Raw genomic sequence first — 72,089 nt, forward strand, 5'->3', positions numbered from 1 at the left:
AGCTTGCACATTCTCTACATTTGTATGGCTACTCTCCAATACGAATTTTCTGATGTCCCATAAGGGCGGGGCACCACTTACAGGCACTGACTTACATTCTTTGTACATTATCAGGTTTCTCTCCAGTGTGAATTCTGTGATGTTGAGTAAGGATTGAGGGCTGGGTAAAGGACTTGCCGCATTCTTTACATTGGTAATGTTTCTCTCCAGCATGAATTCTGAGATGTTGAATAAGGCATGAATGCAAGCTAAAGGCCTTGCCACGTTCTTTACATTGGTGAGGTTTCTCTCCAGTGTGAATTCTGAAATGCTGAATAAGGTGCGAGTGCCTGGTAAAGGCCTTGTCACATTCCTTACATTGGTGAGGTTTCTCTCCACTATGAATTCTGAGATGTCGAATAAGATTTGAGTACCTGGTAAAGGCCTTGCCACATTCCTTGCATTTGTAAGGTTTCTCTCCAGTATGAATTCTGAGATGGCGAGTAAGGTTTGAGTGCTCGGTAAAGGTCTTGCCACATTCTTTACATTGGTGAGGTTTCTCTCCAGTATGAATTCTGAGATGGCGAGTAAGGTTTGAGTGCTCGGTAAAGGTCTTGCCACATTCTTTACATTGGTGAGGTTTCTCTCCAGTGTGAATTCTGTGATGGTGAATAAGGACTGAGTGGTAGCTAAAGGCCTTGCCGCATTCTTTACATTGGTAAGGTTTCTCTCCACTATGAATTCTGTGGTGTTGAGTAAGGTGTGAGTGCTGGCCAAAGACCTTGCCACATTCTCTACATTGGTAAGGTTTCTCTCCAGTATGAACTCTATGATGTCGAATAAGGTTTGAGTGCTGGCTAAAGGCCTTATCACAATATTTACATTGGTAAGGTTTCTCCCCAGTGTGAATTCTGAGATGTTGAGTAAGGGTTGAGCGCTGGCTAAAGGCCTTGCCACATTCTTTACATTGGTAAGGGGTCTCTCCAGTATGGATGCTCTGATGTCTATGAAGGTAGGAGTGCCTCCTAAAAGCTTTGCCACATTGTTGACATTTGTGATGTCCCACTCTGATACGGATTTGCCTGTGTTTATTTAGTGATGAGTAGTCCTTAAAGGTTTTACCACATTCTTCACATTTGTACAATTTCGTTCCAGCATGCATTCGCTGATGTTGAGATAGTGCCGAGTGCCAATGAAAGACTATGGCACATTCCCTACAAGTGTACCTTTTCTCTCCAGGACGAATTGTCCTATGTGCATTTAGTCTTCGTGACTGACTCCACACACTTCCAGATTTATTACACATGTATGTGTTTTTTCCCACACAAATTGTCTGATGATCACCAACACTGGAGGACTCCTTCAGATCTTTCCCACATGCATTATATTTATAAAGATTTTCTTTTATAGGCATACTCGTCTGTATAATATGTTTAGATCTTTGAGACAAAACTTCCTTACCTTTATTACATTCAAAATGGTTATCTGGCAAATGAGTACATAGACATTTGTTAACAATTGAGCCCTGGTTAAATGTTTTCTCAGATGCAGTGCAAGGAACAATTCTATGTCCATTGAAAATACTCTCATAGGTTTGTAGGGTTGACTTCTTTGTGACGTGCCCCTCAAATTGACACCCCTTAACAATTTCTTCTTCATTTTTAAATTTATGATTTTCAGAAACAGTTGTCTGAAAGGTCAATCCGATCCTATTTTCAAATTGGTTCAAATACTTATTTTCCACCTGAATGAGGTAACTTTCCAGATTTTCCAAATTTTCTTTCAACAAATAATTATGTTTGAATCTTTGACTTGAGTTTTTGGTGACAGAAACACACTGCTTTGTAGAAGTAGCTAACTTAAAAGGGGAGGGTTTGCAAAATACTTTATATCCTTCAGCATATGGGTCAGTGAGATTCTTCCTATGGGCAGATGTCTCCGTTTGGAAATGTCCGTCATATGTTTGATGCCCTTCACTCTCCCCATCGTTGTCACAATCTATCATTAAGTGTAAATTCTCAAGGGTACTATGTTCACCCATTGACACTTTTTGGAGAAAAGGTTCTAAGCACGGCTTTGGCAGGAAATTCTGGGTGCATTGTGAAGATACAGCTGAAAGATATCAAATAACAGAAAAGTAAAATCATCCCACTTACTACTCTCAGATGAATATACTGACGACTTCTATTATGCAACCTTAGAATCAATCAGAAAACATCGACTAAATGTTTGAGAAGGAATCATCAGGACTTCATTCCTTCACGGACACATAAAGTTGCATGCAACGTACTGACCATATGTCCTAATAGATAATTCTGTAGTACTGTCATGCTATCATAGAAATCATTTTCTTATACCTTGAATGATCAGGAAAATTACCACATGAGCCCAAAATCACCACAGAAGGAAACTTAAACATAAAACTGAAATCAACAAAATAACATACAGTAAAACTAAGACCATAGCAACCAGAGAGGAAGCATTGGCTTTGAGAAAAAATGAACAAAATTGATAGACCTTTCACTCAAGTCAGAATGAAAGAGAAACGACCAACTAAAGCAGCAGTGAAGTGAAAGCAGGCATGTTATCACTGACACTGTTGAAATAAAATGAATAAAAGAGGCAACAATGGATAATTATATGCCCACAAATTGATACCAACAGAGGATAATGAATTCAAATAAGGTATAACCACCTATACTCCATCATGAAAACAACAAAAAAAAATCACTACTGCTGAGTAGTAAGTAGATTCAAAGAGTAATTTAAACAAATACAAACAAAAAAACAAACTAACTCTAAACAAGGAAAGCTGCTATGTCCGATAAAGTCAGTGGATCATTCAAACAAGCATTTCACGAGAAAGTACTTAAAATCTCCTTGAGTATTTCCAAGGAGTGAAGATAAGGGAAAATATGAAAATACTCTCTGTGGTACCAGCATTACCAGGTTACCAAATGAAAGGAATAACTACTGCAAAGAAGGATACAAACTCCTAAAAATCTTATCTCTGTTCACAGATGACACGATCTATAGAAAACCCTAAAGGATACTTATTTTTATTTTGTATTATTTTGGTCATTGCTTGAGTTATTTCTGCTAGGTTTTCTACTGCTTTCGAGTTTTCTATTTTTTAATGCCATAAATGCTTCAGTTAAGGAAAACATTGAAATTAACAACATTACACCAAAAGGAACTAGAAAAGGAAGTCTGTTAGCTGAAATTTAGTAGAGGAAGAAATTACAAAGCAAAATCTGAAATTATTTTATTTAGAAGGAAACATCAGAAATAAATGAAATCGAGACCAGAATAAAAAGGTAACATAACATTGAAAGTAATGCCCATGTAACAAGAAAAATAACAAAATTGGTAATGCTTCAACTACATATACAATGATATCCTAAGAAATCAAATAACTTAGAAAAGAAATCCACTGGGGAGCAGTGGAAAACAACCTGTTTCTTTTCTAAGAAAACAACCTGCAGGTGTCTCTATGTCTAAATGAGTCCTTAGAGGCAGCATATAGTTTTTTATTTTTTTGTTTTTATCTATTTTGATATTCCTGGATCTGGAGGTCTGTTTTCTTCCAGGATTATGGAAGATTTCTGCTAATATTTCTTGAAATAAAGTACTTCCACCCCCCCTTTTCTCTCCCTTTTGCTTCTGAGACTCCTATCGTGCAAATATTATTACATTTGATGGAGTCTCTGAGTTCCCCGAGTCAATACTGTTGCATGATTCTTCTCCTGTCTTTTGCTTAGAGTCATTATTTTTCTTCATTTTTTTCTTCTTCTAGGTGACAAAGTCATTCCTCTGGTACTTCCAGCCTACTGTTCACTGCTAAGCCTGTTTCCAATCTTTTCCTTTTCTTTACTTAAAAAAAAAAACTGTTTATTTTTTCAGAGAGATACAGAGAGTGAAAGCACAAGAGAGGCAGAGCAAGAGGGAGAGAAAATCCCTATCAGACTCCAGAGGCAGTCACTGCAGAGAACAAGTTGGGGTTCTGTCTCCCAAACCGTGACATCATGACCTAAGCCAAAATCAAGAGTTGGATGCTTAATTCAAGGACCCACCCAAGCGTCCCTCAATCTCATTCATTGCACTGTTGTCTGTTTGATTCTTTTTTAGCTGTTTTAGCTCCCTGGTAAGGTTCTCACTATTCTTTTTTCAACCCAGAGAGTATCCTTATGAATATTGCCTTCAATTCTCCATCAAGCATGTTACTTACAACCATTTCACTTAAATCTCTCTTCATGGCCATATCTTCTTCTTTGACTTTGGATAAATTCTTCCACCTTGGCATTTTGTCTAAGGCCCTGCCTTCCTCTGTATGTTAGAAAAGACAGTTATGTCTCCCGTAGACCATTTAGACAGCGGCCTGTAGATGCTCTCCTTGATTGCTATGGACAGTGTAGGGTCCCTGGCCTGAACATGGTAAGTCATAGCTAGATGCACTGCAGTCTGCTTGTGAATTGAGACCTGACATCAACTCCACCAGAACTGAGGCCCTCCAGAACTGTTTTGTCAGGAAATGAGGTGTGGGCAGCAACTTGTGCAGGTCTCTTGGAGCAGGGACCGACCTTGCTGAGAATGAGGCAGGCTTGAGAGAGAAGGGCAGGCCCACCAGAGCATAGGGAGGTGGGAGCTTGGAGTAAGGTAGGCAGACATCCAGGGTCTCTACTGAGCTACTTCCCTCGGGTGGCTCTGTGTTTATGCTGAGGGGCAGGGAAGAGAAGGGGCTCCAGATAGAACGTTTTTGACCTCAAAACTGACATTGAGGGTGTAGTCTTGTGAGATTTCTCAACATCACTAGAGGCAGAAAAAGACAGAGAACTGACAGAAGTCTGTTCCAAGATAACAATGAGGTTAGTCCATATGAAGAAATGATTTATTCAAGCCAATGAAAAGAAAGCATGCTCAAACATTTTCAGAATACATTGAAATTTGTAGCCATGTTGGGGAAAGACAAAGAATAGAAATCTATGTCTGTACGCAAACCACACAACACAGGTATTTTTAATACATTTCTGATTGGAATCGTAAAGATAATGATATGTTTGGAAAAAGAAAAAGATTTGTGCCTGTGGTTTCAATATTAGAGAAGATTTCTAAAACATATTAAAAAAATCCACTAGCCATGAAAAAGAATTATAGAGGACCAACATTTATGTTTCTTGTTCTCAGTGGATCATAGAGATGTGATCAGTTTGTGAAATTCTACTGAAGTCTTCCCTTATGATCTGTACATGTGACTTCACTTAAAAAGAAAAAACTCATCAAAAAATAGTAGTCAATAGATAAGTATCAGTGTACATATAGTAACAAATTGAAATTAAATGTAGAAAGTAATGTCACACAGTGACTAGATTTTAAAAGCATGCTTCAAAAAAAAAAGTATGTTTTAATTTCTACCTAAAGTAATATGTTACTGAGTATACAATGTCCAGAGAAATAGAATGAAATTTAGAACTATTTTCTGTATATGAATACAGGGAAACACAGGAAACAAATAAAAAATAGGTAAGGTGTCTGGAAAAAACAAACGTGGTAAATCCAAACCACAATATCTTCATTAGAATTCTAAACGTAAGTAAACAATATGTTCCTGGCAGCTAAAATTTGCTTGAAGATAGTCCATTGAAATTTTCCTAGAACTATACCTACAAGAAGACGATAAAAATAGGAAAAGAAGCAAAAGACAACAACCATGCAGTCATAACCAATCAAACAAGCAACAAAGCAATATATCATATAGAATAATCTTTATTTTTTTTTAATTTTTTTTTTCAACATTTATTTATTTTTTGGACAGAGAGAGACAGAGCATGAACGGGGGAGGGGCAGAGAGAGAGGGAGACACAGAATCAGAAACAGGCTCCAGGCTCTGAGCCATCAGCCCAGAGCCCGACGCGGGGCTCAAACTCACGGACCGCAAGATCGTGACCTGGCTGAAGTCGGACGCTTAACCGACTGCGCCACCCAGGTGCCCCTAGAATAATCTTTAAAAGGAAGAGCTTTGGTGGCTCCTGGGTGGCTCAGTCGGTTGAGCGTCCGAATTCAGCTCAGGTCATAACCTCGTGGTTTGTGGGTTCGAGCCCCGCGTTGGGCTCTGTGCTGACAGCTCAGAGCCTTGAGCCTGCTTCGGATTCTGTGTTTCCTTCTCTCTCTGCCCCTCCTCCACTTATGCTCTATCTCTCACTGTCTCTCAAAAATAAATAAATGTAAAAAAATTTTTTTAATGAAAAAAAAGGAAGGACTTTGTCACTGTATTAATAGTGTTATTTTTCAATATCAAGTTACACTATTTTAATATTCTACTCCATGGATAAACAATCTTAGTGTGTGTGTGCATATTTATACACACATGTACACTTGTATTAAGCATACAAATATAAATACATGTATATAGGGAAACCTTTCTTAGCTCATGAGACATAAAAACATTCATCATAAAGGAGTGACATCACAAAAATAGTGACAGAGGTAATTCCCACTCAGTACTTCTCAGAGTAAGCTCACCTGGCAACTATTCACATGAGACATCACTGAGGAAATCTCAATACCCCAAAACAACAGGTATTGAAAAGGAATTCTTGTCCTTCGGTTGAGCCAATGTGAAATGTGGGTAGCACATGCTACCCTACTTTATCTTATTGGTTTCTACAACTGATAGATATCCTCTTCCCACTCAGGTCCGAATGGGTGTAAGGACAGCCCAGGCTGTGAAACATCATAGCGTCATCTAGCCTAAAAACTGGGTAGACTGTTTAGAGCAGAAATATGCTCAGTGCCAGTGACTGGTGACCAGCTTCCCAAGCAATCAGTGCTCTGCACACAGTTCGGAGCACAGACTTGACTCAACACAGGGCTGAGTGGATGTGAGGAAGGTCTCTGCCAGCCGTGGGTCAGGATCCTTGGAAGAATACCCATCAACACTGGATCAGACCTATATTGGGCTTATATTCCTGCGATACGAGTGCTTTGAGGAACTACCCACATGCCTTGCTGGTTCTAACTATTAGTGTCCAGCAGCCTTCTTCCTCTTCAACACCATCTCTGGCATGTGACATCTTCAAGCTATGCCCACAACATTCTCCTCTCCATCAACCTCCACAAAACTGGGCCTGGGAAAGGACAGACACCTATGGCATCCAACATCATCTTGTCCACAGTACCACTAGAGAATTTAATCAATCATGAGAAAAGGATCTGACTCAATCCCAGAAAACCACCACGTTGATTCACAAGTCCCCATCTCCGTCACATTTGTTCATCACAAGAAGTTTTCAAAGACCTTGCAGTGACCAAAGGGAGCTTCTTGTCAGAGCTTTCATCACATTTCAGGAGTTTCTCATATTTGCTTTTAGTAGGAACTATCTTCCTCTCAAAGTATATTATCCTCATGTTTTATCTGTCCTCATAATTCTCTCCATACCAAGTGCCTGAGGAAATCCTGTGTACAATTGATGTTTTTTTTTTCCTGTTCCTTCCATTGAAGTGGTGTCAACAATGTATTGCGATATTAGAAATGGCTCAGTTGATTCAACTACTAACCATTTCTTTTATATTAAAAAATTCTAGGAACGCCTGGATGGCACAGTCAGTTTAGCATCTGACTTCAGCTCAGGTCATGATCTCACGGTTTATGAGCTTGAGCCCTGTGCATCAGGCTCTGTGCTGACAGTGCAGATCCTGCTTAGGGTTCTCTTACTTTCCCTCTCTGTCCCTTCACCATTCTCTCTCTCTCTCTCTCTCTCTCTCTGATAATTAAGCATATTTTTTAAAAATTTAAAAATTCTAAGCTACTAAAAACCAAGAAGAGCCAGCATGGCTTTTGTGGGAGGGGGCAGTCTCCCTAACTGAGGAAAGAACAATCGTGATGGCTACATCACTGGAATGGAGATGAGACAGAAGAACTGGAGAGGATTTGGAAAGAAAACGAGTAAAATTTACCCTTCTATAATTCAGAGTCACTTGTGTAGCCTAGGACAAATGTCCTTCCCTACATGAAGAATTCATGCCAATGCTTCAGCCTAGATTTTTTTTTATCTCTTGAGCTGCATCATCACTCTTAATAGAATACTGTTTTCTTCCAACAGTTAGAACATCTACTAAACTCTCAGCACTGTCCATGTTCCTTTCAAATAAATGTGAAAACGACCCATGACTCACGGTTCTCCAAGTTTTCACCTCAGCAAATTCTTCCACTAAAGGGAGTAACTTGGATGAGGTCACTCCTGAGAAGGGAAAAGAATAGTATCTAAAGAAGTTTTACTCAGTGTTCTTCTCCAATCGAGAAGGAAGGGAATGTATCAAATAAACTACATGGAATTTAATATACTCCCTGTAGAATTACTGCCATATTCAAATAACATTTGAACACCATGTCATTTCATGCAAACTAATCTTAAAATCACTGCACAAGTCATAGAAGCAACAGTTTATAAACTTTGGAACATGGAAACAGAGTACATCCTACATGAGTAATAGCCAGGCAGGCACGATAGGATTTGCATGGGGAGATTCTCACACCAAGATGCACAGAGAAATAGGACACATACAGTCAATACAAACAATGTAGAGAAGTATTCCCCCCCTTTTTTTTTTAATTCGTAACATTTTTGGTTGTAAGGAAATCATCAATTTTGAGATTTGGAATATCCTCATTTGAACAAATATTCCCGTTCCTTCTTGAGATCTAGGTTTGGGGGGCGCCTGGGTGGCGCAGTCGGTTAAGCGTCCGACTTCAGCCAGGTCACGATCTCGCGGTCCGTGAGTTCGAGCCCCGCGTCAGGCTCTGGGCTGATGGCTCGGAGCCTGGAGCCTGTTTCCGATTCTGTGTCTCCCTCTCTCTCTGCCCCTCCCCCGTTCATGCTCTGTCTCTCTCTGTCCCAAAAAATAATAAATAAACGTTGAAAAAAAAAGATCTAGGTTTGGGTACACACATATGCACACGTCTACTTCTTCCTAATTAGTACTGTTATACCAAAATCATTCTTTAACTTAATATAACATATTGCATTCTGTGCCTATCAAAACCATAAAAATCTGTGTTCCACATGGTCACAGAAACCGCAGAAGGAAAAAAAACTAAACACATAGGTTAAGACTTTAAATAGTGATTGAGTTCGGTAGAGAGGTCTTATATTTGTAGTAACTTTGTTCAGTTAGTAGGTGTTAGGTAGAACCACTGTGCATCATTCCGTGGGCCAAGGATCAATAAAGAGAAATAAATGGCTACTCATAGGCCATGGAGTATGCATATAATATGTCATGGGGGGCAAAATGTACAGGTCAAGGATGAGCACAGGCAGAGGGAATGGCAGGAACTGGGACATGTGTCTTTTTTGGAGTGCGTGGTTGGACAGCTGTGGAGCTCCTGGGCTAAGTCTAGAATGCACAATTCACATCAAAATGAGTGGAGAATGGCAGACGCTCTCTGCAGGGGTCTTCTCTAAAGGATGTGACAGGCAAATATACTGAGAGTGGGCACTCTTACACAAATGATGAATGGGAACTCGTATCAGGAACTTCTGTTTGCTTGTGACTATGGGGCTATTATTTAGTGAGTTTGCTATTGGGTGAAGCTAGAGTCAGTTGAAACCCCTGTAGTCAGCCTGGTTATACAAAATGGACTGCAAGGCAGCAGTATCAGGAAATTGTTCATCAACATTCTCAATAATACTCCTATAGCATCCTTATTAAAAGCACCTAATGCCCCAGCACTTAAAAAAGGAAGAAAAGATATAATATATAAACCTTGGGAAAATTAAGCTCAAAGAATTTGAGGTTTAAGGCCACTGGGAAAAAAAATTATTAGTGATAGCACCGCACTGCTTAAACAAGTACAAGTGACCCATGAATAAGGCAGGGGTTTGGTGTACCCACCACCCATGCAGTTGAAAATCTGTGTACAAGTTTGACTCCCCAACACGTCATTTTAATAGCCTACTACTGACAAGAAAAGCAGTCAATCAAAATATACTTTGTATGTTATAGGTGTTTATTATGGTATTCTTACCACCAAGGAAGCCCAAGAGAAGAAAATATTAAGACAATGCAAAGGAAGAGAAGTTATATTTACAGTACTGTACTATAAATAAATCTGCCTATAAGTTGGACCCACACAGCTCAAACTCATCTTCTACAAGAGTCAAGCGTACTTTGTGTTCCTGTTTACTTGCAACCTTGATGAAGATGGGGCAGGCTAAGGTTGCATTAGGATACCACTTCTTTCAGTATAAATCCGTGTTAACATATTCAAATCCATTCAGAATGATTAATGAATATATATTAATTTCAGTAGACTCTTAACAAAACACTCCAAATCATTGTGTGATCCTTGGTCAAAATACACATTAAAATCTTTCAAGAACCACTCTTTTTCCTCTAATGTATTGATTTGTGAGTTGTACTTTCCATGTCGTTCAAACTAAGGCTAATTATTGAGTAAAAGTAGATCGACAATCATCTTTCACCCCTTTAGAGAAGAGTTAGCTATACTTTCCTCAGATATCTGTGAAAATCTCTTGATTTCAGATACATAACTAATATTCTTGACTTGTAACAATTGCTATTATGACGATATACTCAGGTGTTTATGAGTACCACCGTATTTTTTCTACACACGAATTGGCAAAATATTTACATTCAGAACGTTTCTCTGTCAAGCATTTTTTTTTTTTTTTTTTTTGCAAAACATGATGCCTTGAACACTTCTTGGTGGCTGATGTCACTCTTATATATCCATCACAAACAGCATCCTCATGTAAGATTCCTTCCTATGTAGGACATACCAGAGTCCTTAATCTTCCCAGGAAAAAAATAGGTAAACATGAATTTCCTATCATAAAAGAGTCCCTCATGTCTGTGAGACAACAAAAATCAAATCATTTTCCATGCACAGAAGCACTAAAGCCATAGCATGAGATGATTTATGGGTAAAATTAGTAATATATGCCATGTTAAATAAACCCTCAAATATGGATAATAGAAAAAAGGAGACAGACTGAGAATTGTCCTTCTCCAGACATCCATTCTGCCTTGATCCTTTCAGACATCTTAAAACTACACCTGACCATTCGATAGCATGCATCTAAACTGTGTCTGTCCATTTATACACAGGTTTTCAAAAAATATAAACCCATTCACTACACTAAATGTGTTTTCATTATAGTTTTCTTAATCTTTTGTTTTCTCAAGCTTCCTTAATTCTAACAATACCATTTATACCACGGACAACTAAGAATGGGATGATTGACTGGTAATGTTGTAGGTAAGCCTTGGGGTCAACAATAGGCTATTTCCATGGAATAGTAGGTATGGTTTTAAGTTCTGAGGACTCAAGAAATACTCAGATTTTCCATGATGGAGGGGTTAGTGCCCCTTATGCCTACACTTATGGAAGTGATATCCAGGTTTCAACTTTGGATTTTCCTCTCCATAAACACTCTGATTTAGAATCATGTCTGAAAAGTGGTATTGACTTACTGCTTCCTGGGGTGAATTCTCTCACTTTATTTAGATTTGCCTTTTCATTCCATACTTTGCCAAATGTCTACATCTTAGTAAAGTTTTTATCCTTTATAAAGGCTTTGGTTTTTCCTGAAGTGTATATTAAAACCCAAAATACTTCCTCGTTCATTACATTTCTAAGGTTTCTATCCAGTATGTTTTCTCTGATGCTGAGGAAGGGTTCAGTTCCAGGGAAAGAGATTGCCAATATTCCTGACATTTGTAAGTTACCTCCCCAGGATGTATTATCTCATGTTGAATAGTTTTTTTTTTTTTTTTAGAAACTAAATGCTTCACCACATTCAGTGGGTTTCATTCAGTGTACTCTTGCTGATGTTCAGAAAGTTTGTAGGTTGGCTTAACAACTTTGCCAGGCGTGTGTGTGTGTGTTTATATACATTTAAATACATTTATTTAGCCTTCTCCTCAGTATGTATCTCCTTAGGTAGATGCGTATTGAGTGGTAAAGACTTTGCCTCATTGTATAAATTTGTTAGATATCTTCCCATTATGAAATACATCTCTGCTGTTGAGTGAGTTTCGAAAACTAGTTAAAAAATGTCCAGAGTGATTATATTTGTAAGCCTTCTCTCCAGTGTGGATACAATCATGTACAATCAGATTTGAGGTTACAGAGAAGACTTTTCCACATTTCTTAATCTTATACTGGTTTTCTGGAGATGGAGTTCTCTCCTGTGTATTAATATTTCACCCTGGATTCATGTTTCCCCACACTCAGTGCCTTGGTACCTTCTATCTCCACTATAAACACACAGTAATTACAGAAGCTAGAGGGCTCAACTCAAGGCCTTCCTAAGATCACAGCACATAAATACTTGCTCCAAATTAAGTCTTATATTGTAACTATTGAACAGTGATGTATGGATTAAACCCTCCTGTGTTTATCAAAATCAGAGCCTTGGGAACAGGGGGATTACGTGTTGGTGGAAGTATAATGAACCCTCCAAACAGGGCTTCTCAAACCAATCACATTTAGAATTTTTATCTTCCTATCCAAATGCCTAACTCTCAGAATATTTCAGGGAATGGCTAATCCAACTTTATATTTGAAATACTTCCAGTGACTATTTTCAGTATGGACAAGATGAATTTTCAGCATTTCGAAATGTCCTTCCAGACAATATGTTTGTTTAAAAATGGATTTTTGACTACTGCTTCAAAGACACTTTTCTGCAAATAACTGACTTAAGGTGGGGTTTTCCCCTGAAGGTTTTCTATCCTTGATCTCTTCTAACAGTAGCATTTCATTACAGATAATTGTTCCTGTTTGTTTATACCCATTATAGTAAACATTCTGCATTTCACTGCACCCCATCACCTTGCCCATCATCCCTTAAGTATAAATAGTCAGGACCACAGTGTCCACTTCTTCCCATATCACTGTACCAAAGGACTTTTGTTGGTTTGTCTACCAACAAGCCTAGGGTGTTATGGAAAGATACAACTAACAGATACAAAAGCAGTCATCACACTTGCTACACTGACATGCATATATGTAAGTACGGTAATGTGCAAAAATACCCATGATAGGATATGACCAGCATGGAGAAATAGGAAGCACCAGGACTTTGCTCCTCCATGGAGACAAAAATAGACCAAAGGACCTTTCTGAGGGCTCCAGAAGCCCATTAGGAGAATACAGCACCACACACAGTCAAGTACAAATGAAGAAGAGTCACATGGACACTTGCCTACAACAGCTGCTCACCCTTCCTGACACTCCATGGCAATACAGTGAGAAAAGTCTTCCCTCTGTTGAGGATAGAAACAAATGTATGTTCGACGATCTGGCTTCTTCGCTGTCCTGAGGGGTTCCCTTCTGTCATTCATGACATGGAAATCAGAAGGAATGAAAGCATCCCCTGGATACTCTGTGTTGGCTGCTCAGACAGAAGGTGAGCATTTGTTCAAACACGGGAGAGACTACAGAGCTGAAGACAAACCGAGACAGGAAGGTATCACGGGCTCTAAAAAGTAACTGCATTTCTAAACTTGGCAGTTACAGAAATTCAGACATGACAAATGCCCAGAACGTGTGTCACTGCCCCCAAGAATTACTATATTTTGTGTTCCTCTTTACAAATCAAGTCCATCATCCAGGGCCCAGAGGCTTTTTGTTTTGTTTTGTTTTATGTTTTTATGGTTTGTTTGGGTTGTTTTTGTTTGTTTGTTAATTACCAAATGTCACCTAAAGATATCAAGGGATGCAAAGAAAGCGGAAATCACGTTCCAATTACAGGAACAAAATATATCTCCAAAACTGGTCCTAAATTAATAAAGTAGTATTAATTGCCTGACAAGGAATTCAAAATAACCACCATAAAGATGCTCATGGAGGAAGAAGAAAAATAGATAGTTAACTAAATGATAGCACGAAAACTATTCATGACCAAAATGTAAAGCCAAGGAAACAGAACATATCACCAACAATGAACAAGAAATTGGGAGATGAAGAGTACAATCGCTGAATTTAAAAATACACTAAGGGGCCAACAACAGACTTGATCAAGTAGAATAAAGAATCAGACAACCTAAAGTACTCTTGTGTTCAATACCTGCTAAGAATCAAAGGACAGGGTCTATGGACTCATGGAACACCAACAAGTGATCCAATATGTACATTATGGGAACCCCTTAGGAGAGGGGAGGGAAAGGGGGCAGAGCATTGATATGAAGAGCTCAAGTCTTGTATGTGGAAAGAGGAGACAACTGCAACAAGCTCAGCCAATTCACAGTAGGATAAATATCAAGACATGAACACAGTGACACCTTATAATTAACCTATCAAAACTCACAGGCAAGAAGAGAAATTTGACCCAGTATGGCAAAAGCAACTCATCTCGTCCAAGAGAGCTCCTGTAAGATTAGTTGTGGGATGATTAGTAGATCTTATAGGAAAAAGTGCCAGTGTATTTAAGTATTGAAAGTTCAAAACGTGTCCACTAAGAATACCCTACCTGGCCAAACTTTTCCATGAATGTAGAAATGGAGACTTTCCCAAGTAAAAACCAGTCTAAGTTTCCAAGTAGACCTGTCCTACAGGAAATATTAAGCAAATCCTTCTGGTTGAAATAAGAGGATTGTAACCAGTAACTAAAACCACATGAGAACATAAAGCTCTCTGCTAAATATAAAAAATACACAATTGGAGTGCCTGGGTGACTCAGTTGATTAAGTGACTGACTTCTGCTCAGGTCATGATCTCAAGGTCCATGAGTTCTACCCCCATGTCGGGCTCTGTGCTGCAGTCAGAACCTGGAGTCTTCTTCAGATTCTGTGTGTCTGTCTCTCTCTACCTTTCCCCATTTGCACTCTCTGTCTCTCTCTCTCTCTCAAAAATAAAAACACATTACGAAATCTAAAAAAAGTACACAATTATAGAAACCTGTCGCATTGTAATGAGGTAGAACAAGTCATTTTAATTTCTGCTACAATACTTTTTTCAGTAAGAGTATAAAAAAATCAGGGGTGCCTGGGTGGCTCAGTCAGTTAAGCATCAAACTGCAGCTCAGATCATGATCTCGCCGCTCATGAGTTTGAGCCCCATATCGGGCTCTGTGCTATCAGAGCCTTCTTTCAATCCTCTGTCCCACTCTCTCTCTGACCCTTCCCTGATCCTTTGCTCTAAATAAATAAAGAAACAAACTTAAAAAAAAGAGTATAAAAAATCACAAGTGTAGGTAATAAAGTACTTATGAAAAGATAGAATTTGTGGCATCAGTAAGTTAAGGTGGGCACAGGGGTGGAGATGAAAAGTAGAATGATTGTGTATGCAACTTAGAGTATCAGTTTAAAATGAGTTTTTATACCTTGAAGTTGCTTTAAGTAATCTTTATTAAGCCACAAATACTACAGAGGACACACAAGTTAATGAGAATGGTACCAAATCATGTAATGGGAATAGCACCACAATTAAGGATAAAAATTCTAAATTTGATCCAAATCAACCACAAGAAAACATTTGGAAAGGTAACAAATACTTGGAGACTGAAGAACATCCTACTAAAGAATGAATGGGCTAACCAAGAAGTTAAGGAGGAAATTAAAAAGTATATGGAAGCCAATGAAAATGATAACATCACAACCCAAACCTCTGGCACACAGCAAAGGTGGTCATAAGAGGAAAGTTTATAGCAATCCAGGCATTCCTAAAGAAGGAAGAAAGATCTCAGATACACAACATAGCCTTATGCCTTAAGGAGCTGGAAAAAGAACAGCAAATAAAACCCCAAACCAGTAGAAGACAGGAAATAATAAAGATTAGAGCAGATATTAATGCTACCAGAACCAAAAATCAAGTAGAACAGATCAATAAACCAGAAGCTGGTCTTGGAAAGAATTAACAAAATTGATAAATTAGCCAGTTTGATCAAAAAGAAAAAGGAAGGGACCCCAATAAATAAAATCAAGAATGAAAGAGGAGAGATCTCAACACAGCAGAAATAGAAACAATCATAAGGGAATATTATGAGCAATTATATGCCAATAAAATGGGCAATGTGGAAGAAATGGACAAATTCCTAGAAACATATACACTACCAAAACTGAAACAGGAAGAAATAGAAAATTTGAACCACACACATAACTACTAAGGGAATCAAACTGGTAATCAAAAATCTTCCCAAAACCAACATTCCAGGGCCAGATGGCTTTCCAGGGGAATTCTACCAAACATTTAAGCAAGAGTTAACACCTGTTCTCTTGAAGCTGTTCCAAAAGATAGATATGTAAGGAAAACTTCCAAACTCATTCTATGAAGCCAGCATTACCTTGATTCCAAAATCAGAGAGAGACCCTACTAAAAAGAACTATAAAAAAAATAAAATAAATAAAAAGAACTATAGACCAATATCCCTGATAAACATGGATGCAAAAATCCTCAAGAAGTTATTAGCCATCCAGCTCCAACAATACATTAGAAAAATTATTCACCATAACCAAATGGGATTTACACCTGGGATGCAGGGCTGGTTCAATATCTGCAAAACAAATCACGTGATTCATCACATCAATAAAAGAAAGGGAAAGAACCATGCGATCCTTTCAATAGATGCAGAGAAAGCATTTGACAAAATACAGCATCCTTTCTTGATAAAAAAAAACCCTCAGGAAAGTAGGGATAGAAGGATCACACCTCGAGATCATAAAAGCCATGTATGAATGACCCAATGCTAATATTATCCTCAATGGGGAAAAACTAAGAGCTTTTCCCCAAAGGTCAGGAATGAGACAGGGATGTCCACTCTCACCACTGTTATTCAACATAGTATTAGAAGACTTAGCCTCTGCAATCAGACAACAGAAAGAAATAAAAGGCATCCAAATCGACAAGGAGGAGGTCAAACTTTCACTCTTTGCATATGACATTACACTCTAAATGGAAAACCCTAAAGATTCCACCAAAAATTGCTAGTACTGGTTCATGAATTCAGCAAAGTTGCAGGATATAAAATCAATGCACAGAAATCGGTTGCATTCTTATACACCAACAATGAAGCAACAGGAAGAGTAATCAAGGAATTGATCTCAATTACATTTGCACCAAAAATCATAAAATACTTAGGAATAAATCTAACCAAAGAGGTGAAAAAGTTGTACACTGAAAATCACTATAGCAAGTTTATGAAAAAAATTGAAGACGACACAAAAAATGGAAAAAGATTTATGCTCCTGGATGGAAGAACAAATATTGTTAAAATGTCAATAGTACCCAAAGCAACCTACATATTCAATGCAATCTGTATCAAAATAACACCAGCATTCTTCACAGAGCTACAACAAACAATCCTAAAATTTGTATGGAACCAGAAAAGACCCCAAAGAGCTAAAGCAATCTTGAAAAGTAAACCAAAGCAGGAGGCATCAGAATCCCAGAGCTTCAAGCTATACTACAAAGCTGTAATCCTGAAGACAGTTTGGTACTGGCACAAGAACAGACACGCAGGTCAGTGGAACAGAATAGAGAACCCAGAAATGGACCCAGAAATGTGTGGCCAACTAATCTTTGACAAAGCAGGAAAGAACATGCAATGGAATAAAGACTTTCTCTTCAGCAAGTGGTGCTGGGAAAACTGGACAGCGACATGCAGAAGAATGAACCTGGACCACTTTCTTACACCATACACATAAATAAACTCAAATGGATGAAAGGCCTCAATGTAAGACAGGAAGCTATCAAAATCCTCAAGAAGAAAGCAGGCAAAAACCTCTTTGATCTTGGCCGCAATAACTTCTTACTCAACAAGTCTCCGGAGGTAAGGGAAACAGAAGCAAAAATGAACTACTGGGACCTTGTCAAAATAAAAAGCTTCTGCACAGCCAAAGAAACAGTCAACAAAACTAAAAGGCAACGGACAGAATGGGAGACGATATTTGCAAACGACATATCAGATAAAGGGTTAGTATCCAATATCTGCAAAGAACTTACCAACTGAACACCAAAAAAACAAATAATCCAGTGAAGAAATGGGCAAAGACATGAATAGACACTTCTCCAAAGAAGACATCAAGATGTCACAGACACATGAAAAAATGCTCAACATCACTCATCATCAGGGAAATATGAATGAAAACCACCATGAGATACCACCTTACACTGGTCAGAATGGCTAATATTAACAAGTCAGGCAACATCAGATGTTGGCAAGGATGCAGAGAAAGAGGATCTCTTTTGCATTGTTGGTGGGAATGCAAGCTGGTGCAGCCACTCTGGAAAACAGCATGGAGGTTCCTCAAAAAACTAAAAATAGAACTACCCTATGACCCACCAATTGCACTACTAGGTATTTATCCAAGGGATACAGGTGTGCTGTTCGAAGGGACACATGCACCCCAATGTTTACAGCAGCACTATCAACAATAGCCAAAGTATGGAAAGAGCCCAATGTCCAATGATGGATGAATGGATAAAGAAGAAGTAGTATATCTATACAATGGAGTATTACTTGGCAATCAAAAAGAATGAAATCTTGCCATTTGCAACTACGTGGATAAAACTGGAGGGTATTACACTAAGCGAAATTAGTCAGAGAAAGACAAATATCAAATGACGTCACTCATATAAGGACTTTAAGAGACAAAACAGATGAACATAAAGGAAGGGAAGCAAAAATAATATAAAAACAGGGAGGGGGACAAAGCATAAGAGACTCATAAATATGGAGAACAGACAGAGGGTTACTGGAGGGAGTATTGAGGGGGGTGGGCTAAATGGGTAAGGGGCATTAAGGAATCTACTCATGAAATCATTGTTGCAATATACACTAACTAATTTGGATGTAAATTAAAAAAAGAAAATTCAAGTAAACTATAAGAAAAAATCCTCATAATAAAATTTATGGAAAAGAGTATAATAAAAAAATTCTAAACTTGATTCAGTGGTAGAGAATTATTATTATTATTGTTATTTATTTATTTATTTATTTATTTATTTAGAGAACAGGGGGAGGGCAGAAGGAGAAGGAGAGAGAATCCCAGCAGGTTCCATTCTCAGCTCATAGCCTGACATGGACTCAATCTGATGACCTGAGCTCATGACCTGAACCCAAATCAAGACTTGGATGTTTAACATACTGAATCACCCAGGTACTCTGGAAATATAGAGTGTTGGACAATTACTTTCAATTCATAAAAGAGATTCTCTCATGCAAGGAGAATATAAAGTCACCAATAAATACAAGATGAAATTAATGGTCTATTATGACAACTAACCAAGACATTAGTTGTCTATTATTATGACACTTCACCGAGACATGATAAAACATTCACTGACCACTAACCAAGGAAAGAGAAAAATAAGATGAGTCCCAAATTATGTATGGGTCATATTTATACAAAGAAATACATACATAATTTTATTGGTAAAGGGCATGGCTGATTCATACTTGACTTCAACTCACATGGTCTTAAAATGTACTCGATGAACACTGACATCCTGTAACAAGATACACAGGTAAATGAAACTACAACTAACTCATGTGTGGAACGTCCCATACAAAAGAAAGTACATTATTATAGAATGCAAAACGAGAATCAGACAAAATTTAACTCCAACCAGTCTACATAAAAGAAATAGATTAATCTTTCAAAGGAAATGTAGTATTAACTATAATTTTAAACTGCGACTATGGACCCATGAAAAAGATGCTTTTGAATTGTTGTCATGTCTTCATTGGCAGTTCACAGGAAAGATACTCATTAAAATCAACTACTGAAAAATTTTACAAGTAAGCACGTAAAAGACATTACAAAGGTATTATTTTCTTAAGATATTCCTCTTCTTAAACAGAGTGTAAGGGTATAATCCATTCTTTTTTTTTATTATTAAAAAAATGTTTTTTAACGTTTATTTATTTTTGAGACAGAGAGAGACAGAGCATGAATGGGGGAGGGTCAGAGAGAGGGAGACACAGAATCCGAAACAGGCTCCAGGCTCTGAGCAGTCAGCACAGAGCCTGACACGGGGCTTGAACTCACGGACCGCGAGATCATGACCTGAGCCGAAGTCGGACGCTTAACCGACTGAGCCACCCAGGCGCCCCTATAATCCATTCTTTAGAACCAAGCTGACTAAAAAAAACGTTTCCTTTTACATCAACAAATACCGCCAAAGTTGGAATATACAGTGACAATCACTTCATAATCAAATAAATATTTGGGATGAAATTCAGATACATGCTGAGGAAAGTGGGAGAATAATGTCGTGATTAATTTTTCCTGAGGTAAGATTACATTTATGAACAATCCTTTTCTTTTTTTAATATGGATTTTAGTAATTATCTACTTCAATTCCTTTTGTTTTTTAAGTTTATTTATTACTGAGAGAGAGATCATGCAAACAGTGGAGGGGCAAAGGGACAGGGGACAGATAATCTAAGCAGGCTCCACATGGACAGCAGACAGCCCCATGCTAGCCTCCAATTCCCCAACCGTGAGATCATGAACTGAGCCCAAGTCCAATGTTCAATTGACTGAGCCACTCAGGCACCCTCTACCTCATTTCCTATAAGGCACATACCCAGGTCATAGAGAACTTTTGATTTAAAAAATCAGAGATGCGTCTCATATACAAGTTTTTAGAAAGTGAAGACACATATGAAAAAGCACAGGAACTTCCAAGTATACAAAATTATAAAATAATGCAATTACTAGGAAATAAAGGTAATGATGGAAACTTTATTATAGGCTGTGGGTTCTAACTTGTAAATGTTCTAGCTCCCTTATGGCATCAATATATAGGTAATTATGAAACACATAGATACATTAAATTATTTCACCATTGAGCAGTGGAACACAGAGTGCATTTTTCAACTTTTAATTACTACAAAGACACATAAACTTTTGATGTGAAATAAAGGATTAGATTTTCTCATTTGAGGGACGTGTTCTGTGATCTTATGAAATTACTGAGCCTCAATTTTGCACACTTAAGATTAAATCCTCTGTAACTTTGGAAATCCTAAACCAGAAAACATGAGATCTCTGTCTCCAGTGTTCTCAAGACTTCTGCCTCAAACCCCAATGGGCCCACCACTACCCTCACACACTTATCACAAGCAGCAAAACAGAATTTAGAAATGACTTAGCATAGAGTTCCTCAGAAATACAGAGAGATCTTCTAGGGCTCTCACAGCAATGGAGAAGCTCTCAGATTATGGAGGTCCTCACCATGGATATGGTGGACCTTCCCTGGAGCTGAAGGAGACTCTTCGGAGAATCAAAGACATGATGTGTCAGAGAGCAGATGTCCCTCTGTGAGAGGGAAAGACATAAAACTCGGCTTTGCAAATGAATTTCCATTCAAGGAGAGCTACCTGAACAACATTGTAAGATCCATCTTCCTCCTTCACATTTGGACCTCACCTGTGTCGTGTGCGTCACTCCCACCTACCTGGGTGTGAGGCTACTGTCTCTTTTCTCTTCACACCCCACAGCTCCTTCTTTTGCTCCAGAACGATGACCAGGTCTGGTTTTGACACAAGACCTGTTTATCAGAAAGAAGGAATATAATTATTGCTGGAGTTTCTACCTTTTGACCCGGTAATGTACTCAGCAGACAACAAGGGACATGGGAGAATTCTAAAAAATGATTTCCCAAACACTGTTGCACAAGAAAAAGTCCCTTTACAACATGCAGGAGGACTTTCAAACATTCACATCATGACCTGCCTTCCAAGTGCTACCAATACAATAAGGAGTAAAAGTTAGAGTTTAAGATGTGGGCCATACCGTCTTATGCCACTCAATGTTTAGAATTGCCATTTATCTACAAAAATGATGATGGTACCTTTAAAAGATAGGAGGCTAAAGCTGAAAGGGAAATATCATGAAGATATTTCTCTATGTCTACAAATCCCCATTTCTTTCCCTTGCTGCAGGGATCTGAATCCCAGTCATATAAAGGGGGGGGGGGGGGCTTCCAAGAGAGACTCTTCAAGGGAAGGAACAAAACCCGAGCGGGGTTTGGGAAATCTAGAAGGAGATATCCTCACCCAAGAAGAGGAGGTGTCCATAGGTCTCTAACATCACATCTCTGTACAGTTCCCTCTGACTGTGATTCAGGCATCCCCACTCCTCCTGAGAGAATTCGATGGCCACATCCCTGAAGGTCAGCAGTGTCTGCAATAAAAACCACAGTTATGAGGTGGCCATTGGCAGAGCTCATAATGGTACCTAAGATGCAAGAGGGAGTAATATCACCAGCTAGACTCCAAGAGTTGTTCTTCACCGCTTACCTACTTGTACCCACGGACCATACTCCATCATTTAACTTCACCTCTTTTTTTCTACCTTATCTTTTAGTTCTGGCAAAACACCCTATGGACAGTCTCCTGTCATGGAAACAGAAAACATACAACAAAATGTAACGACCACCAGAAGGAAGAGCTTGGGCAGGCCAACTTTGCGCTTAACCCCCGACTCATACCTATGCAGATGGACGACTGGGTTAACTCATGGAGTGAGGACAGTTACCTTGACCCCCGTGTAATACCCAAATCTCCACCCAAGGGGGAGCACAAACCTCATTTGCATAACACACAGCGTATGTACAGAAGTGTTCTCTTAAGGCACGTGTGCCGCCCTATGCCCAGTTCAGAGAAAATGACATGGCTCCACTTCCTAATTGTCCATCAAAACTTAAATAAAAGGAAGTGATCATGCCCCTCCCTCTTGCTCTGTGCGTCTCTCCTTTGGAAGGTATTTCCTCTGATCTGCTTATTGCCTGCAAATCAAGGTTCCTGTGTGTGACAACCTCACGTGCTGCACTTTCTATCTACAACTCTATTATATTTGAGGATTTTAACACACAAACATGTCAAGTATGTGAATCTTGTTTTCATTTTCTGAAAATATAAAGCAGTAAATAGAAGGGTGTTTCTGTGACCAGAGTGTGGAGGTAAATACAAACTTTCTTGGGCTTTCTTTCATTTTTGTCATTTTATCATGTTTTGCTGTTTTCTCCTTTTTCTCTCCACCTGGTGACAAGACCCTTTCAGTGGCAGGACTTCAAGGGGACAGATGATTCTTTCTGTTCACGGAAACTCCCACATGTTATCAACTCTAAAGACAGCTGCCTTGCCTTTCCAACTCCTACTAAATTCTCAACTGGCCAACCTCCACTCATTGGGAGGAACCGATTCAGCAGGAAGAAGCTCCTGAAGAGGAGACCTTTCATCTTTAACAACCTTAAAGATGTAAGGCTGTAATTCGTTGAAGTGGGGAAATGTAGCTTCAATTAAATTTCCTTACACCTGGCACAAAAACAGACACACAGACCAATGGAATAGAATAGAAACCCCAGAACTAGACCCACAAACATATGGCCAACTCATCTTTGACAAAGCAGGAAAGAACATCCAATGGAAAAAAGACAGCCTCTTTAACAAATGGTGCTGGGAGAACTGGACAGCAACATGCAGAAGGTTGAAACTAGACCACTTTCTCACACCATTTACAAAAATAAACTCAAAATGGATAAAGGACCTAAATGTGAGACAGGAAACCATCAGAACCTTAGAGGAGAAAGCAGGAAAAGACCTCTCTGACCTCAGCCGTAGCAATCTCTTACTCGACACATCCCCAAAGGCAAGGGAATTAAAAGCAATAGTGAATTACTGGGACCTTATGAAGATAAAAAGCTTCTGCACAGCAAAGGAAACAACCAACAAAACTAAAAGGCAACCAACGGAATGGGAAAAGATATTTGCAAATGACATATCGGACAAAGGGCTAGTATCTAAAATCTATAAAGAGCTCACCAAACTCCACACCCGAAAAACAAATAACCCAGTGAAGAAATGGGCAGAAGACATGAATAGACACTTCTCTAAAGAAGACATCCAGATGGCCAACAGGCACATGAAAAGATGTTCAGCGTCGCTCCTCATCAGGGAAATACAAATCAAAACCACACTCAGGTATCACCTCACGCCAGTCAGAGTGGCCAAAATGAACAAATCAGGAGACTATAGATGCTGGAGAGGATGTGGAGAAACGGGAACCCTCTTGCACTGTTGGTGGGAATGCAAATTGGTGCAGCCGCTTTGGAAAGCAGTGTGGAGGTTCCTCAGAAAATTAAAAATAGACCTACCCTATGACCCAGCAATAGCACTGCTAGGAATCTACCCAAGGGATACAGGAGTACTGATGCATAGGGGCACTTGTACCCCAATGTTCATAGCAGCACTGTCAACAATAGCCAAATTATGGAAAGAGCCTAAATGTCCATCAACTGATGAATGGATAAAGAAATTGTGGTTTATATACACAATGGAATACTACGTGGCAATGAGAAAAAATGAAATATGGCCTTTTGTAGCAACGTGGATGGAACTGGAGAGTGTAATGCTAAGTGAAATAAGCCATACAGAGAAAGACAGATACCATATGGTTTCACTCTTATGTGGATCCTGAGAAACTTAACAGGAACCCATGGGGGAGGGGAAGGAAAAAAAAAAAAAAAAAAAAAGGACGTTAGAGTAGGAGAGAGCCAAAGCATAAGAGACTGTTGGAAACTGAGAGCAAACTGAGGGTTGATGGGGGGTGGGAGGGAGGGATGGGTGGGTGATGGGTATTGAGGAGGGCACCTTTTGGGATGAGCACTGGGTGTTGTATGGAAACCAATTTGTCAATAAACTTCATATAAAAAAAAATAAATAAAAAAAATAAAAATATCATACCATAAAAAAAAAAATAAATAAATTTCCTTACACCTTGGAGCCAATGGTAGGCACCTGAGACATGCAGGATATGCCCTTCCTCAAGGAAATCATAGCTGCTTTCATGCCTCAATGCTTAATTTTTATTAAATACTTGAGACAGGCAGGGTATAACGTTCCTTTATTAATGGGCTTCAAGGTGTAAGGAAATTTAATGGAAGTTACATTTGTTTTGGCTTGGTTCTCCTCACCAGAAACTACAAGCAAAGAGAAACCCAGAAGAAAGAAGTTTCCAGCTGAAATGTGATGCTTCTGCACATCACCCAGTAAATCTAAGATCCTTAGCAAAGATGGGGGGGGGGGAAGATCAACGTTATAGGGGAGAAATCTGGCAGAGTGAACCAGGCCAGTTAAAGAAGTGAACATGAAGTGTAAGGAAACAAATTGGTATCAGTGCCTAAGACATACCAAAGGACACATGATCCCTGGTGTGTTCTGTTGGCCCCCAAACAGTGAATCTGATTGTCAGTCTAATTATGAGAGAATACAGTGGCTTTATACAAACTTCAATCACATATACTTTCAGTAGAGGCTGCTTTGAGGCAAACAGGCTTGAGCACCAGATTGTAGAGGAGTCCACAGGGCCCACCTGGCTGAAGAGAGGCAGCCCCAACAGGTGACCTGCCTTAAAATATCTATAGACCCTAACGAAGTAACAAATGGGTACTTACAACCCATTTGTAACCCATTACAGGCAGAATTACCACATGAGGGCAAATTCCATAAGTTAGCATACATAAGCATCTTTCTCCTGCAAAATTAGCCCCAAGTCACTGCCTCAAGGCAGGAGCCTCTCCTTTGCTGTCCTGCCCACCACTCCCTTGAGGTGTATTCACAAATCTATCACCTTATTCTGCCATAGGTGAATTCTTTTCACTGCTCATGCCCTCAGCTTCCACAGGATCATTGACCCGCATTTGGGAGCCCCCATCTGAATGAGAGAAACACCACATTTAGATGGCTGTTTCCCTGTCCTGTAATGTCTAGTATATTTAAACGGAGTATCTTTTTCACATTTTACAAACCAAGACTACCCCCCCCCGGCTTTTTTAACTTTCCAAGTTGTTCTGGACCTTATGCCAAGGCTGTGTATATTTGTATTAATTTTTTTACTACAAAAAAGTGGCTTTATTATGGCACAAGGAGAGGACCTGTGGGCACCACGTGCCACAGTGGGGTTGTGAAGAGTGACTGGTTATATACTATACAGCTGTGGGAGGGAAAAAACCAAAGGGTGGTCTTCAGAAGGACTCTCATATGCTAAAGAGGACTCCTAAGATACTGGGGCCTTGTATTTTTCATTTTCTTCATCCTGCTCTACAGAGATGTACTAAATGGGGAACCAAAGGGGAACAGTTCTCCTCGACTGAAATCCCAGCACCAGACCCCATCAGCAACTGGAATCTTGGACTCAACAACTTCCCCTTTGGATCTGTCCTAAAGGAAATGTTTGCAATACTTGCAGGACGTTACTTCAAAGTGACAAGTGTTGATGTCCTAGTGAAAGCCTGGTTGGAGAATGTTGAGAAGACTCCTGGTTATAGGGGAGAAGAGTTCTAAAGACCTAACCTTGAGTATCATTCCTGAGAAGGTTTTAAAGCTTTGGTGAAAATATATGGCAGAAACACCAAACACAGAGAAATCAACATTTGTGATTTCTAAATGCATGGAATTTTAGGGGGAAAAGGTGACACAGCCTCTGACCTGGGACACCAAGCTTACCTGAGAGCTGGCCATTTCTTCTTTCCCCTTGTCCTCTAGATTTCTTTCTCAGAAGGTATTTGTAGACAAATCTCAGCTACATCAGGAGAAAATGCCTTTAAAGGCACCAATAGAACGTCTTCACCAGAAAAGTGCTCACTGGCAGGGAGGACTTTGAAGTGCAGGTGGGCCAAACTTCCGAGTTTTTTGTGTCAGGAGCTTTTCAGAAACGGAGACTACGTACTTGGAGCCCAATCTCTTGAGTTTTCCTTGTATACTTTCAGTGGCTTCCACTCCCGCAGACACCCACAAATTCTGCTACAGCATAGGAACAGTGTGCTGCGCAGACCTAATCCTCCCACACTCACGTAGAGGAGACCCTGTTACCTCTCCTTGAGCAAAAGCTTGCACTCAAATCTCATAAATTAATGGGAAGTCTTGCCGACTGACTCTCGCCTCAGGTAGCATCACCTGGAGCACTTAATTAAGTCAACACTGTTGTTTCCCACCACAACAATCAACAGAATCTGAGGAGGGGGCCAAAAGCAAGGGTCAGTTTTGAAACTCCACACGCGATCCCATTGGGAACCATTGGGAGCAGTAAGGAAGGCTTTGGTTATTATCCAGGTTTAAACCCATTTCTTCCCTAGTGATCAGAGTTTCTGGACATTGGAAAAAAGAGAGTTACAAATTTAAGAGCCAAACACACCTTCAGCTCTTTAGCCAGCCTTTTCCATGTCTTCCTAATTCCCAAAGACAGGGCTCCAAGGAACCACAGGTGTCTTCCTAGACCTCCCTGTCAGTTGGCTTGGAGAAACTACTCTGTGCCCTGGGAATAAACCTGTCTTTGTCCTTACTGACACCTGAGCTACACTCTTAATGCTCCAACCCAATGCTATCAGCAGCCCCTGCCTCAGAGAACTAAAACAATTCAAAGAATACAGGTCTTCAATAAATACCAATGGGTCCCTGTCTATGAACTTATTCCTTTGTGTCTAGGCCTTTGGAGCATTACACACCCATTTCTCCTTATTCACTTGCTGCAGTTCCTTTACTGGACTGAGATTTCTTTGGAAAATGTCATGCCAAAATTTCTTTTTCCCAAAAAGGGGGAAAATCTAGGATTTGACAGTAGTAACCACATTTGGAAACAAGGGGAGATAAATGACATTTCAACGTGTTTTCTATGCTCTGTCTCTGATGGCACTTGAGGTGAGGTAAGTGGAACTGATCATTTAGTCCTATTGGATGAGCTACCAACCTTCTTGTGAGGAAAATATTCAATGGATATTGGCACAGTCCAAAGGGCATCACTCATTGAGTTTCAAATAGATCCCTCAAAATCTATGCCTGGAATTATTACCCTATAAATAAAGAAACAGAACGAGGCATCAAGCACATTATAGTGGATTACAAGGCTTAGGCCCTAGATCAATGGTCATGCTCAAGCCATATTGGGCCACTGCTGCTATGAAGGCCAGGACCTGGGACCATGGTAGCCTTGGGTGAGGGGGCAGAGAGCAGGGGGTGGAGGAGCTCCTTTGGGGAAGAGGAGGGGTCCTGGGGGAAAGGGCGTTCCTGGGAAGGAGAGTCCTGGCAAGGGAAGGGTATATCAAGAGGGGAGTTGTTCCAGTCCTGTGTCACCCCCTATTGTACCTGTGAGAAAACCCGAAGGCTGAGGATGGAAGTTTGATTAGGACCCCTGAGCAATAAATAACATTTGTATCTGTCTGTGTCCTGTTTTTCCCAACATTCATGCCCTAATGACATCGATTACTACTGAAAACCAATTTTTCCCTGAAACTGGCCCATGTAGTCCTTTTAAAAATAGTCCATTTGACAGGGATATCCAGTATCTTTTTACCTTTACTTGGGAGGAAAGTCAATACACCTGGGCAGTAATGCCTCAGGGTCCCACAGAGGGTCCATCCTATGGATGACAATCTTAAGGCTATTGGATGATAGTAAGTTTTCTGCAGGCTCTCCTTTGTTATAGTATGTACATAATTTTGTTCTCTGCTCCCCTTCTCAAGATTCTTTGCATGACACCAGCATACACCTGTGAAAACTTGTGGTTTTTAAAGACATCAAGTGTCCAAAGAAAAATTGCAGTTTGCTCAAAACCAGCATGGGTATTTAAGGCACTTGCTTTCAGAACAAGGACTAGGTTTCAAGGCATCCTGAAAATCAAAAACCTACTACTAGGTACCAATTCTGAGGCTTTCTGTGACTGTTTGGTTTTTGCCGAAATTCGATTCCAAAATTCTCTCTTCTAGCTCAAAGTGTATGTACTTTACCACAAAAGGACAAACTTAACCCTATCATTTGGAAAGATGGGGATGACATAGTAATTGAGACTTGAATGAAAAGTCTAAATCTATAAAAAACTTCTCAACGTCAACACCCCAAAAAACAAGCAACCCAGTTAAGAAATGGGCAGAAGACATGAATAGACACTTTTGGGAGAAAGATAGGCGGATGGCTAACAGACACATGAAAAGATGCTCAGCATCACTCATCACCAGGGAAACACAAATGAGATATCACTTTCCACTGATGAGATATGTCAGAATGGGTAAAATTGACAACACAAGAAACCACAGGTGTTGGCGAGGATGAAGAGAAGGGGAACCCTGTTGCACTGTAGGTGGGAATGCAAAGTGGTGCAGGAGCCATTCAGGAGAACAGTAGATGAGGTTTTAAAATAACTAAAAATGGAATTAGAGGTGCTTGGGTGCCTCACTTGGTGGGGTGTCTAACTCTTGATTTTGCTCAGGTCTTGATCTCATGGGCATGGGTCAAACTCCACATGGGGCTCCACAGTGAGTATGGAGCCTCTCTCCCCCTCCACCACTCACACTTGTTCACTCTCTATCGCTCAAATAAATACACATTAAAAGCAAAGAATAACTTAGTTTCTGTCCATGGTGGCCAAAATAAGATACTTGTATGATTTTACTCTTCCTAAATTTCCTAAGACTTCTTTTGCAGACTCGCACATCCTCTAGACAGGATGATGGTCCTCACACCTCAGGTATTTTGTGTTTAGGACTCATTTATGGTTTTCCTGCTATGCATGTGCAAGCTGAGGGGCCAACCTATTGATAGGAGTAGTACCACAAGTAGATTGTCTCCTGAAATAACAGCTACCCCAAGCATCCTTGTCCTAGGGAGCATCTTTGTAACCTTTATACCCAAACTCCCCCATCTCATGAGAAAAATGTAGTCTGTTGTTCTTCCTGTCAGTCATTTATATATTCATGCCTCCCAGAGTGTTATGTCAATTACATGTCAGTGATGTTGTAAGTAAAATTGTGAATAAAGTAATGTATTCTAGGGAATCCTGGGTGGCCCAAGCGGTTAAGCCTCTGAGTTTTGATCTTGGCTAAGGTGATTTCACGGTTTGAGGTTCAGCCCCAATCAGGTTGTGCACTGATGACGTGAAGCCTGCTTGGGATTCAGTCTTCCCTTCCCTGTCCCCTCCCCTTCTTGTGCTGGAAGTCTCTCTCTCTCAAAATAAATTAAAATAAAGTAAGAAAAAATGTAATCTATCTAGTAAAAAATAATAAATTACAGGCATAAAATGAAACCTTTCATAATTATAATATAAGCAGCTTGTTATTAACAATTATGTTGTTAATGGTTCCACCAATAAGGCCAGAGTCTTAGCAGTAATATAACAGTTTTCCCTGTAATAATGAAGAAACACTTGAAATTATCTTTGAATGTGTATCTTTCAATATGAGACATTATAGTTTCCCAATTTATCTGGGTGCAGAATTTGAAGATTGTTGCACAAAGACAGTTTAAAGGTTAGAAGGTCCTTCAAGAAACAGGGGTAAGGGAAATTGTTTCTGGATTGTAATGCAACTGACCACAGGTGAAGCTGTAGGAAAAGCTAGGATTTAGGGAATGCAGGCATTAGAGACCAAGTGGTGAACATTGTGTCTTGTATCCTAGGAGAAATGTTGATGTCTTGACAGATGAAATACTCAAGGAAATCTGCTAGCATGTTTAAGTATTTTCAGTCATAAGTGTAATAGTGAACTGCCTAGGACAGAAGAAAATGCAGGTGGATGTGTCAGCTGATACATATAAAAAGAAAGCTGGTGGTAGTCAATAATGAATAGACATTTCCAGGCTGAGGAATTGAAATGGATAGATGTGCTGAAGTTCACTTGGTCTATATTGAGCTTTGATGTCAATTGACTCTTTTGAAAAGAAACAGGTTACAAGGATAGTCTTTGCCAGTCTCAATTTTCTTAAAAATGTTAGTTTATTGATTTTGAGAGAGAGACAATGGGAGACAGAGAGAGAGAGAGAGCAAGTGAGAACCAGGGAGGGGCAGAGAGAGAGGGACAAAGAGAATCCCAAACAGGCTCTGCGGTGTCAGAGCAGAGCCTGATGTGGGGCTTGATCTCACAATCCCTGATCTCACAAACAAAATCAAGAGATGCTCAACCAACTGAGCCACCCAGTCTCATGTCAATTTCTTAGTTCAGCCTGAACAACCAGAAAGGGACAGGAATTCTGACACCCCCAAAAGGGGATAGGACATTCTTGCTCCATGGGAGTTTCAGGAGCCAACCCATTCATCACCCTGTTTTTCATTTCTGAACATTTAGAGATCAGTCAAGTTTTAAAAAGTAAATATATACATAGACTTTGTGAAATGGAAAGAGGACCCAGCAGTGCCTTCAACTGTCTCTCTTTTGACCTTGTCTGTACTTTCTAACTGATTCCATTCTTCTTTCCAGGTCAGCATTTAGCTCAGGAAGAAACCCCAGCAGGCAAAGCATCCCAGGATGGGGAAGGAAACTAGCCCCTCCAGCAATAGGGACTGCCCTGAGCCAGCAGGACCCTACCTGCCTGACAGCAATGCAATGATTGGCCTGGCCTTCACCACCTGCATGTACCCCCACCCTTCGTCCTACATTTTCTTTATATAAACCTGGAAGGGTTTTCAGCAGGTTGGGGACAGTGTTTGAGATGTTGGTCACCTCTCTTCTCAGTGTTGGCCTCCGTGAAAAAAACTCCTTCTTGTTTTATCACCACTCATCCCACTGCTGTTCTTGCCTTCTCTGGGGGACCCACACAGACCAGGTTTGGCCACTTACCACTGACAAAATCCAAAGGCAGAGAGATGAGAGGTGGTGAAACAAGACAGGAAGTTATTTCAGGGAGGCTGACACTGGAAAGATGGCTGAATATTGTCTCAAGGACTGTCTCCAAAGTGCTAGATACGCTTCCAGGTTTATGGAAGGGAAAAGGGGAGAGGTGGGTGGAGGGGCAAAAGGAGTCAGGACCTGCAGGTAGACAGTGAAGTCTGTCACTGTCTAGGAGTCAGTCTAGGGTGGGGTCTCTCTGGCTCAGGGCAGTCTTTGAGGCGTGAGGGGTAGTTCCAGTTCCCCTGAGGGATACTTCATCCTCAGGGCCTTCCTCCTGAGCCAGGAGACAAGCTGGAAGGAACCCAGTGAGCAAGTTTGAGGTCAAAATTGAGGCAGCAAAAGTCCTCTGTCTTGCCCTTGGATTTGGTCAGCCATGAGTGGCAGAACTGGGTCTGTCTGGGGCCACTGGAACCAGGTGCTCCTGTACCCTTGGGTCCTACTTACAAAGTCATTACCACAATCTATCCAATAAACATATCCCTCATCTCCCATTGTTAATATGTGTGTGTGTATACGTGTGTGTTGAGAACACTTCCGATAGCCTCTCTTAGCAAATCTCAACGGTACAATACACTAGTATTAACCATACTCACCGAGGTGTAAACATCCACTGCTTACACATCCTGCATTAGTAGTGCCTTTTGCCAGTTGTCCAACATCTAAACATTTCCCCCATCCTCAGCCCCTGGCAACAAACATGCTAATCTTTAATAATTTTGCCTTTTTAAAGATTTGCATGTATGTGATTTCATACAGTATATATATTTTTCTGTATGTGGCTTATTTAACTTAACAAAATATCCTCTAGCAACCTCTAAGTTGCTGGCAATGGAAAAATGTCCTTCTTTCCTGAGGCTGATATATATACCAAGAATAAATTAGATGAAGGACCTCTACCAGGAAGGAGCTAATAGCAAAGATGAAACTTTAATTTTTATTTATTGTAAAGTTTATTGATTTTGAGAGAGAGACAGAGAGAGAACGAGCAGGGTTGGAGCAGATAGGGAGACAGAGGATCTGAAGTGGGCCCTTTGCTGACAGCAGAGAGCCCCATGTGGGGCTCAAACTAACCAACTTAGTTCATGACCTAAGCCAAAGAGGGACACTTAACTGATTGAGCCATTCAGGTGCACCCACGATGAACATTTTATAAAGAGTTACCTGCCTGGCAGGGCAAACATATGTTGGATAAACATTTGCTCTTTCCTTTCTCTTTGAACGTACTTCCTACTTTTTGAGATGTAAATCCCTATCCCCTTCTCCTTAGTTGAAATGGTATATAAGTATCAACTGCCTGACTTTGAGTCTCATCATTTTTCAGTTTCTCATAACTAAGAAATTATTTTTTTCCCCTTGTGACCATGCCTTGTGTCAGTTTAATTGATAGGCTGGCCAAAGAATAGAGAACAGATGAAGAAAAATATTGTCTTCTCGTACACATTCTTTCTGCTGTTAAAAACTGATTTCTGTTCTTCAGAGCTAAAATATAATGTGAAGACAGAGTTTGGGCAAAAGAGGAATAAGAGCTTTATTGTTTTCCCAGGCAGAAGAGGCTGAAGCAGGTTAAAGCCTTCAACCTTGCAAGCCCACCCAGAAGAAGGGGCTGGGGGTTGGGGGGGGGAGGTTATAGGGAAATACACGATCCATAGGTTTCAACAGGAATTGTGTTTGTGTTGCCAGCCTTTGTCGTCATATTTCCAGTGTGGGACTTGGTTCCTTAAAGACAAAAAAAAAAAAAAAAAAAAAAAAGGAGGGGGGTAAGAAGGGATAAGGAGAGGTTTCCCCAATAGAAAAAAAAGCTTACTTAGTTTAATAGCAAGACTTGCTGTTGGTTTCATGCCACCATTTTGGCCTGAAGAAAACAGTTGTACACAGGGGTGCCTGGGTGGCTCAGTTGGCTGAGCATCCGACTTCAGCTCAGGTCATGATCTTGCAGGCTGTATGCTCGAAATCTTGTGGTTTGTGAGTTGGATCCCTGCATTGGGCTTTGTGCTGACAACTCAAAAGACTTGAGCCTGCTTCTGATTCTGTGTCTCCCTCTCTGTCCTTCCCCTGCTCATGCTCTGTCTGTCTCTCTCTCAAAAATAAATACACATTCGAATTTTTTCTTTTTTAAAGCAAACACTTCTATACATACTCTGGATGTTACATAGTAAATGAGGTTTGTGCTTGCCCTTGGCTGGAGAGTTTAGTATTATAATGAGGTCATGGTAACAATCTTATTCCCTTGGTTGGCACCACTGTCCACGTGCTTAGGTGTGAGTCAGGGGATGAGCTCAGACTGGGTGGGTATAAGCTCTTTCTCAGAAGACACTACCTTTTGTTGTATACCTTCTGTTTCCATCACAAGAGATGATGGCCCTGGGGTGTTGTTGCCTGAAGTAACAGATAAGGTTGAAAGAAGAAGTGAAATAAAATGAGGGCCTAAGGGCAGTGGTACTAACAAGTAAGCAGAGAAGGGGTCCAGCTGGTGACATTAACTCCCTCTTGCATCTTAGGTACCATTATGAATGCTGCCTATGGCTACTTGGTAACTGTGGCATTTGTTGCAGGGACTGCTGACCTTCAGGGATGTGGCCATAGAATTCTCCCAGGATGAGTGGGGATGCCTGAACCAGAGTCAGTGAGAACTGTACAGGGATGTGATGTTAGGGACCTATGGACACCTCTTCTTCTTGGGTGAGGATAACTCCTTCCAGACTTCCCAAACCACACTCGTGTGTTTGTTCCTTCCTTTGAAGACTGTCTCTTGGAAACTTCCTTTTTGCATGACTGGGATTCAGATCCCGGCAGTCAGGGAAAGAAGTAGGGGTTTGTGGATGTAGAGAAATATCTTCATGAGGTGTCCTTTTCAGCTGTAGATTCCCTTCTTTAAGGTTAGGTAAGAGCATCATCATCTATAGATGAGTGGTAATTGTAAACATTGAGTGGCATAAATTGGTACTGCCCACATATGCTCCCAACTGCTACTCCTTCCTGTAGTGGTAGTACTTGGAAGTGAGGTCATGATGTGAACACTGGAAATTCCTCTTGAGCGTACTAAAGGGGCTGTTGGGCCACAGCATTTGGGAAATCATTTTCTAGAATTCTGCAATGTCCTCTCTTGTGTACTGAGCACAATATTGGGTTGAAAGATAGAATCTGAGAAATAGTTACATTCCTTTTTTTTCTGATAACCAAGTCTCATTGTGTCAAATCCAGACCTGGTCATTTTTTTTTTTTAGAACAAAAGAGCGAGCTCTGGGATGTGAAGAGAAAGAAGACTAGCCTCACCCCTAGGTTGCTGGGCATGAATGAAAAGGATGACAAAAGTGAAATGTAAACAGGGTGAAGCTAGACCTTAAAATGTGGTTGGAGTAGCTCTCTTTGAATGGGAATTAGTTTAAGAAGCCTAGTATTATGTCTGTCCCTCTCATGGCAGGACATCAGCTATCCAACACATCATGCTCTTACATTGTCTAAGGATTCTTTCTTCAGTTCCAGTGATGGCCCATCATCTCCACAGTGAGTGCCTAGAGACCCCCCTTGGAGCTTGAGGGTCTCCAAAGTCTTAGAGCTTCTCCATTGCATTGAGGGGCCTGGGGAATTCTCCACATTTCTGAGATATTCTATCCTAAGCCATTGCCAATTTCTGTTTTGCCTCCTGTGAGACGGGTGTCAGGGTAGTCGTGGACATACTGTGTTTGGTGCCCAAATCGCAGGAACACTGGGGACAGGGATCATGTGATTTCTGGTTTATGCTTTCCAATACTACTGAGGCTTTAATTCTTTTTTAAAATTTTTATGTTAGGGTTCTCGGCAGCGTGGAGCACCTGTAGCCCCAGAACTCTATAAATCATGGAAAAGCAAAACAGACAACGGAATGCTCCTCACCCAGGAATGAATTTACCATCTGACTATCCCCCTCAATATCCTTCAGCAACACTCCAAGGACTTCCAGGACATACTGGCTACCCTGGCCCCCAGGTTGGCTACCCTGCCCCCCCAGGCTGACTATCCTGGCCCCCAGGCTGGCTACTCAATTCCACCAGCTGGTTATTCATGTGCTGGCCCAGTAGGGTTTCCTGTCCAACACCAGCCTGTGTATAATCAGCCAGGTGGACCTGCAGGGGTACCCTGGATGCCAGCACCACCACCTCCATCAGGCTGTCCACCCAGATTGGAATATTTAAGTCAGATAGATCAGATACTGGTTCATCAGCAAATTGAGCTTCTGGAAGTCATAACAGGTTTTGAAACTAATAACAAATATGAAATTAAGAACAGCTTTGGACAGAAGATTTACTTTGCAGTAGAGGATACAGACTGCTGTACCCGGAATTGCTGTGGGGCTTCTCGGCCTTTTACCATGAGGATTATTGATAATATGGGCCAAGAAGTTATAACTCTGGAGATACCACTAAGGTGTGACAGCTGTTGTTGCCCTTGCTGCCTTCAGAAGATTGAAGTCCATGCTCCTCCTGGTGTACCTTTAGGTTATGTTACTCAGACCTGGCATCCATGCCTGCCAAGGTTTACAATTCAAAATGAGAGGAGAGAGGATGTACTAAAAATTATTAGTCCATGTGTTGTGTGCAGCTCTTGTGCAGATGTTGATTTTGAGATTAAATCTCTTGATGAAGAAACTATAGTCGGCAAGATTTCCAAGCAGTGGACTGGTTTTGTGAGAGAGGCATTTACAGATGCTGATTACTTTGGTATCCAGTTCCCTTTAGACCTTGATGTGAAAATGAAAGCTGTAATGCTTGGTGCATGTTTCCTCATTGATTTCTTGTTTTTTGAAAGGAGTGGAAACACAGAATAAAAAGAAGGAGTGTGGTAGGGGATCAACGAAAGCCTCAGAAAGTGTGAAGTCCGTATACTTACTGGGACTTTGTCAAGGAAAAACTAATTGGTTTTCTTTCCTTTATTGAAACGACTTCTAGCATTTGTGAATTCTACTGTGATGCCTGGTATATGCGATGACTTTTTAAATTATAGAGTTTATTTTCTATATCACTTACCTATAAATGTTTTTATGCATTTGTTTTGTTTTATACATTTTCTCTTTCATTGTGTGTTTTAGAGAAAGGACATGTTAATTTTTTTACATTTAATCATGAAACTTCCTGTGGCAAATTGTTCTGAACTACAATCTGTTTTATTTTCAAATTTTACACCAAATTAAGTCCTTATTAATTTTAAAATATAAATGTGCATTTTATTAAATATTGTTCCAATTTATTTCACACGTAACAATTGTTATTTTCCAAATAATGTATGTTCAAAAAAGTTAAAAATGAATATAATTTGTTTCCTTTGCAATTATGTTAAACTAATACTTAATACTCATATTACCAAAGAAAAATAAAACGTGTGTGTCTTTTGTTCAGCAAGTCACAGTATATTAAACTTCTTTTGTAAGCTAATCTGCTACTATAAAACAATTTTCATTATTGATAAGAAAATAAATTACTGATTTTTTATGAGTTTCTGAAAAAGACATGTCATGAAAAAGACATCCTAAAGAAGGATGCATTTAAAAATTCATTATAGAACTGGAGGATTGTTATAATTTTTGAAGTAATTATTTACACGTGGAATGTTTAGCTCCAGTATTCATTCTGTCTTTCACAGAGCATGATAGTTAGGAGAGCACTCAGGTGTTAAATAGAACATATATATTCCATCTGAGTAGATAGAAACTGCAGTAACTGTCTGTTATTTACATGAACAAACAACTGAATTAAAAATTATGGATATAAAAAATTTTTATGTTAATTTATTTTTGAGCGAGAGAGAGAGGGAGACAGAGCCATTATGGGGGAGGGACAGAGAGAGAGGGGCACAGAATCAGAAGCAGGCTCCAGGCTCTGAGCTGTCACCACAGAGCCTGACGTGGGGTTCAAACTCACAGATCATGAGATCATGACCTGAGCTGAAGTCGGATGCTCAACCAACTGAGCCAGCCAGGCGCCCCACTGAGGCTTTCATCTTCATCGTACAACACTGAGATTGAGTACTTTCATCAGATAAAAAAGCACTTTCTAAAATGAGAAAATCTCATCCTCTGTTTCACTTCAGAAGTTCATTTTTCTTATGAACGATAAGAAATTTCCACTCTATGTGTTCCATTCCTCAATGGTGAACTAGTCTATGTGTATTCTCACATTCCTACCAACATTAATGCCACAGGGGAACTAGAACATTGAGAACTTAGAACTCACAGCCTGTAATGAAGTCTCAATGGTTACATTATTTCTTAGTAACTTCATCATTTTCAACTTTTTTTCTTGTATAATAGCAAATTCCTGTGTCTTTGTCATAAACGTTTTCAGTTTCTGAGGGTTCTTCATGAGATTCATTTCTGATTCATTAGATCGAAATTCTGACATGGCATGCACCTCGTGAGGTATGAGGTAGATCATTTGGGTTGACCTGTTGGTCCTGCAGAGTTTTCCTGATATCATTTAGTTACGTGTTCCCTCTTCTTCCTCCAGGAGTCTCTCTAAGATGATCATTTGAATTGTTTGCCAAGCTTTATTGGCTTGATATTTGAATAAAATGGATATTTTCATGTTGGCATGTAGACACTGATTACATATTTGTTCTGGACGTTTATTTCACAGCTGTCATATGTGTCCTTTGAAGAATGTTAGGCACTTGATCCCAATGTGACCCATTACAGGTTCCTTATTTCCTGTGTGCTCTATGCTGGATCCCTCCACTAGAAGGTGGATATATTTTCTCTGTTATCATTAAGTATCTTTACAGGAAGATGTGCATAATCATCTCATTTATTCTGGAAGCTTCCTCCTTCATTTCACTTTGTTTGTTGTCTGCTTTGGAATGAAGGATTTCTCCTATGTGTGCTGTAGGAATTGCTGTTTGAAGTAGAGATTGTGAATCGGCTCAGTCCTGTAAATTTCCATTTTATTCTGCCCTTGTGTTCCATATATGCTCTTCCCTATCTCTTTTCTGTTGCTCCAGAAAAAGAAAATATGCATCATATATGTTCAAATGCCTTCAAATTGTAAAATGTAATCCAGCAGAAAAGAGAATTGAGACCTAGACTTTCAATGCTATAAAAGACTCAAAAACAATACCTATTTCTATTTGTGAGTGTGTATGTTTTGGTGTTAGCAAGTCACCAAACCCTTCTCCACCAATAGATATATAAGCTTTATGTCATTGAAAACATTTCTTAGTTTTAAGGAGAGTAAACATTTTATTCTATCACTTTTATTCTTTTGTATTCAATTTGTAATATTCGTATTTTATGTGGTATCCTCACTTTTTGCTTTATGTTACTCAGTTTTGTGGTTTTATCATATTTGCATTACCATTGTCATATTGAAACTTTCTGTGAACCTTCTTATAGGATGATCTCTGTATAATGGTTGGTGTGTTTCTCTTAGGTGAATTAAGTCAGATAATCTGGATAAAAACACATACTATACTATTACTGCAATTGTGCCACATATTCTTTTGAAAGATGAAAAACAATACTATTTTTCTTATAAGTTACTGGGATTGGTGGGTGAATTTATGCAAAACTGTTAGAATGGTCTGTACTGTGTAGTAAGTGTTCAAGGAGAATGGTTGTTTCTGTTCATGATATGAGGAGTAGTAATTTCCTCATTATTCTTCAAGTTCAAAGTCCTCTGTGATTTCTTCTTTTTTTTTTTTCTTGGAATATAGAAATGTGGCTCTTGAAGTGAAGATGTTGGCATGAGTTTCAGGCTTGTGAGAAATGTAGAAGCTCAGGCCCCACCTAAAAATCCAAATCAAAATGTGAGTTTTAAGAAGATGCTCTGTTTGTTTTCATACACATTGACATTGAAGTGCAAGTGTAGGTCACCATCACTTTTTCATTATTGTATGCCTCTGTTTTCTTCTGTAGTATATTATTTTGATAAATGATTTTCTAGTATGCTGCAAATCAGGAAGTGTGGTGCCACCAGAGTACTCTTTATGTTTCAAGATTATTGTGGTTATATATTATCCTGCAGTATCCATGTGAATGTTCCATTTGGTTGTGATCTTTCTGCCAAAAATGTCATTGGGAATTTGATGGAGGTCGGAAGAAATCAGTAGATCATTTAGAGTATACTGACAGTTGGATAATTTGATGTATTCCAATGTAAGAACATGGATGTGTTTTCACTTACTTCTTTCAATTCTTCACAATATTTTATAGTTTTCATTTCACTAGTTTTGACCTCTAGCATTATTTTAAGTCTTAAACAGTTTATTCTTTGTGACGATAATGTAACTGTAATTATATCTTTGGGGGAATTGTTCTTTGTTGTGTATAAAGAATGAATTTTTGTGTGTTGGGTTTGTAATCTCCAATTTTGTATAATTTGTGTGAGTTTTAATAGGTTTTTCAAAATGAGGATTCTTCAGCGGCACCTGGGTGACTCCGTTGGTGAAGTGTCTGACTGTTGATTTTGGCTCAGGTCATGATCCCAAGATCATGGGATCAAGCCCTGCCTCAGACTCCACACCACATGGAGCTTGCCTGAGAGTCTCTGCCTCCTTGTGCTCCTCTCCCTAGTTGCACAAACTCTCTTTCTCCAATAAAATAATTTAAAATAAAAAAAATAGGGATTCTTCAGAGAAAAAGAAAATAGTATCGTCACAGACTAGGAGTATCCTACCCTCATCACATCCCACCCACACACATGTAGATAACCACCAAGCTATCCTAAGTATCCCAAAAAGCAACCTTAAGACTGACAGAGGAACTACTCAGCTAATGAGAGAGAAGAGGCACATCGAAGATTGTAGGAAGTACAGAGATTTGGCTGGGGGAGCAACAGATTATAGTGCTGCTGAAAGCAGGGAGCAGTGGTTGTGGAGAAGGGTAGGAGAGTGGAGCCCAAAGAAGAATGCACAAGGAGAATATTTCCCTAGTGTCATTGTCTTGGAAAATGAGAAGGCCTGCATTTTTTGTGTTCTTGCAAGCAGTGTGGCTTCAAGCCTCGAGTTTTCAAGATCAGCAAGCTTGGCTGGGAAAGATCCTAGAGGGCTCTGCACTGCTCCTGAACAGAAGGTAGGCCCACAACCTGAGGGTAGACAGCATGGAAACAGCAATGTGAAGAGCACTTGGGGCACACATGAGTGAGATTATTTGATATCCTAGTGGCCCTTCAATGAGATGCATGATGGGAACAAATGAGCTGGCTCGTTCCATTTTCTTCCCATTCTCCTCAGCAGGAACACAGAGCACCCTGAGAGAAAGGGCACAGCGGGGACGCTGGCTGTCTGCCTTGCTTACAACAAGCCCCAAGCCCCTATCCTCTGGTGGGACTTCCCATCTCAGTCAAGCCTGACTCAATCCCAGCAAGGCTGTCCCCTCCCCAAGAGATTTGCTTAAGCTGTTCCCCACACCTCATGTGACCACGCAGTTCTGTAGGGCCTCAGTTCTGGTGGAGGTGATGTCAGGTCTCATCTCACAAGCAGCCCACAGCATAACTAGTTAAAACTCAATCCATTGAGGACAGGGTCCAAACCCTGGAAGGAGAGCCTCAGCAGACCACTGGCCAGAACGATAGAGCAGGAGACATAACTGGATGTTTTAACATACAGAGGGTGCCAGAGACTTAGACAAAATGCCAAGATGGAAGATTTTATCCATAATGAGAGAACAAGTTATGGCCACAGCCAGAGTGCTAAGTGAAACCTTTGTCAGTAACATTCTCAATAGTAAACTGAAGGAACTACATTATGGATACTCACTGGGCTTGTGAAAAGACAACAGCAGTGAGACTCTTAACACAGAGACAAGAGGCTCAACAAAGGATGAGAGATGCAGAATGCAATAAATGAGATGAGAAACACATTGATTCAATGAACAGCAGGTTGGGGGAATTAGAGCAGCAAATTAGTGACCTTGAAAACAAAATAATGGAAAATAGTGAAGCTTAAGGTGGAGAGAGTGAGACAGACAGACAGAGAGAGGAGACTTAGGCAACATGTAATAGACTTAGGAAATCAGGGGCTCCATCAAAAGTGATAACATTTATACCACAGGGGTCACAGAAGACGACGAGAAAGGGGGTTAGAGAAGTTATTTCAGGGAATAGTATCAGAAAGCATCCCTAATCAGTTGAAGGAAACAGACCTGCAGACTCAGGAGGCACAGAACTCCACTGAAATCACCAAAAGGAGGCCAGCACCAAGACATCTTGGAATCAAGTTTGCAAACGATGACGAGAATGACAAAATCTTAAAAGCAGCAACGTGGAAGAAGTATTTCACCTACCATGAACAAACCATAAGGCCAGCTCAAGATTTCTCAACAGAAACTTGGCAAGCCTGATGGGGGGACAAGGTAGATTCAAAATGCTGAATGGGGAAAATATGCAGCTAGGAATACTGTATCCAGGAAGACTATCTTCGAGACTAAAGGGGAGAGAAAGCGATTTCCAGTCAAACAGAAACTAAAGGAGTTTGTGACCACTGGAACAGCACTCCAAGGCATGTTCAAGGATAGTCTTTGAATGCAGAGAAGTCCAAGGGGCTCAGACTCACAAAGTGTCAGATCAGGAGCCACTTGAAAACCAAGAGTCAGACAATTAACTGACTGAGCCAACCAAGCGCCCCCAGTTTGGTCCCCTTTTATGTATTTTTTCTTGCCTAATTGTTGTGAAGAGTCCCAGTACTGTGTGGAATGAAAGTGGGAGAGTGACTTCATTGCCTTGTTTCTGATCCTATAGGAGGAGCTTTTGGTCTCCTCATTGATTATGTTAAATTTCAGCTTTTCACACATACATGATCTTTATTAGGTTGAGTAAGTTTCCTTTGATTTCTCCTTTATTGAGTATCTTTAATCGTGAAATGGTGCCCAATATGCTCACTTCCTGTCCTGTATCAATTGAGATTATCCTCTCTTTGTGATCTTTAGTCTCTAATGTGCAGTCCCAACTCGATAGTTTGCCATATGGTGAAACACCCTTGAATTTCACGAAGAATTCCCAGTGGATTATGTTGTAAAATGGTAAAATGTGCTTTTGATTCAGTTTGGTTTTTGTTTTTTTGAGAAGGAGAAGGAGGAAGAGGAGAATGGGAGGGGTAGAGAGTGAGGAGGAAAGAGGATCCCAAGCAGGTTTCACAGTCTGCAATGACCTGGACATGGGTTCTGATCTCCCGACTGAGATCATGACATGAGCTGAAGTCAAGAGTTGGGTGCTTAACTGACTTAGGTACCCAGGCTCCCCTATTTGCTTAGTTTTATGGTGGACTTTGCATGAATATTCCCCACAGGTAGTAACTCATATTCTTGTATACTTGTCGCATCTTCCTTTGGCTTTGATAGCCTGTTAATGCTCATATGATCAAGTGGTTTCATAATCTCCCTTCTCTTCCCTCCCTGGAAATGTTTGGGGAGATTTCTAGTACTTTGTCATGTGTGTCTATGAATGATCCTGTGAATTCATGTGGCACAGGACTTCCTTGTTGGCAGTTTATTTATTACAGTTTAATATACTTAGTGGTTGTAAATCAGTTGACTTTATTCTTTTTCTTTTTCTTTTTTTTTTTTTTGAATGTGAGAGAGTCAGTGAGTGGGGGAGAAGGTAGTGGGAGAGAGAGAGAGAATCTTAAGCAGGCTTCATGCTTAGGGCGGAGCCTGATATTGGGGTCCATCACATGACCCTAAGATCATGACCTGAGTCAAAATCAACAGTTGGACATTCAACCGACTAAGCCACCCAGGCTCCCCTTTCATTATGTTCTTTTCTCCATGATGATGTCAGGTAGGTTATACCTTTTTTTGAAATAGGTAGTTTTGTTTTTTTGTTTTTTTTTGGATACATATTTGTTAGCATGTTATTATCCTTTTTCCCAATTATAATTACTTTTATTTCTATGATATCACTTGCACTGTGTCTTGTTTTATTTCTTCACTTCAGATTTTAGGTGAACTTCAATTTTTCATCCTTACTTGATGGCGTTATAGATCTGTGAAATTTTTGGGTTATTTCTGAAAACAAACTCGTCCTGTTGTTTTATTCCTACTTTGGCTATATCGTATTTGCATAATTTCTGTTTGACTTTTGAGTTAAATGTCCTTCTAAATTTTGGCTCATAAAGTACTTTCCTGATTCTTTGTGGCATAGGAATGTGATTTGTGCTACACCATTGAACAACTACAGAAGGATCTATTAGGCTATGTCTTCAGCACGTTGTGTGTAAGTTTCTGTGTCAAGGAAGAATGACGTCCCGATGAATCCTTCTCAACCATCTTCCTGACATTCTCTGACTGATTTGAAGGTTGTATATTAGAAGTTGTCAGTACCTTCATGTGAGAGTGGTAATTGCAATGATGTTCCTTTTTTTGTTATTTGCTATCTTTCAGCTATATCTTCACATGGCAGCCAGAGCTTCCTGCCAAAGCCATGCATAGAAGCCTCTTCCCAAAATGTGTCACTGGGTACATGGAAACATCATGCCCTTGAGAATTTACACTTAATGATAAACTGGGACAGTGGTAGAAAGAATGAAGCACATCAGAAGTTTCATGAAGGACGTGGTCCAAATGAGACGACTGCCCATAGTAAGAACCTCATGGCCCCAAGTGGTGAAGGACATAAAACATCCTGGAATACCGCCCTTTTTACATCCACTATTTGTGCAAAGCACTGTGCACCTGTAAGCAGAAGTTCCATTCAAATATGCAAACATACATATTTGTACAATGAAAATTTGGAACATTTGGAAAGTTACCTCATCCACGCTGAAAACAATGCTTTGAACCGTTGTGAAAGTGGGATTGGATTGGCCTTTCAGTCAAATAGTTCTAAAACTCAGAGATTCAAAAATGAAGATAAAAGGCCTAGGACGTCTCAATTTGGGAGGTGCTTCACAGAGGAGGTGACCCTACAACATTACCAGAGCATTTTCAGTGGAGATACACTGGCTCAATACAGTGAATCTGAGACAGTCTAAACAGGGCTCCCATGTTAGCAAACGTCTGAGGACTCCTCTGCAAGAAAAGCATTTTGAATCTAATAAAGATGAGCAAGTCTTTTATCCAAACTCCAAATGTACCAAGAGTAAGAGTACGCAGAGGGGAGAAAATATTTCTAAATATGATGAATGTGGGAAAGCTCTGAAGCAGTCCTCCAGTATTGCTGATCATCAGAGGCTTCATGGGGGTGGAAACCCATACACATATACTGACTCTGGGAACATGTTTAATCAATCATTAAGCCTAAATACCTATAAGACAAGTGGTACTGGAGAGAAAAGGTACATTGGCAAGGAATGTGGCAAAACCTTTGACAGGCACTCGACACTATCTCAACATCAGCAAATGCATACTGCAAAAAAATTGACAAATGTGAAGAAGGTGGTCTAACCATTAAGGATGGGTCATCACTCCATGCACACAGGCAAATCCATACCGCACAGAAACCTTACAAATGTCAAGAATGCAGCAAGGCCTTTAGCCAGCAAACATCCCTTAGTCAACATCACAGAATCCACACTGGAGAGAAACCTCACAAATGTCAAGAATGTGGCAAGGCCTTTAGCTAGCAATCATCCCTTAGTCAACATCACAGAATCGACACTGGAGAGAAATCTCACAAATGTCAAGACTGTGGCAAGGCCTTTAGTGAATACTCAACCCTGACTCGGCATCACAGAATCCACACTGGTGAGAAACCTTACCAATGTCAAGAATGTGACAAAGACTTTATCCAGCACTCACACCTTAGTAAACATCACAGAACTCATACTGGAGAGAAACCTTACACATGTCAAATGTGGCAAGGCCTTTAAGGTGTACTCACAGCTTACTCGACATGAGAGAATTCATGCCAGAGAGAAACCATTCAAATGTCAAGAATGTGGCAAGGCCTTTAGTGAGTACTCAATCCTTACTCGACATCACAGAATTCATACCAGACAGAAACCTTACCAATGTAACAAATGCAGCAAAACTCTTAATTTCTGTTCTAGCGTTATTCAGCATCACGGAATCCATATTGGAGAGAAACCTTACCAATGTCAAGAATGTGGCAAGGCCTTTAGGTTGCAGTCAAACCTTACTGATCATCACAGAATTCATACTGGACAGAAACCTTAACAATGTAAGACATGTGGCAAGGCCTTTACCAAACACTCAAAACTTACTCGACATGACAAAATTCACACTTGAGAACCTTACCAATGTAACGAGTGTGCAAAAGGCTTTAATCACCATTCACCCTTTATTCAATACCACACAAACCATCTTGGAGCAAACGTTTAAGACAGAGTTTAAGACTGTGAGAGAACTTATTTTATTAAAAAATTTTTTTCTTAGACAGAATGAGTAGGAGGGTGCAGAGAAAGAGACACACAGTATCAAAAGTAGGTTCCAGGGTCTGAGCTGTCGGACCAGATAGTTCTGAGCCTGAGGCAGAGTTCAAACCCACAAGTCGCGATATCATGACCTGAGGTAAAGTTGGATGCCTCACTGACTGAGCCACCCAGGCGCCCAAAGACTCTAAGAGAACTTTTAAGGACTGTTCAATGCTACTCCACATCACAGACTCCACATGGAAGATTAACGATACACAAGTAAACAATGTGGCAAGACTTTAACCAATGCTGATCCCTGATTTCTTGTCAAAGAATGTGTTATAGAAATGATTTTCCACATAGAAAGAATCTAGGAAGCCCTTTAATGGTGCTCAATCTTCATTCCACACCACCAAATTCATACTTGAGAGAACCCTTATAGTTGTAGAGAATGTGGTGAAACGTTTCACATGGCTCAAGCCTTAGTCACTATCACATGGTTCATACATAGGAAGAACATTGCAAATGTGATGAATGTGGCAAACCCCTAGGTGGAAGTCCTACCTTATTCAAAATCATAGCTCTCATATCAGAGGAAATCTCTAAAATGTAAAGAGAATGAGAAAGCTTTCATCTGGAATTCAATCCTTATTCAATACCTTCAAATGCATGTGAGTTCAAACCATACAAACCTAATGAATGAAGAAAGCCCTTCTTCATAAATATACCATTTGGAAAACAGCAGAGAGTACCAAAACTAACGTAATTTGCATTGAAGAAGATATAAAGAAATGGAAAAACATTCTGTGCTCATGGATTGGAAGAATATATATTGTCAAAATGTCAATACTACCCAAAGCTATCTACACATTCAATGCAATCCCAATCAAAATTGCACCAGCATTCTTCTCGAAACTAGAACAAGCAATCCTAAAATTCATATGGAACCACAAAAGGCCCCAAATAGCCAAAGGAATTTTGAAGAAGAAGACCAAAGCAGGAGGCATCCCAATCCCAGACTTTAGCCTCTACTGCAAAGCTGTCATCATCAAGACAGCATGGTATTGGCACAAAAACAGACACATAGACCAATGGAATAGAATGGAAACCCCAGAACTAGACCCACAAACGTATGGCCAACTCATCTTTGGCAAAGCAGGAAAGAACATCCAATGGAAAAAAGACAGTCTCTTTAACAAATGGTGCTGGGAGAACTGGACAGCAACATGCAGAAGATTGAAACTAGACCACTTTCTCACACCATTCACAAAAATAAACTCAAAATGGATAAAGGACCTGAATGTGAGACAGGAAACCATCAAAACCCTAGAGGAGAAAGCAGGAAAAGACCTCTCTGACCTCAGCCATAGCAATTTCTTACTTGACACATCCCCAAAGACAAGGGAATTAAAAGCAAAAATGAACTACTGGGACCTTATGAAGATAAAAAGCTTCTGCACAGCAAAGGAAACAACCAACAAAACTAAAAGGCAACCAACAGAATGGTAAAAGATATTTGCAAATGACATATCGGACAAAGGACTAGTATCCAAAATCTATAAAGAACTCCCCAAACTCCACACCCGAAAAACAAAGAACCCAGTGAAGAAATGGGCAGAAAACATGAATAGACACTTCTCTAAAGAAGACATCCGGATGGCCAACAGGCACATGAAAAGATGCTCAACGTCGCTCCTCATTAGGGAAATACAAATCAAAACCACACTCAGATATCACCTCACGCCAGTGAGAGTGGCCAAAATGAACAAATCAGGAGACTATAGATGCTGGCGAGGATGTGGAGAAATGGGAACCCTCTTGCACTGTTGGTGGGAATGCAAACTGATGCAGCCACTCTGGAAAACAGTGTGGAGGTTCCTCAGAAAATTAAAAAGAGACCTAACCTATGACCCAGCAATAGCACTGCTAGGAATTTACCCAAGGGATACAGGAGTACTGATGCATAGGCGCACTTGTGCCCCAATGTTTATAGCAGCACTCTCAACAATAGCCAAATTATGGAAAGAGCCTGAATGTCCATCAACTGATGAATGGATAAAGAAATTGTGGTTTATATACACAATGGAGTACTACATGGCAATGAGAGAATGACATATGGCCCTTTGTAGCAACGTGGATGGAACTGGAGAGTGTGATGCTAAGTGAAATAAGCCATACAGAGAAAGACAGATACCATATGTTTTCACTCTTAGGTGGATCCTGAGAAACTTAACAGAAACCCATGGGGGAGGGGAAGGAAAAAAAAAAAGAGGTTAGAGTGGGAGAGAGCCAAAGCATAAGAGACTCTTAAAAACTGAGAACAAACTGAGGGTTGATGGGGGGTGGGAGGGAGGAGAGGGTGGCTGATGGATAGTGAGGAGGGCACCTTTTGGGATGAGCACTGGGTGTTGTATGGAAACCAACTTGACAATAAATTTCATATATTGAAAAAAAATAAATAAAATTTTTTCTATCCAGTTAAAAAAAAAAGAATGTAAGTTGAAAGAAGTATTTAAAAATATATTTAACTGAACATAACATGTCAACACGTGTTACAGGATTCACAGCAGAAAGCAATAAGTCAGTGTATTCAGACATTACATCAAAACACTCATTAGAAGGAATAATACAAAGTTAAACATCTAGATAATGTATACGCTATTATGCTTTAAATGATAAAAGGGATGGAGTTTTGCATAGGTATAATCTCAATGTTTTTACATTAACCTCATTTAAGATTTGTGACTAGTAAACCTTAATATACTTCTTATTCTCAAATCACTTCAGAAAATTCATTTATTCCTACTGGGTGTGTGAAAGTATGTGCCTGAGTGTTGCTACATCGATGATATGAGTTCCCTTCTTCTTTAGGTTGGACTCATATGTATGTAATTTTCCATGGAATGTGAAGAAGAGTTGAATACAATCTAAATGGAGATACTTTCTGTGCTTCTAACCTTGCTATAATTATCATGAAAGAGGTGTTCAGGACACCATTGTCCATTTATTTCAACTAAACGTGTGTATTACAAATAAAATGTTGTAGTAAATGGTCTTTAAGGAAAAGAGGGTCAGTCCACTCAAAAACGTAATGCGGCTTATCATAGCAATAGTTACAAGTACAGAATATCAACTGATGTGATTGAAAGGAAAAAAAAAACATTCACAGATATCAGAAAGAGAATAGCAAAACCTTCCTAAAATGGCTAGGATTCTACATTCACATTTTTGAAGAATCACCTCAGGCCTGAAGGAATTTCAGTAGGCAAATCTAAGGTGTATATAACTTAAAATAGACTGTCATGTCTTCTGAATCCTCATGGTAACCACCGAGCCCAACTTGCAATCGATACCCAAAAGATAAATGGAGAAGAATAAAGGTTTACTATTCTTGAAAATCATCAAACCACAAAGTAAAAAGTAAATGGATAAGAAAGGGAGCAAGAATTCTAAAGTAGCCAGAAACCATGAAAAGAATGACAACAGTAACTCCATGCCTAGATCAATACTTCCTTTAAATATAATGGGGCTAAATTCCCCAATCAAAAGATAGAGATTGGCTGAATGGAAAGAAATCCAAGACCCAATGCTATGCTGCCTTCACAAGACTCACAACACACTCAGCCTGAAAGGGCAGATATTCAAAACAATATTGCATGCAATCAGAAACCAAAAGAAATGAGGTAGCTATGCTTCAGACAAAATAGAATTGAGTGCAAGGACTATAATAAGACACGGCAAAGGTCAGTATTAAACAAACAGGTCAGTTTGTGAAGGGTTTTTAGTTAATGTGCTGTTTGGCAGAATGACAATAAAGTTTGCCCCCATTTTGTTTTTGGTGGACAGTAATAGTGTGGTTCTTTAACTCACGTACTGACCACATTGAAACGAAACACCTTTTCCCTAAGTGTTGGTGGTTTTTGTGCAGGTGCCTGAGTTGTAGTTTGTGTAATGTTTCTGAACATCTGTATCTTATGACTCCTCGAATGGCAACTTGATATTCAAAAACCGATTGCTCTGTTTAGAGGGTTGGGGGAAAAAAAAAAGAACGCTAAATGACAATGTTGGAAAGACTAATGCTTCCAGATTTTGAAGTGTGGGGAAAATACTGTTGCAATGAAAATCTTGGTAATTTACTGCAAAAGCAGCCAAGAGTTCATCAAAACCAACCTGTACAGGCTAATATATCTTTCCCAGATTATTCACTTTTGAAACATCATGCTATTATACCTTGCAAGTTTTTTCACTCACATGTTATTTACTTTTCATTGTTATCTACGCTTATAAACACATCAAGCAAGTTATTTTTTATTTCAGGCAGGGTACCATAATACCTCTCAGTAAGATTTCTGATATTTCTGGGCAGTTCTTTGTATACATTTGCAATGATGGATTTTTTATGGATCACTGTGTCAATATAGCAGATTTATTTCAAGTTGAGTTATTTCTGAAATGTACATCTTCCCATAAGCTAATCTTACATTCCACTTGGGTCCCACATTTTAGATTACATTACATGTGACTAAAGTTTTTATACATTATATGTCTATTTACTACATAGAAGACATTCACTCCTTTAATGTAGGAGAAAGGTAGCTATCCCATGTACTTAGGATTTGTTTGTGTTGCATTACAGCTGTAGGTTTGTAAATGTGTGTAGCATTAGTATTGACAAAACATTTAGTTGTGTCTTGCTTTTTGTTCCATGAGTTACACAATACTCTTATTGTGCATTGAATTGTTGTGTTGATTTGGTCATATTTGGATACATATGCATCACTTATTTTTAAAATCATTTTCTTTTATAGATATATAGTAAACGTTTACAGTTTTTTGAAATAAATATAAGCTGCTTTTGCTAAGAAGAAAACTGCAAAAATAAAGGAGTAAACTCCACCAAAGGATAGAACTTGTATAAATATTTACCACCCCCCCCCCCCACATAAAAGCACCTATATAAGTATACAGCAGGACTTCAGCACTGTGTTTTCCATAATGGATTGAGTATTCAGACACAACATCAATATGGAAACATCGGACTTCAAGGACATTCAGCAGACGGACTTACAACATTGCATCCAACAGCAACAGAAAACACATTCTTCTCACACGGACACAGAACATTCTCCAGTATAGATTATATGTTGGCACACAAAGCAAATCTTAATAAATTTATGAGTGAAATTCCATCAAGCAGCTTTTCAACCATAATGGCATGAAACTAGAGTCAGGTAAAACGACAAAACTAGAAAACTCACAAGTATGTCAAAACTAAGCAACATGCCCCATTATTCATAATAATCAAGACATGAAAATAATTTGTGTCCATAGTCAGTTGCGTAGATAATATGCTGCATATATACAATATAGGCTGGCTAAAATGAGCAATGCCGCATTGGTCTCTTAGTCTAAGCACACTGAGGAATTACTGTCTCACAGTTCTGGAGGTTCTTGAAGTCTGAAGCGAGCAGTTGGCAGGGCCACACTGTACCTCAAGAATTGAGACTTTGCTCTTTCTAACTCCTGGGACTGTCAGCTGTCCCTGGCCTGACTTGGCTTGTCGGTGTATCTCACTCCATCATTGCCTTCATCATCACATCTTGTTCTGTGTGTGTCTTCATTTTTCTTTTCTTATAAGGATACCAGTCATTGGAGTAAAATTGACCCAAATCTAGCATGACCTCATTTTAATGTAAAGACATCTGCCAAGAGCTTACTGCCCAAAGGGTACAATTACAGGTAATGAGGGTTAGCACTCAGGCATATTTATTTGATGCACACTATGTAACCCACACTAAGGCTAAAAGACACTAGGTTGTGCAATGTGACTGAGGGGTTAAGGTACACTACCGGTTTGAGGTTGGGAGTGGAGTGTAGGCAGGGACAGTAAGGCTGGGCTATATGTGTGGAGAGAATAAGAGGGTAAAAAAAATCCTAGGAAGGAGGGGGATAATGGATGACAAATTAATTCGCAAGAGGGAGTGAAGTGGCAAGGTTGGGTTGAGAGCATACAAACGTTTTCTGCCTATGAACGGTTAAAGAACATAGGGATGGAAAGGAGATAGTTGCCTGTGAATGGAGTCCAGAGAGAATTCAGTGCTCCAACCAGAGAGAAAGCGTGGAAAGAAAAGATGATTAGCATGGGTGTTCGGGGACATTGACAGCTGGGAGAACAGCGGGCATCAGTAAGCTACAGGGCCCATGAGAAACAGTCAGGAAGTGAAGGGGTGGGGGTAATAAGTGCTGGGTCATGAGGAAGTAAAGACTCCTGATAAATGTTGGCTGGCACACCAGAGCAGTGGACATAAAAAGACACAGGAAGTGGGCTGACGTATTAGAAGGGGAAGGAGGAAAGAATGGAGAATGGAGTATTTAGGGGCAGTGGAAGGGGAGGAAATTTGGGATGAGGGCTCTGGGATCACGTGAAACGTGCTTTGTTGGTATAGAGGTCTAAATACACCTGATGGCATAGGGCTCACTGCTGTCATGCAGAGCCAGCTTCAGATCCCCTGCCACTCTCTCCTTTCACCTGTCCCTTGCTCATGCTTTCTCAAAAGCAAATGAACATGTTATTTTATTTTTTTTAATGAGAAAGAAACATAGATGCCGGGTGCCTCAGTAGGTGGAGTGTCCAACATTGGCTCAGGTTTGATCTAACGGTTCATGGCTTTGAACCCCACATCAGGCTTGCTGCTGTCATGCTTAGCCCACTTCAGAGCCTCTGTTCCCTTTGTTCTGTGCCCATCCCCTGCTCAAACTCTCTCAAAATTAAATAAACATATACAAATTAAAAAAAAGTGCACCTTAAGGTCTGAGAACAGCAATGAAGAAGACTAGAAGTGTCATTTGCAGGGAAAGAGTCAGTTTCATGGATATCTAGAGGCTCCAGGAGTGGAGACATTGAGGTCACAATGTGGGACACAGAGGAGGAGAGGGGTGCAGCTGGGGGAGATGACAATTGCAGGGTCCATTTGTCTGTCATGAATTCATTCTACCCATTAATTCTCTGATTTCACAATTGTGAATGGTTTCGAATTTCAGTCCATGAGGCAAAAACCTTACTTCTATAAAACACCCAGTAATCCTTTCAACTGAATAGACAATGAAGGACCACAGTTGAAATCTTGAGTAAACAGTGAGACTCAACACTTTTTCTCTTCTTTGGACATACCATGCACAAGGTGTGCCCATGGAGATCATGTGGAAACCATGGTAACAAAATGGGTTCTGCCAACAACCTGAATGGTCCTGGAAGTGACTGCTCTTGTAGAGGTTCCCAAGTAGATCCAATGCCTCAGGAGCCTTGATTTTAACATTAGAGTGCCCTCCACAGAAAGCTCAGCCAAGTCCACTGAATTTCAGACTTATTAAACAGAATTATGTTTTTATAGCTCCTAAATGCATGCAGTTGATTGTGGTAGTGGTAGAAAACAACTACACATTGGCATGTCATTAAAAGTAAAATGAAATCGATAAACTCATAAAATATTTAAATCAAGTAAAAATCTCCATTAATTACCTACATCAATAATAGATCGATCTTCAAACATAACAGTTTTAGGTTGAAGTGGATCCTGCCTACTATGCAGTTTCACAGTGTATGTAAATTGCATTTGCAATTGTATAACACAAAGACACTAAAATAGTTTGCACTTGGTTCAATGTTTACATAAGTATTGTCACATCGACTTAATCCAGTGCTTTCCTTAACCATGCTACATGAAAGTGACATTTTCACACAGGTAGAAACGGATCTACTGCAACACAGAAACACCTCATATCCCAAGGTAATTGTAAGGAAAACCTCCATGTGGAAACACTCTTTTTTATACAACTGCATGGTTGAATGTATCTGTCTTCTGTTATCACACACACATTGAAATGTGGATCTTTGTTTTGTATACATGTGACTTAATTGGGTGGTTCTGGGACAGGGATTTTTGTACCATAAGAACCATTCTTACAATGGATGGACAATTGCTAAATCACACTGGCAAATGGATAAACAAACCAACCAACCAAAAGGGTGCCCTAGTGGTTCAGTCAGCTGAGAAACCAATTAGTGATTAGAGCCCAGCTCATATTCCCAGTGTTGTGGGATCCAGCCCTGAGTTGGGCCCCACTCTGAGCATGGTGCCTGCTTAAGACTCTCTCTCTGTCCTCTGCCCCTCTCCCCCTGCTTGAACTCTCTCTCTCAAAATAGAAAAAAAAAAAAGGAATGAAAGAAAAAAGGAAAAGAAGGAAAACAAACGAAAAACAACAAAAACAACAGACAATAAAACATATGAATCCGGTAATGTCCTACGAAATGTGTTTCCAGTGTTAAATAAATAGTGAAGCCAAAACCTGAGGAGGCTCTAAAGCCTTGGTAGCCTTTATAAGGAAACCATAACTTAATTCTCAGTATTGCACTTGAATGGAAAAAAAATATGAGCAAATAATTGCAGTCAATTAGGACTCCCAAAAATAAGGGAAATGCTTACGATATATCCAATCAAACCCTGCATTTGCTTTGTTTCCACATCGTCTCTATAAAAACCTTACCACAACTTCCTACAGATAGACCATGCCTATTTGAATAGAGAAATCAAAGAGCCAAATGAAGTCTTGAAAATTGGAATGTACATCAGTTCATCTTTTAACCCCGCACAGTATCCCTTTTTATTTTGATCTCTTTTCCCAAATGGCCTGAACACCTTGCCCACTTACACCTTGGACAGAAGACTCAGTATGACACCATTACCAGCATCCCGCCATTCCCTTTGCACAGGCACCTAGGACACCAGTGTGATTCTGCCGTCCCTCGCCTAGACCTCACTTTTGGCAAAGGCTCTCCACAGTTCCTGCACAGGTAGAGTTTCCCCAACAAATGTACATGCGCACAGAGGATGGGTGGCACCAACAGCTCCTCCGGGGCCAAAACTTGCATTCATGTGCTCCTTTTCCCACCATCCCAGGTCTCCAGGGCACAAGTCTTGAATCCCATTTCAACCAAGCCCACACACCTGAGTTCACATTTTTGATAAACTGACACCAGAGTCTATGTGCAGAGCAGTCCTCCCTCTGAACAATGTTGTAACTACACCCAGAGTTTTTCTTCTTCTTCTTTTTAATGTTTATTTATTTTTGAGAGAGACAAAGACAGAGTGCGAATGGGTTAGGGACAGAGAGACAAGGAGACACAGAATCTGAAGCAGGCTCCAGACTCTGGGCTGACAGCACAGAGCCCCAAGCAGCACCCAAAACCACAAACTGCTAAATCATGACTTGAGTCGAAGATGGACACTCAACTGACTGAGTCACCTAGACACCCTTATCACACCAAGAGTTTTTGATGTCTTCTCCCAATTCTGTCTTTCCTGTTGCCAAAACTTCCCACATGTGCACAAGGTGAATGCAGGTGAAGCCCTCCAGGACCCGGATGAGGACCTTCCTGCAATGCACAGGACCACAGAGAAGGATGGGGAGTGGGGTCTGGCTACCCAGGACCACCCTGTGTAGTAGAAACTCATAAGCCAACCGTCAGTCCCACCTCTCCAGTGGAACTTCTCACGTCCCCAGTTGCCAGTTTCATACTTCAGGCTTAGTGTTGTGGGTACACAGCTCAGCTGCCCCAGAATATGAGTCAGGAATAGTACCTCTGCCTACATGGGGCTTGCAGACCCTAACAGAGACTTCTCCCTTCAGATTCTGTCAAAAATTACCTCTTACACCAGAAATTGTTCTCCACAGCTCCACTGCTAGTCTCTGATCCTCCCCTCTCAAAACAGCTCTGAGAACAGAGTTCCTGACTACTATACCTGCTGGGCGGCCCAAGTTGGCATTCATACTTTTCTGACATTCAGACTCACATAGAGGAGAGAAAGGACTTACAGTTTGGGGAGTCAGTTTCACTTTTCTGGTTCAAACTGTGCTCCCAAGGTAGTACGTTGCATCTATCTTCTGGTTCTGGGATGTCCATTGACAGTCACACATTCAAATTGACCAAATACACAAATGCAAATGATTGACTCATCAAAATTTCCTCAGAGCCTCTATTTCAGCCTTCTTTACTATCTCCCACTCTGCTGTGTATACTTGTGCCCTCACCTCCAATATTATTCTTAATATTATTTTTAAGATAATGCAAAAGAACAGAAACAATCTCTACTCCCAGGAAGGCTCACCCAGCAACCAAACCCTCCTCAATAAGTGAACATATCATACTCATTTCCCAGGGTTTTAGAAGGAAGAATTCACATAAAATAAGATTACCAACCCAAGGTAAAAAAAATTACTTTCAATTCCAAACATGTTTGCTTCTCAAAGAGAATATAAATTCACCCACAAATAGGTAATGACAAGAATACCATATGACAGCCTACCCAGGGTGAAACAACCTTTGACAAATTACCATGAAAAGAAACAAACAAGGTAAGTCATACCAAAAATGTATGGATAATATTGACACAACAAATACACATATAATGTTATTGACAATTGACATCTGACTGATTCCTATTTGGATTAAAACTGATACAGTCTTCTGGGTGCCTGGGTGGCTCAGTTGGTTAAGCGTCCAAAGTCAGCTCAGGTCATGATGTTTGGGTGTGTGAGTTTAAGATCCACACCTGGATCTGTGCTGAGAGCTCAGAGCCTGGATCCTGCTTTGGATTCTGTGTCTCCCTCTCTCTCCCAAAAGTAAATAAACAAAAATTAAAAAAAACCCTACAGTCTCTTCAAAAGTACTCAGGTGAAAATTGTTATCCAAAAGTATAAAAAATAGGTGAAAATCCAAAAAGACAATTAATTAATGTAGTAGCTACTATCTTTACAAAGAAGGTTTATAGAGAGCAGTTGACAAAATATAGCATCCTTTCTTGATAAAAACCCTCAAAAAGTAAGGGTAAAAGGAACATACTTCACAACCAGAAAGGCCATATATGAAAGACCCACAGCTAATATCATCCTTACTGTGGAAAATATGAGAGATTTCCCCCTAAGGTCAGGAACACAACAGGGATGTCCACTCTCACCACTTGTTCAACATAGTACTGGAAGCCCTAGTCTCAGAAATCAGACCACAAAGAGAAATACAAGCCATCCAAATTGGCGTGAAAGATGTATAACTATCACTCTTCACAGAAGACATGATATTCTATGTAGAAACCCCAAAGACTCCACCAAAAAACTGCTGGAACAGATACATGAATTCATCAAAGTTGTAAGATATAAAGTCAAAACACAGAAATCATTTGCATGAGTATACACCAGTAATGAAGCAACAGCAGGAGAAACCAAGACATCGATTCCAGAGCCCAAATGTCCATTGACGGATGAATGGATAAAGAAGTTGTGGGGTGTGTAAACACACACACACACACACACACACACACACACACACACACACTGGAGTATTACTCAGCAGTCAAAAAGAATGAAATCTTGCCATCTGCAACTACATGGATGGAACTAGAGGGTATTATGCCCAGCGAAATTTGCTAGTCAGAGAAAGGCAAATATCATATGACTTCACTCATAGGAGGCATTTAAGATACGAAACATATGAGCTTAAGGGAAGGGAAGCAAAAATAATATCAAAACAAGGAGGGGGAAAACATAAGAGACTCTTAAGTGCAGAGAACAAATTGAGGATTGCTGGAGGGGTTGGAGTGTGGGCATGGGCAAAATGGGTAATGAGCATTATGGAGGACACTTGCTGGGAGGAGAACTGGGTTTATCATAGGGGATGAATCACTAGAATCTACTCCTCAAATCATTAAAGCACTATATGCTAACTAACCTGGATGTAAATTAAAAAAAGAAGTTAAAAATAAAGAAAGAGATCAATTCTATTTATAATAGCACCAAAAACCGCAAGATATTTACAATTGCACCAAAACCCGCAAAAAACCTAGGAATACACTTAACCAAAGAGGTAGAATATTTGTACTCTAAAAACTATAGAAAACTTCTGAATGAAGCTGAAAATGACACAAAGAAATGGAAAAGCATTCCATGCTAATGGCTTGGAAGAACAAATATTCTTCAAATGTCTATACTCTGCAAAGCAATCTATGTATTCAATGCAATCCCGAACATAACAACACTGATATTTTTTTCAGAGCTGGAATAAACCATTCTAAATGTGTATGGAACCACAAGAAAACATAAATAGCCAAGTGTTGTTGAAAAAGTAAAGGAAAGCAGGAAGCGCCACAATTCTGGACTTCAAGCTATGTTATAAAGCTGTAATCAGCAAGACAGTATGGTATTGGCACAGAAACAGACAAGTAGATGAATGGAACAGAATAGAAAACGCAGAAGGGGACCCACAGCTATATGGTCAACAAATCTTTGACAATGCAGGAAAGAATATTCAAGGAAAGAAGACAGTCTCTTCAATAAATGGTGTTGGGAAAACTGGAGAGTGACATGCAGAGAAATGAAAGTAGACCATCTTCTGGGGTACCTGGGTGGCTCTGTTGGTTGGGCATCTGAGTCTGGATTTCAGCTCAGGTCATGATCTCGTCGTTCATGGGTTGTAGCCCTGTGTCAGGCTCTGTGCTGTTGGCGTGGATGATCCCTTTTGGAATCCTCTCTCTCTCCTTCTCACTTTCCCTCCCTCTCACCGCTCCCCTGCTTATGCTCCCTCTCTCTCAAAATAAATAATTAAACTTAAAAAACAAAGAAATTGGACCCCTTTCTTATACCATACACAAAAATAAATTCAATACAGATCAAAGACCTAAATGTGACACAGGAAACCATCAAAATCTTACAGGAGAATACAGGGAACAACCTCTTTGACCTCGGCCACAAAAACTTCTTACTAGACATGCTGGCAAAGGCAAGGAAAACAAAAGCAAAAATGAAGTATTAAGATAAAAAGCTTCTGCACAGCAAAGGAAACAATCGGCAAAACTGAAAGACAACCTAGAGATTAGAAAAAGATACTTGGAAATGACAGCTCAATTAGTGGGCTAGTAAACCAAGCCTATACACAGGTTATCAAAACCAACACTCCAAAAATAAATAACCCAGATAAGAAATGAGAAGACACGAGTAGACATTTTTCCAAAGAACGCATCCAGATAGCCAACAGACATATGAAAAGATGTTCAACATTACTCATCATCAAGGAAATACAAGTCAAACCCACAGTGAGTTGCCACCTCACACCTGTCAGAATGGCTAAAGTTAACAATTCAGGAAACAACAGATGTTGGTGAAGATGCCAAGAAAGGGGAACACTGTTTCACTGTTGGTATGAATGCATTCTGGTGCAGCCACTTTGGAAGACAATATGGAGTTTCCTCAAAAAGGGAAAAAAGAGAACCCCCCTACGACCCAGCCATTACACTGCTAGGATTTACCCAAAGAATACAAAAATACAGATTCGAGGGGCACATGCACCCCCATAATTATAGCAGCCCTATAAACAATAGTCAAATTATGGAAAGAGCCCAGATGTCCATGGAGGGTTAAATGGATAAAGAAGATGTGGTATATATACACAATGGAATATTATATAGCCATCCAAAAGAAGGACATCTTGCCATTTGCAACAATGTGGTTGGAACTAGAGTGTATTAGGATAAGTGAATTCAGTCAGCCAGAGAAAGACAATTGAATTCCCCCATATGTGGAATTTAGGAAACAAAACAGATGAACATAGGGGAAGGAAAAGAAAAGTAAAATACAATAAGAACAGAGAAAGAGGCAAACCTTAAAAGACTCTTGAGTATAGAGAACAAACTGAGGGGTGCTGGAAGGGAGGTGGTAGTGGGCTGGGCCATATGGATGACAGGCATTAAGGAGAGGACCTGTAATGAGCACTGGGTGTTGTATGTAAGTGAGGAACCACTGAATTCAATGCCTGAAACCAATACTATACTATACGTTAAGTAATTGAATTTAAATAAAAACTTGGAGGGAAAAAAAAGATATTTTAAAATAAAGCTATTTTCTATTCACAAAAAAGGAAGCTTTTTTATTGAAATACAAAACAATAAGAGTAGTTGTAACAAAAAACTCTGAATAAAACATTTATTATTTTAAAAGGATCCTTTCATGTAAGTATAAACTGAGACTGTACACTCAAAAACCCCATGCATTTGAGGCACTAGCATATGTTATATGACATGAATTGCTCAGAAGGGACAGTCTGTGTAGCTCAGTAGATAAAGTGTCCAACTCTTAATTTCTGTCTGGACATGATCGCATGGTCCCGGGGATTAATCCCCACAGCAGGCTCCTCACTGAGAGCCAGGAGTCTTCTTGGGATTCTCTCTCCACCACTCCGTCTACCCCTCCCTGCCCTCTCTCTTAAAACAAGCATTAAAGAAATAAATTTCTCAGACAATCCATTATTACTGAGCAATGGGTTGTAATAACTGAGACCGAAATTGGAAGTAAAGAAATGGGTGGTAAGAAAAATTTTATGATAAGCCTTTAAATGACATTAGAGAATTTTTTATTAAGAGATAATCTCAGGGGCGCCTGGGTGGCGCAGTCGGTTAAGCGTCCGACTTCAGCCAGGTCACGATCTCGCGGTCCGTGAGTTCGAGCCCCGCGTCGGGCTCTGGGCTGATGGCTCGGAGCCTGGAGCCTGTTTCCGATGCTGTGTCTCCCTCTCTCTCTGCCCCTCCCCCGTTCATGCTGTCTCTCTCTGTCCCAAAAATAAAAAATAAACGTTGAAAAAAAAAATTAAAAAAAAAAAAAAGAGATAATCTCACTGTTACAGAAAATGCCAAGGGTGTTATTCGTCCTTTGCAAGCAACAGCAACAAGAGTAAGAAATTTCTGCATAAAGAAACACTATGATTGTTAAATATGCTGAGTAATGTATATAGAAGACAGTCACAGGAACTTCACATAAATAAAACTAGAATATCCTACTTGTTAAGAAATACGGTAAAAAGTGACTTCTGTCATGAGGGCAAATTGGAACTTAGAAAATGACTTAGTGTCGAGTTCCTCAGAAAATTGCACAAATTTCCCCAGACCCCCAAAAATCATAGAAAAATAGACAGATCCTGCAGACCCTCACTGGTTATGGAAAGTTCTTTGCCCCTCACTTTGAATATTATGGACGAGCAGGGGAGAAGAACGAGAATCTCACAGGATGTAAAAGCTTGGTGAGTGTTAGGATTGTCTATTGGTGACAGCAAGATCAATGAACTGAAGCTTCTCGAAAATCATTTCCATTCAAACCACATGGCAAGGTGCAGTCTCCTTCGCCTTTGGACTGAACCTGTGTCATCTGCTGATTCATTCCCACCAATCTGGATGTAAAACACTTTGTCTTTACATCCCAGGGCTCCATCTTTGCTCCAAAATGGTGACCAGGTATGGTTTAGATAGAACAAAATCCATTTATTTTAAAAATAGGAATATGAGTTGTGTTGGAGATTCTCAAATTTCCAGCCCAACATTGCCCTCGGTAGATAGAGGAGAGAGGGCAATGTAGAATTCTCGAAAATCGTTTCCTTAAAAAGCTATTATTTGAAGAATTTGAATCGAATGCTCTTATGGCAAGTACAAGTTCTACTGGTATCTGAATTATGACAACAATCCATTTTAAACATTAAGTAGTCACTAGACAGCCTTGTAACAATTCTTTATAAGTTAATGCAAAACAATAAATATGAAAATAATTTGAGACCAAATATATAATTCCTTTGGCTTTTATGACAGTATTTTGCCAAACAACCAACAAATGGAAAACAAGCTTTTACCAAGATTATCTGACCTAGAGTTTATCTAACACGATACACAGCTCTGTATGCAGAGAATACCTTAAAGCAATGTTCCCTAGGGGCCGAGGTTAGGTTGCCCCAAGATGAGTAACTTTGGTATAAAGGATTTTGGGGCCAAAGACAACTGATACACTGTAGGCCCAGGAGAATTTTTTTTTTTTTGGGTGTTTAAGTAGAGGCCCAATGTGTGGCTTGAACTCACCACCCAGAGACCAGGACCTGAGCAGAGGATGCACACTACAGGCCATATTGGCCCCAGTCCCAGCTGTGCCAGCCAAAGAAATTGCAGCCGAGGCTCAAGAGATAGTAATGTAACCCCACTAGCTTACAAGCAGTTAATCAGCACTACCCTACAGATTGAGCTACCAAATGCACCTAATAAATCCTTTAAGAAAAAGAAGATATTTTTGTAACTCAAAGTCTTTTGAGATGGAATACACCTCTGGGGTATCAGGCAAAGTGGCAGCAGAAGTTATCAAGTAACATCTGCTAACATGGCCTCACGGGTCTCCAATCAAGGGCATCCAGTTTCTCAGTGATCCTCAACCAAACCATGCCCTTGAGCTCTCTAAGCAACAGAAATTGCTAAGAAAGGAAATCAGAATTTCAGGAAAGTTTTTTTTCCTTAGTGTCAGCAGGCTAGGATTATTCTGTTTCTTAGATGTTCTTGAAAAGACTTCATGTTTTCCCAAATATTCAAGAGAAATGTATTGCACCTCTGAGCTCTACACAAGCATGTATGTGCTTTGCTCTTGAATGCAGAAGAATGGTCAGTTTTGAAAATTTATTTTACAAATTTATACCATCTGGACAGTATTGGCCTGAAGAGAAGTCACCAACCTAAACAATATTTGGTATTAAAAATGGACTTAAGAAAACTAACCACGAAATGCTGACACACTCTATATACATTGTTTTTTAAGTATATCCCATTATAACGAGAACCAGAAATAATGCATTTATAATGCAAGGAGTTTTTAGCACGCTAATATTTGTGACACTTTTACATTTGTTGTGATATAGACACACCACAAATGTCACCTGTCCCAAACGTCATGCATCTGCTTTCAACCTAAAAATATATACATCAGGAAAATTCACGTCAAAACAATTGTTTTATATTAAAGGCACACAAAAAAAATTAGAATTAGGTTGTCATGAACACACACACACACACACACACACACACACACACACACAAAGGGTAGTTTATTTTTATTTTTATCATTTTTTAAAGTTTATTTCTTTGAGGGATATAGAGACAGTGCAAGTTGGAGAGGGTTTGAGAGGGAGATAGAGGATCCTAAGCAGGCTCTGTGCTGCCAGTGCCGAGCCCAGCTGGGGCTCAGATGCATGAAACTGTGAGATCACGACCAGAGATGAAACCAAGACTCAGACTCTTAACTGACTGAGCTACCCAGCTGCTCCAAAAAGGGTTAGCTTAAAATGACTGAGCAAATAAAAAAGTTACCTTTGAGAAGACTATGAAGGAAAATGTGAAATGTCTCTTGACTATGGTGCTTTCATTTTGCAGTGAGAAAAATAAGGAATCTGGCTGGAAGGACTGTCTTGGTAAAGAACTTTCTTAATTACTTCGTTGGTGTTTCATCATCAACTCATTTTCCTGAGGACTGGTCCTCTTCTGTTTATAGCAGGTTTCAGCATCTGAGATGCTCTCTGGTTCTAGTTCCCTGTGTGTGATGTTTCAGTTGCTTCTTGGCTAGCAATGGGCAAGTGTTGCTGATTTGGCTCCCCACGTGCAGCCTGTGAGGCTGCATGTTACACAATCAGTTGGTGTTCCCTTGGGACTCTACGAAAAGAAAGACAAATTTGCTGGTAATACTGCACGACCACAATAAACTTTATGGTCAGGAAACCACAGATTGCAGGTCTGTGGCAGAAATGACTCTTTGTCTTAGAAACTTAAACTTCTTCACAGTGTTTCCAATGTAAATGCTTGATACATTCTGTAGATGAGATTCTGAATGAATCCAAAGACAAAGGGTATTAGCTCCATCATTAGACAGGGGCAGAGTCAATAGCACCCAAAAGCCATCCTACAAGGATTCCCATTCACAACACAAAAAATTTAGTTGTACTCTCACAGCAAGAATAGACAAATGAGCCCCGTAACATTTGTAGCACTGTGAATTTAGGCAGGCTAAGTCCAGAGAAAACCAAGACACAAAATACAATCAACCAACTCCAGAATGATGCCTGAGGAAGCAAGGTCATTCACAGCTGAAACTCCTAAAGTAGTGCTGAGCATCTAATCCCACTAGGAATCAGAATAAGCCATCACAATGAGGAAATAGGATGGAGAACCACCTTCCAATAATCTGGTGGGACTCGTGTTTAACACACACCGAGGACATGTTTGAAAAAACCTAAATAAATAGAAAATGATCCTAAGGATGATTTCAATGCTCAAGTGGCCTAAGTGAGGTCCCTTGAAACATTTCATCTGTGTACTTAATCACCCACCTTCAGAGAGCCATCTAATCAGCTAGACAAATTGAGCGGGATACATATTTTGAGTGCTCCTTAGAAGCTTTTAAGGAAAACACTGACAAGCTAGTGTCCACACTGATAATAAATAAGGAATCTGCTGAAATAGTGACAAAAACTGTGCTCAAAAATATGAACTCCTGTGGAAGTACTTTCTACTGCCCCAGCATCTTTTTATACGTGAAATGCAGTGACAGGAAATGAGGCATTAAAGTCAAACCCTCTGTCAGAGAACAAGAATTCTTGTCTCCCCAAAGGTCCTTCTAGCTGGATGAGAAATCAAATGGACATGAGACAGATTGACAGGAGAAAATCAAATTTAATACACATATGTACAGGAAATCCACACAAACATGGAAATTCCAAAGACTGTCCAGCAACATCAGGTCCAAATATCATGGTGAACTAAGGAAAAACGGGTAGGGGCCTGAGGCTTCAGAGGAAAGCAATGCACTTCACAGGGCGATCAGAAGAGCACATACTTGGCAATTAGATGTTTGTTCTACCTTACAGATGGATCACTGAGATAACTTTGGCTCTGTTAATAACTCTTTTTCTGGGAAGACTCCCCAATTTAGACTCTTCTGCTTGGTTAAGGGGGAAAAGCTTCTTCTGAACCAGCAGGTTCTCAAGTACCTTCATGTCAAAGTATCTGCATGACAAAGTGGCCATTCTGGGGGTGAGGGGACTGGAAAGGCTGTCCTAAACCCCTTCCATTCCCCCATATGAAACTTCCCTGGAAGCCGCACATATTAAAAGTTGACCTACATTGTTTCATGTCATTGATCCAGCATTTTAGTTCTGACGGTAGATCTGTTTAGTCAAACTCGTTTTAGGAGGCCTTGATGCAGGTGCCTTTTCAAAGTTAGCCCTGTGGTTCATGTAATGTTATTCGATGAGGCATTTCTATGAAAACCAAAGAAGACAACTATGCTTCATGATGACATCAACTCTTAAGCCAGTTCCTGACTTCTCAGGGTAGCCAGAGGCACAGACGTCTAGATGTCAGACTTGAATCATCTTCAGATACAGTGAGGGCAAGTAGGAGCAACCTGAAGGATCTTCCTGGTTTATAGTTCAAATGCCTCTGGTAATCTTTTCAGTGGCCTATACAGCCACAGAACTGAAATTGTCTGTACATGAGCTATTATGACGATTTCTTTACATCAAGTACTTATATAAAGTTTCCAGAGCTTCAGGAAAGAAGGCAGTTTTAGTTCTCAAATGATTCCAAGACAGAAAGGTAGGAGAAAAATCAAAATATTACTTTATGGGGGTGGTGGGCCCATGGGTGGCCAAGTCCATTAAGTGCCCGAATCTTGATTGTGGCTTGGGTCATCACTGCACAGTTGCTGAGATTGAGCCAGCCTTGGGCTTTGCCCTGACTGACAGCAGGGAGACTTCTTGGGATTCTCCCTCTCACTCTCTCTCTGCCCCTACCTCACTTGTGGTCTCTCTCTCTCTCTCTCAAATTTAATGCAGATTTAATAGAAATTTTCTTCTCAGGATTTCTAGGCAGTCATTGGAGGACACAAGAAGAAATCAGGATCTGGTACAATTTATGATGAATACTATTAAAGTCTAAATCAACAAAGATGTGTTATTGAAACATTTTTGTCTATAATCATCCTCAGTTTACCAAGTAGAGCCAAATTAACAGTAATGGGATTGCAAACTCAGTGTATTTGCAGAAAAAAAATTGACCTCCTTATTTACATAAGTGCAGCCACAATAGAGGTTTGACCAATAGACTCTTTAAAACCAGCTTTGCTGTAATTTTTCATAAGACATCACTAGATTAAACTTTTAGTAGCCTCTCAAGGGCAGAAACGAAGCCAAATACTTGCCATCAGGTTTTGCCTGCAACACTTATAGATTTGGGTGAATTCCTATATTCTTGAGGTCTCCAAAACATGCCAAGATTATTGAACCTATTAGGAAATAAAGTTCTTGATTCACCTGGGAAGGCTTCCAGGGACTCTGTAAGCAAGGAATCATGCTCATACTTCCAAGGGGGCTTGATGGGGTCCATGAAGTCCATCAGAGATCCTTATAGCCGTCTCCTCATTTCTGAATCGATTTCGGTCTTTCTCAGCTATGACATTCTAGTCAAAGTCTTGGTTACCTAACAGTGTTTCCAACTGCGTCTTGTCACACGGAGAAACGATTCTTATGGAAATTACGCAAACACATGTATTAGAATAAACATATAAGAATAGAGAGTTTCTGAGATCTGGAAGAACCAGGTAGGAAGAAGAGATAAATGTTTCCATTTGTTCACCAAGTTATATTCTGTGCACTTGCTGAAGTCAGTTAACCTAAGAGGAAAAGTTTCCTCAATCAATAAACAACAAAACACTTCCCAGAGGTTTTTCTTTAACTTCCAGGTAGTTAACATATTGTGTAACATTAGTTTCATGTGGACAATATACTGACTCAACAATTCCATACAACACCCAGGTCTCAACTCACAAGGGACCTCATTATTCCCCATCACTTATTTAACCCATCTGCCTACCCATCTCCACTCTGGTAACCATCAGTTTGCTCTCTATAGTTAAGCATCTTTTTCTTGGTTTGCCTCTCCCTTTTGCTATTTTTCTTTATCTTTGCTCACTTGTTTTGTTTCTTGATTTCCACATGTGAGTGAAATCATATAGGATTTGTCTTTCTCTGACTGTTTTCACTTAGCATTAACACTCTGTAACACCACCCATTCATACAAATGCCAAGATTTCAGGGGTGCCTAGGTGGCTCAGTTTGTTGAGCTTCTGACTCCAACTCAGGTCATGGTTTCGCACTTCATGAGTTCAAGCCCCACGTTGGGCTCTGTGCTAACAAACACCTCAGAGCCTGTAGCTGGCTTCAGGTTCTCTATCCTTCTCTCCCCCCCTCCCCTACTCATGCTCTGTCTCTCTCTGTCTCTCACAAATAAATGTTAAAAAATGGCAAGGTTTCATACCTTTTTGTGTCTACTAACATTCACATACACACCAAATCTTTATTCATTCAGGAGTCAGTGAACACTTGTGCTGGACTGTTGGATTCAGGAAAGCTCACTGCCTGTCACTGCTGAACTGCTGCTCCAACAAATCTGGGCCATGGACAGAGCAAGAGTACAGAATTATACTCATCTTGGAGCTGACTGATGACAGGAAGGTCCCTCACAACAATGAATTGTCTTCACCCATCTACACTGGATCTCATTTTCTTTTCTTTTCTTTCTTTTATTTTATATATATGAAATTTATTGAACAAATTGGTTTCCATACAACACCCAGTGCTCATCCCAAAAGGTGCCCTCCTCAATACCCATCACCCACCCGCCCCTCCCTCCCACCCCCCATCAACCCTCAGTTTGTTCTCAGTTTTTAACAGTCTCTTATGCTTTGGCTCTCTCCCACTCTAACCTCTTTTTTTTTTTTTCCTTCCCCTCCCCCATGGGTTCCTGTTAAGTTTCTCAGGATCCACATAAGAGTGAAACCATATGGTATCTGTCTTTCTCTGTATGGCTTATTTCACTTAGCATCGCACTCTCCAATTCCAACCACGTTGCTACAAAAGGCCATATTTCATTTTTTCTCATTGCCACATAGTATTCCATTGTGTATATATACCACAATTTCTTTATCCATTCATCAGTTGATGGACATTTAGGCTCTTTCCATAATTTGGCTACTGTTGAGAGTGCTGCTATGAACATTGGGGTACAAGTGCCCCTATGCATCAGTATTCCTGTATCCCTTGGATAAATTCCTAGCAGTGCTATTGCTGGGTCATAGGGTAGGTCTATTTTTAATTTTCTGAGGAACCTCCACACTGCTTTCCAGAGCGGCTGCACCAATTTGCATTCCCACCAACAGTGCAAGAGGGTTCCCGTTTCTCCACATCCTCTCCAGCATCTATAGTCTCCTGATTTGTTCATTTTGGCCACTCTCACTGGCGTGAGGTGATACCTGAGTGTGGTTTTGATTTGTATTTCCCTGATAAGGAGCGACGCTGAACATCTTTTCATGTGCCTGTTGGCCATCTGGATGTCTTCTTTAGAGAAGTGTCTATTCATGTTTTCTGCCCATTTCTTCACTGGGTTATTTGTTTTTCGGGTGTGGAGTTTGGTGAGCTCTTTATAGATTTTAGATACTAGCCCTTTGTCCGATATGTCATTTGCAAATATCTTTTCCCATTCCGTTGGTTGCCTTTTAGTTTTGTTGGTTGTTTCCTTTGCTGTGCAGAAGCTTTTTATCTTCATAAGGTCCCAGTAATTCACTTTTGCTTTTAATTCCCTTGCCTTTGGGGATGTGTCGAGTAAGAGATTGCTACGGCTGAGGTCAGAGAGGTCTTTTCCTGCTTTCTCCTCTAAGGTTCTGATGGTTTCCTGTCTCACATTTAGGTCCTTTATCCACTGTGAGTTTATTTTTGTAAATGGTGTGAGATAGTGGTCTAGTTTCAACCTTCTGCATGTTGCTGTCCAGTTCTCCCAGCACCATTTGTTAAAGAGGCTGTCTTTTTTCCATTGGATGTTCTTTCCTGCTTTGTCAAAGATGAGTTGGCCATACGTTTGTGGGTCTAGTTCTGGGGTTTCTATTCTATTCCATTGGTCTGTGTGTCTGTTTTTGTGCCAATACCATGCTGTCTTGATGATGACAGCTTTGTAGTAGAGGCTAAAGTCTGGGATTGTGATGCCTCCTGCTTTGGTCTTCTTCTTCAAAATTCCTTTGGCTATTCGGGGCCTTTTGTGGTTCCATATGAATTTTAGGATTGCTTGTTCTAATTTCGAGAAGAATGCTGGTGCAATTTTGATTGGGAGTGCATTGAATGTGTAGATAGCTTTGGGTAGTATTGACATTTTGACAATATTTATTTTTCCAATCCATGAGCAGGGAATGTCTTTCCATTTCTTTAAATCTTCCTCAATTTCCTTCATAAGCTTTCTATAGTTTTCAGCATACAGATCCTTTACATCTTTGGTTAGATTTATTCCTAGGTATTTTATGCTTCTTGGTGCAATTGTGAATGGGATCAGTTTCTTTATTTGTCTTTCTGTTGCTTCATTGTTAGTGTATAAGAATGCAACTGATTTCTGTACATTGATTTTGTATCCTGCAACTTTGCTGAATTCATGTATCAGTTCTAGCAGACTTTTGGTGGAGTCTATCGGATTTTCCATGTATAATATCATGTCATCTGCAAAAAGCGAAAGCTTGACTTCATCTTTGCCAATTTTGATGCCCTTGATTTCCTTTTGTTGTCTGATTGCTGATGCTAGAACTTCCAGCACTATGTTAAACAGCAACGGTGAGAGTGGGCATCCATGTCGTGTTCCTGATCTCAGGGAAAAAGCTCTCAGTTTTTCCCCGTTGAGGATGATGTTAGCTGTGGGCTTTTCATAAATGGCTTTTATGATCTTTAAGTATGTTCCTTCCAACCCGACTTTCTCAAGGGTTTTTATTAAGAAAGGGTGCTGGATTTTGTCAAAGGCCTTTTCTGCATCGATTGACAGGATCATATGGTTCTTCTCTTTTTTTTTGTTAATGTGATGTATCACGTTGATTGATTTGCGAATGTTGAACCAGCCCTGCATCCCAGGAATGAATCCCACTTGATCATGGTGAATAATTCTTTTTTTTTTTTTTTTAATTTTTTTTTTCAACGTTTATTTATTTTTGGGACAGAGAGAGAGACAGAGCATGAACGGGGGAGGGCCAGAGAGAGAGGGAGACACAGAATGGGAAACAGGCTCCAGGCTCTGAGCCATCAGCCCAGAGCCCGACGCGGGGCTCGAACTCACGGACCGCGAGATCGTGACCTGGCTGAAGTCGGACGCTTAACCGACTGCGCCACCCAGGCGCCCCGTGAATAATTCTTTTTATATGCTGTTGAATGCGATTTGCTAGTATCTTATTGAGAATTTTTGCATCCATATTCATCAGGGATACTGGCCGGTAGTTCTCTTTTTTTACCGGGTCTCTGTCTGGTTTAGGAATCAAAGTAATACTGGCTTCATAGAATGAGTCTGGAAGTTTTCCTTCCCTTTCTATTTCTTGGAATAGCTTGAGAAGGATAGGTATTATCTCTGCTTTAAATGTCTGGTAGAACTCCCCTGGGAAGCCATCTGGTCCTGGACTCTTATTTGTTGGGAGATTTTTGATAACCGATTCAATTTCTTCGCTGGTTATGGGTCTGTTCAAGCTTTCTATTTCCTCCTGATTGAGTTTTGGAAGAGTGTGGGTGTTCAGGAATTTGTCCATTTCTTCCAGGTTGTCCAATTTGTTGGCATATAATTTTTCATAGTATTCCCTGATAATTGTTTGTATCTCTGAGGGATTGGTTGTAATAATTCCATTTTCATTCATGATTTTATCAATTTGGGTCATCTCCCTTTTCTTTTTGAGAAGCCTGGCTAGAGGTTTGTCAATTTTGTTTATTTTTTCAAAAAACCAACTCTTGGTTTCGTTGATCTGCTCTACAGTTTTTTTAGATTCTATATTGTTTATTTCTGCTCTGATCTTTATTATTTCTCTTCTTCTGCTGGGTTTAGGCTGCCTTTGCTGTTCTGCTTCTAGTTCCTTTAGGTGTGCTGTTAGATTTTGTATTTGGGATTTTTCTTGTTTCTTGAGATAGGCCTGGATTGCAATGTATTTTCCTCTCAGGACTGCCTTCGCTGCGTCCCAAAGCGTTTGGATTGTTGTATTTTCATTTTCGTTTGTTTCCATATATTTTTTGATTTCTTCTCTAATTGCCTGGTTGACCCACTCATTCGTTAGTAGGGTGTTCTTTAACCTCCATGCTTTTGGAGGTTTTCCAGACTTTTTCCTGTGGTTGATTTCAAGCTTCATAGCATTGTGGTCTGAAAGTATGCATGGTATAATTTCAATTCTTGTAAACTTATGAAGGGCTGTTTTGTGACCCAGTATATGATCTATCTTGGAGAATGTTCCATGTGCACTCGAGAAGAAAGTATATTCTGTTGCTTTGGGATGCAGAGTTCTAAATATATCTGTCAAGTCCATCTGATCCAATGTCTCATTCAGGGCCCTTGTTTCTTTATTGACCGTGTGTCTAGATGATCTATCCATTTCTGTAAGTGGGGTGTTAAAGTCCCCAGCAATTACCACATTCTTATCAATAAGGTTGCTTATGTTATGAGTAATTGTTTATATATTTGGGGGCTCCGGTATTCGGCGCATAGACATTTATAATTGTTAGCTCTTCCTGATGGATAGACCCTGTAACTATTATATAATGTCCTTCTTCATCTCTTGTTACAGCCTTTAATTTAAAGTCTAGTTTGTCTGATATAAGTATGGCTACTCCAGCTTTCTTTTGGCTTCCAGTAGCATGATAAATAGTTCTCCATCCCCTCACTCTCAATCTACAGGTGTCCTCAGGTCTAAAATGAGTCTCTTGTAGACAGCAAATAGATGGGTCTTGTTTTTTTATCCATTCTGATACCCTATGTCTTTTGGTTGGCGCATTTAATCCATTTACATTCAGTGTTATTATAGAAAGATACGAGTTTAGAGTCATTGTGATGTCTGTATGTTTTATGCTTGTAGTGATGTCTCTGGTACTTTGTCTCACAGGGTCCCCCTTAGGATCTCTTGTAGGGCTGGTTTAGTGGTGACAAATTCCTTCAGTTTTTGTTTGTTTGGGAAGACCTTTATCTCTCCTTCTATTCTAAATGACAGACTTGCTGGATAAAGGATTCTCGGCTGCATATTTTTGCTGTCTAGCACCCTGAAAATCTCGTGCCAATTCTTTCTGGCCTGCCAAGTTTCAAAAGAGAGATCAGTCACGAGTCTTATAGGTCTCCCTTTATATGTGAGGGCACGTTTACCCCTTGCTGCTTTCAGAATTTTCTCTTTATCCTTGTATTTTGCCAGTTTCACTATGATATGTCGTGCAGAAGATCGATTCAAGTTACGTCTGAAGGGAGTTCTCTGTGCCTCTTGGATTTCAATGCCTTTT

At 40.0% G+C, this 72,089-nt stretch overlaps 2 protein-coding genes and 2 pseudogenes across 2 annotated transcripts; 2 read left to right on the forward strand and 2 right to left on the reverse strand.

Annotated features, from left to right (window-relative positions):
- Positions 1-91: 91 nt before the first annotated feature.
- On the reverse strand, positions 92-1,141 carry LOC124511655 (zinc finger protein 420-like). Its single transcript, XM_047079046.1, has 2 exons — positions 414-1,141; positions 92-329 (listed from the first exon to the last, which is right to left on the reverse strand). The coding sequence occupies exons 1-2, from the start codon at positions 1,139-1,141 to the stop codon at positions 92-94; spliced, it is 966 nt and encodes a 321-aa protein (XP_046935002.1).
- A 20,248-nt stretch (positions 1,142-21,389) lies between these two features.
- On the reverse strand, positions 21,390-26,468 carry LOC124510810 (KRAB domain-containing protein 5-like). The gene is made up of 3 exons (XM_047077464.1): positions 26,454-26,468; positions 22,005-22,131; positions 21,390-21,496 (listed from the first exon to the last, which is right to left on the reverse strand). Exons 1-3 carry the CDS (start codon positions 26,466-26,468, stop codon positions 21,390-21,392), a joined length of 249 nt encoding a protein of 82 aa, XP_046933420.1.
- Positions 26,469-35,437: 8,969 nt separating this feature from the next.
- Positions 35,438-36,449, forward strand: LOC124510808 (phospholipid scramblase 1-like; annotated as a pseudogene).
- Positions 36,450-40,340: 3,891 nt separating this feature from the next.
- LOC124511656 (zinc finger protein 501-like) lies at positions 40,341-45,749 on the forward strand (annotated as a pseudogene).
- Positions 45,750-72,089: the final 26,340 nt, after the last annotated feature.

The sequence above is a fragment of the Lynx rufus genome, unplaced genomic scaffold (genome assembly GCF_022079265.1).
Source record: "Lynx rufus isolate CCGP_SWC_20201006 ecotype Redwood Valley unplaced genomic scaffold, mLynRuf1.p SCAF_16, whole genome shotgun sequence".
NCBI classification, from domain to species: Eukaryota; Metazoa; Chordata; class Mammalia; order Carnivora; family Felidae; genus Lynx; species Lynx rufus.

What these genes read in the sequence shown, in the direction of transcription:
- LOC124510810 (XM_047077464.1), bottom strand. An exon ending in TGGACACCTCCTCTTCTTGG is followed by an intron (nt 21,497 to 22,004) that starts GTGAGGATATCT and finishes TCTGATAAACAG; the next exon opens with GTCTTGTGTCAAAACCAGAC.
- LOC124511655 (XM_047079046.1), bottom strand. Translation starts at nt 1,141, where the DNA reads ATGCATGCTGGAACGAAATTGTACAAATGTGAAGAATGTGGTAAAACC. An exon ending in TGTGGCAAGGCCTTTACCAG is followed by an intron (nt 330 to 413) that starts GTACTCAAATCT and finishes GGCCTTTACCAG; the next exon opens with GCACTCGCACCTTATTCAGC.